Below are 62,155 nucleotides of genomic sequence, written 5' to 3' on the forward strand. Positions count from 1 at the left end.
ACATAGCCTTCCATTACAACATATCAGTCATGTGAGCTGTCCCACCACATCTCTGTAATAGCAATGAGATCATGGCTCTGTGAAATCACATAGATCTCTATCGGGTATGGACTTGTTTCCATTCATCCCTTTCCCTTGATCTACTGTCTTCGGTCAGGTCAGGGGAGGATACAGGACTTCCTTGGTTTTGGTTTCTTAGTGGTGACCTTTCCTGTCTCAGGGAGGCCAGAGCTTGATCCCACCAGTCTATTTCCTTCTCCAATTCCCTGATGCTTTTCAACTTTTCTACCTCCTCTTTCAGCTCTACCATGAGGCTGAGCATGTCATCCATTTGGTCACACCTCATGCAGCTGTTCTCTCTCCTGCCATACCATACCAGTGAGAGGCTCTGGCACTCCCTGCACCCTGAGGTCTGGACAGCTGCATGTTTCCACGGCTGTTTCCTTGAGGTACACACTGGATCTCCCCATCCTGCCTCATTGTCCACCAAGTAAACCCAGGTCTTTGAGAAAAGACAATGTCACAAATGGGCTTATCTTTTCCTAAGGAGGAAGAACACACACTGCCTTCCCCAATAACTTCCGTATCTGCACTATGGGGACTTTATCTCTTTGCACAGCATGCAAGGGGTTTGTTTGGGCAGGACCAGGATTGGTAGCAGATCCTCTGGTGTCTTCTGCTAAATTTAAATCCCAGTACTTCCCTGCCCCAGTGCCCAAAGTTCTCAGCATGGCTTTTAACAGCCTGTTATACCACACAATATTTCCAGAGGCTTGTGAGTGATAGGGGTTGTGATACACCCAATCAATGCTGTGTTTCTTGACCAATGAGTCTACGAGATTATTTCAGAGCTGAGCCCCACTGTCCGACTCAATTATTTTTGGAGTACCATATTGCCATAGAACTTGCCTTTCAAGGCCCAAGATGGTGTTTCAGGCAGTGGCATCATTTACAGGTATGTTTCTAGCCACCTAGTTGTTTCCACCATGGTGAGTTTGTTACACTTGCCTTGGCAGGTTCATGGCAGCGGCCCAACATGGTCCATTTGCCAGGCCTTGCCATATCAAAACCCCAGCCACTGCTCTCTGTTCCGTGAAGACTTTACTCACATGGCTCACCTGATGGTGGCAAATTTTTCACATTCATGGCTAATCTGCATGATGACCATAATGGCCAGGTCCACCCCTTGATCACAAGCCCATCTGTATGTTGCAACTTTCCCTAGACATCCCAATGTTTGATGTGCCCATCAAGCTACAAATACTAATAGCTCACCATCATGTTCCCTGTCCACTTTCCTTGTTCAGCAGTCTCTAGGGCCAGTTGGATGGCTTTCACTTCTGCAAACTGATTTAATTCACCTTCTCCTTCAACAACTTGTTTTGTGGGACTCCACACAGCAGCTTTCCACTTCCAACAGTTCCTTACAAGATTATAGGATCCATCAGTAAACAGAGCATAATTCCTTTCATCTTCTGGTAACTTATTATATGGTGGTGCTTGTTGGGCACGAGTCACCTCCTCAGGCACTGCTCAAAAATCTCTGCTTTCTGGACAGTCCATGATGTCTTCCAGGATGCCTGAGTGGTTGAGGTTCTGCATTTGAGCCCATTGCATGATCAATACTAGCCACTTACTCCATGTTACATCGATTGTGTGATGTGTAGATGGGAAGTTTCTTTTAAACATCCAGTGTAGTACAGGCAATTGTGGTGCCAAGAGGAGCTGTGCTTCTGTACCAACTTCTGAAGCAGCTCAAACCCCCTCATATGCTGCTGGTATCTCTTTTTTAGTCAGAGTGTAGTGGGCTTCCAATCCTTGACAATCCCAGCTCCAAAACCCTAGAGGTCAACCTCAAGTTTCACCTGTTTTTTTTCTGCCAGAGGCTCCAGGCAATGCCATGTTTTCCAGCTGCAGTGGAGAGCACATTTTGCACAGCAGGTTCTGTACAGACTGGCCCAAAGGCTACTGCACAAGCTCTCTCCTGTTTGATCTGCTCAAAGGCTTCCTGTTGCTAAGAACTCTACTCCAAATAGCTCTTCTTCCAGGTCACTAAATACAGAGGGCTCACAAGCTGACTATAATGTGCAATATGCATTCTCCAGAATCCCACAAGGCTTGAGTTTCTTTCTTCTTACCTGCTGGGGACATAGCTGTTATCTTATAAATCACATCCACAGGGATGTGGCAGAATTCATCTTGCCATTTTAATTCCAAGAAATGTATCTCTTGTGCAGGTCCTTTGACCTTGCCTCTTTTGATGGCAAAACCAGCTTTCAGAGGATCTGAATTACTCTTTTCCCTTCTCAAACAGTTATTCTGCTTTATTGTCTCACACAGTGATATTGTCAGTGTATTACAGATGTTTGGGGCATCACTCTGTTCCAATGCAGTTTGAAGCAGTCCATGACAAATGGTTGGACTGTACTTCCACTCTTGGTGCAGTTGATTCCAGCTGTATTGTACACCCCTCCATGTGAAAGCAAACTGTGGCCTGTTCTTTGCTGCCAAAGGAACTGTGAAAAACACACTGACAATATCAGTTGTAGCACTCCTCTTGGTTGCCTTTAACTCTGGTTCATATTGGAGTTCCAACATGTCTGGTATGGCAGCCCTCAGATAGATATGTGGGACAACACTAATCCTAAATCATAGTTCTGCACCAAATAGTGAGTGTATGTATCATAACAAGAGTCTGTGGCTTCTGTCTCAAACCGCTGTTTTGTAATAGACAATAGTGAGACTACTCAGTCCTCGCAAAGAAGAGGTACCTGCCAGAAGTCCTGAAGCACACACTTTCCTTGCCTTTTCTAAAGATTATTTTCTAGGGGTGAATTAGACAGAATATTTGACTCTTCCCATGAAAAAAAAAAAAAGATAAAGCTTTGCAGAAATTAAAGTACACTGGGGCATAATTTTTTTCTTCTTCTTCTTCTGATTTTTTGTGGTTTGTTTTTGTTTGTTTGGCTGGTTTGTTTTGTGTTTGTTTTGTTTTGTGGTTTTTTTTGTTTGGTTTTGTTTTGTTTTGTTTTTTTCCTGAAGGCTTCATTGTCTCTTTCCAGAGAAGAGAAGATGTTTGATACTCTTGGACTCATTTGCATCATTTGGTGGTGTATGATGCTATTTCAACCCTTGCGTGCTGATATCCAGTGTATGGGGTGTAAGTATGTTTTTGCAGATATAATCTGAGAAACAGGGTTTAATTCTTCATTTACTGGAGATATATGCAATTAACCTTGCAATTTTAATCTTAAGCCTGGCACATATTACTCTCTGCATTCAACAGAAACAACAGCATTTCTTTACTGAACTGATTCTGTAACACTTTCAGCAGAAGCACAAGAGTCACCTATTACAAACGTGAAAATGAACTGGAGAAAAATGGAACTGTCCTGGGAGAGCAGCAAGAATTTCTCTAACTACAAATGCACCATCGTGGACGTGACAGATGTAGAGTCAGAGGTAAACTTGCTCTTTGTTGAGACAAAAAATTTCATCTTGCTCTTTATCTTTTATTGATTTAACTTACTCTGAAAACATGAATCAGTTGCAGGTAAAATCTGATCAGTGATTGTTTGTAGTCTAGAGCTTCTTCTGCCAGGGACTGTGAAAAGCCGTCACCAACGCCAGGGTACATTTGCTGCAGGAGGAGCATCCCGTGCATACCACAGAACTGAAGTTCTTGCGCTGAAGTGGAAAGGAGACAACAGCCTGAACTGTACCTGTGTTGAATCATTAATAGGGATGCAGCTACTGAAAAAAGGGAGCAACTGTGAGACTAAAAGTGAGACCCTGAAAGAATTTAGAAGGAAAAGGTCCTTCAAATAAAAAGTTAATTCCCCAAACATTGCCATGGATTTTCATTTCCTCAAATTCTCCACTTGTTTCCCAGTAAATTAAATCATGCCGGTAGCACAAGTTATGTCATAAACCTATATTATCCAAAGATAAAAGTAGGAAGCTTGACTTTAGCCTAGCAAAACAGATGTTTTAAATCAGAAATACATATTACAAAAACACAACACATATCTTTCTGAGCCCTGAGGAGGTCAGATGAGGACTTCAATTATATTTTACTTTATCCTTTCACTAAATTCCATTGTGGTTCCCCCATTTATTAACTATCTCCTGTTATGCCACTGGGGTACTATTTGTCTTCTCTAATAGTTGCACACTAGTGTAGCATCCAATTTCTGAACTGCAAAGAATTTTGTGTAGTTATGTTTTTGATTACTCAGTTCCATTCTATATCACCCTCAAGTGGTAAGGGAGAGAGTTAGCTCTTGAACCTAAAGCACATAAACACACACAGAGGATTTTGGTCCTATAACTTGAGTTTCTGGGTTGCACATAGCCAGCATCATCAAACACTAGCAGAGGAAAAAAAAACAGAGAAATAAAACATCAATATGTTATTTTTCAGGGGAACAGTCCACTATGCAGTTTTCCAGTGGAACTATACATGCCTCGGCACAAAGGGGTATTCTTTATCATTGAAGTGGCAAACACAAACATCTCAAAAGACTGCAGGTTTATCCCTGGAGGTAATGTCTACGGTCTGGGTAAGGTTTTCTCCATTTGCAATCTTTTAAAGGTGTTGCCTTAGAAAGCAATTGCCTACACCGTAACTAACTGCTCTATTTACTATTAAAAATGATTTTTTGCAAATCTGCTATAATTATCTTATCTGAAATGAATGTTTCCACAGTTTTGCAAGAAATGCAGTATTACAAATGTATCAGTAATTGCATTATTCTCTTTCATACTAGGGCTCCAAAATACTGCTAAATTACAGTGGTTTAAGGGTGGATTCAAATAACTGTTCCAGCTATTGCAAATTAAGATTTTAGCACTCATTTCTTTATTAAACGCTTTTCTGCTGAGCTGTTGATGAGTTTGTCAAGAACAGACCACAGAGCTAGCTAGAGGCACAGTCTGAGGATCAGTGAAAGTCATAAAATGGAAGGAGGAGAGGAAAGGAAATACCACAGAATCACAGAATGGTTGGGGTTGGAAGGGACCTGTAGAGATCATCTAGCTCAATCCACCTGCTAAAGCAGGTTCACCTAGAGGAGATCACACAGGAATGCATCTAGGTGGGTTCTGAATGTCTCCAGAGAAGGAGATTCCAAAATCTCTCTGGACGGCCTGTTCCAGTGCTCTGTCACTCTCAGAGTAAAAAAGTTTCTCCTCATATTCAGATGGAACCTCCTATGTTTCTGTCGCTGCCCGTTGCCCTTCATCCTATCGTTGGGCACCACTGAAAAGAGTCTGGTCCCATCCTCTTGACACCCACACTTGAAATATTGATAAACATTAATGAGATGCCCTCTCAGCCTTCTCTTCTATAGGCTGAACAGACCCGGCTCTTTCAGTCTCCCCTCAAAAGAAAGTTGCTTTAGGCTCCTCATCATCTTCGTAGCCCGCCACTGGACTCCTCCAGTAATTCCTTGTCCTTCTTAAGCTTGGGGCCCAGAACTGGACACAATACTCCAGATGTGGCCTCACCAGGGCAGAGTAGAGAGAGAGGATAACCTCCGGTGATAAGCAGGTAGGAGCAAACTGAATGTAGCAATCTCCTAATTTTGCCCTGGTGTGCATGTACACACACACACACACACACAGAGGGGTGTGTGGGTTCCCAAAGCTGCTGTGCATGCATTGAGCTGAAGTAACTGTTTACAAAGACATTTTGAGCCAGCCCCATGTGGGAGTTAGTCAAAGTGGGTTTCAGGGAAACCCGAAGTTTGTAATTCCATACCTGAAGTTTTTACACCACTTTTCCCCCTTCCTTCTGAACTTAGACCTCTCCACTAAAATTGTCCGTTCACCAGTGCTCCTGCAGCTGTACGTAACTGGGGTATTTCAGGCTTGACAGAGGTGATTTGATTAGGACCTTGCTCATATCTGAGCAGAGAAAGCACTCCCTGCTCTTCCTGGTGACTTGAGAGAGCAAACACTCTCATGGTGACCCTCAAAATACAAGCCAGGACACACCTAAACCCTCTTACTTTTGATGTTCCTCCCAGCTAGCCGTAATATTGCAGGCTGGAGGTACCAGGAGAGGGAGCTTCCACCCTTTCAATTAAGTTACCACACAAAGAAGCAGAAAATTGGCTGAAGAATGTAGAATGAGGCTGAACATGTCTTCACAGCCCAGCAATGAGGGAGCTTCCAAAGAAACAAGGTTCCCACTTCAGTGTGCTCCACCAAAGGAAGAGATCAAGTCACTGTTGCCCACGTAAGGGTGGAAAGTTCTAGCCAGGAGGCTCTTTGATCAAAGTAGAAAAAAGCCCCACCTTACTTTTAAAAGTCCCAGCTTTTTAAATGCTGTCCATAAATACTTCAGGAGTGGATTCCTGGGTATTTTTTGCAAAAGGAGAAATACTTCCCTCTGTAGTACCGAGGATGATATTAAAAGGTAATGTACTTCCCTTTACATGTGTGAATGCTCTACTCATTCCTGGGTTTCACAGTTCAGAGTCAGTCAAAACAGGGTGAGAGTCCAGCTTTCTCTCAGATGTCATTTCTAACCCCTGAAATAATCAGCTGGAGTTGCAGGTGTGTAACATACCTAAGCATGTGCCAGGATCCTCCAGTGTGGAGCATTCACATGATTTTTCCTCATCACAGATATTCCTGTGTTTGCAGGCATGAACAGATCAGCCATTGAAAACTTCTCCTGTGTGATTTATAATGTTTCCCTCATGAACTGCACTTGGCAAGCAGGCAGGGATGCTCCAGGAGATACACAGTATTTTCTGTACTGGCAGAACTCAAGGTAAGTAAGTCTACTTGAGTCTAGGGAAGTCTGAATTCTCATTTAACACATCACGCTGCTCAAATTTAACTAAAATAACTATACACAGAGATGACGACGAGATGGAATGTGAGCTTTACATTAAAGATGAAAATGGCAGAAACATGGGATGTAGATTCAAAAATGTGAGCATAGTGACTGAAAAATCTTACTTCCTGGTGAATGGGTCTAGTAAAGACTCTCGGATCCAGATCTATGATGAGTATATTCAACTGTATAAAATTGGTAAGTAAGGAAACATTTTTATTATATTATTGTTTTATAAAATAAGGAAGTGGGGAATTTTTCTCTGAAAAGAAGCATGAAACAAGGTATGCAGCCATCACAGGATGCTGCACTGCAGAACAGACTTCTGTCCTGACAGCTGACAGGATAGAGTTCTAAAAATTACCTAAAACACGAAAGGCAGAAGCAGCCTGAGATAGCAGCTCGGAGAAGTAGTGTGAACATATCCATGTAATTCAAGTGATGCGATGCAATGGTTAGGCTTTCAAGGCCACCTTTCTGATGGACTCATTTTGCCAACCCTTAGTTCCATACTTCTCCAAGAGCCACAGGAGCTACATGTCATAAAACCAGAGGGAGTGTTCAATTTGCAAATTAAGACTGCATTAGTTAAATACATGGGTACTTATGTGTGAGCTAAGAGTCTAAGATTCGTTAGAGATCTGGGACAGGATTCAGTTGCCTAAAAACAGGCCACTAGTGCTGTTTGAGACACCCTCAGACATTTGAGGCATCCACAAGGCTTGCAGATGTGGCCTGGCACCTGTGAGAGCCCAGGGTCCTCCTGGGTGTCCTGTGTGGTCTGAAATGCACCTGCCCCCTGCCTGCAGCCAATGCCGGCTGCAAAACCCAGAGCTATTCAGCCGAGCACGTCTGAATACGTACATGGTACATCAAACAGTTTTGCAGTTTGGCACTACTGATGAGATCCCCACTGACCATAGCAGTGAGACACCTAGGTCACACCTAGTGAGCTATATTGTAGGCACTCAAATTCTGATCACTTGATCTTGCAACTGAATACTACCACACATACAAAAACCTCCCTCTATTTTCCTACAGAGACTCGCATTGTCAATGTGAAATTTAGATGTAGAGTGAAATGGCACTGTGCTGATTGTACTGCTGAATTACATGAAATTCTTCATACTTTTTTTACATGAACTTCAGTTACTACAGATGTCCATCAACTGAAGTGTCATATTCCTGAGTTTTGCTCCTGTATTTTACTCCTGTTTAACAGAGAACATTTGCGAATGTCAGTAGCACACAGCTGTACATCAGTTGCCTCAAGTTCACATGTATTTTGCTATGAACATATGAGTTGTAGCTGATTACTGATCGTGTCTACATTAATGATTTCACTTCTTTCCAGAAATACTCACTCCACCATCAAAAGTCGCTGTCAATTGCACTAAAGATCCAGCGGGTTGCATAATTACATGGCAACCACCCTTTACAAGTCATGTGGAAAACAAAAACTGTTTTCAGTACGAAATTAGCATACAAAATAAGGTAAAACCAATTTTTTGTTTGCATTTGGCATCACACCTATTAATATGCACATCTATAATGTACATACTTCTATTTCATTCACTGATTAACTTCTGTGGCATCCTCCTGCTCCAGCCTTTGTGGTCTCACATCCCCACTGCTCATGACCTTATTTCAAACTGACAAGAGATGCAAAGCAGAAAAGCAGTGGAAAGCAGGGAAATGCTATGAAGGATGTGTGTCCAAAGACCAGGAGAACACCTGAGAAGCTCTTCTGCACAGGCGTGTCCCACAGGAGATGACTGTGGGATGGCAGCCTGTGATCTGCAGCAAGGGTTCTGCCTGGATGACAGCCTCCAGCCCAGGCCAGAGCTTCTCAGGCTCAGGGCACCTCACCTTCAGCTGCCCTAATGGCATTTTTCAAATGCTGGGAAGTTCACAGCTGCCCCTCAGTTTCAACATGCGGGACTGTTTTGCCTTCACTCAGCATCCACACTTCTCCCACCATTTGTTGCCCTTTGGTAGCTTTCCCCCAGACACCATCCTTCTCCTGGAGCCTAGTTGAGCCAACCTGACCCCCACCTGTCTACACGGTGTCTGCCAAAACCTCGCGTTTTGAAACCACAGCTAAAATAGAAAACACTTTTCTGAAAAATTAGATACCAGCAACTCAGGGGAAAGTTCACACAGGCCAGGGTTGGGATCTGCAATGGATGCGTTCGCTTTTCAGTGAGTTACCCTCTTACTTTCTCTGCAGTCAGATGTGGTGTTAAGTCATCTCCTTCCAAGGTAGATGACAGACAAATCATGCCCTTATTCCATTGGCTGTAAGAGAGGAACTCAAGATGGCTGTCTCAGGTGGAAACACATATGTACCAAAAGTGAGCTGGGATTTCTCCTACACTATAGGCAGAGCACTACCAATCTACCATAGCGACCACAGGAGACAACACAGGGCATGTCACTTTATCGCAGCTGAGGTATGTCTGGTTTCCACCAAGTATGACAGAGAGGCTGACGTGTTAAATCCTCTTCCATAAATCTCATTGTCTAAAGGACCTGATTTTAACACACCTAAGGACAAAGGGCAGGAAAATTTGTTGAGCCTGTGAATTTGATAAGGAGGCGAGAAATAACCCGTGAGCCCATGAATTTTATAAGGAGGGGTCATCAGAGGCAAGGCAGGATACTCCATAGCAGCTGGAATGGGACTGTACATTCAAGTTTAGGCAACTCATTTGCACCCTCCCTGTTCACAGCAAAGGCTGATGACATCCATCATGCCCTAAATTGAAAGAGCTCAGCTGACAATGAGTAACGGAGAAATACTACTCTCCTTTATAATGTAACATACATGGCAGGTGTACTATCTGAATTCCTTCTAATTACATCTTTCTGACTTTTCCATTGTGCCAGCTATCCTTCTGACATTACATGTGATAGATGTTTCCAGGACATCAGTTTTTCATTGTTTTCCGGGATCATTCCTAAAGCTACTGCTGTTGATTTTGTTCACTCATTTTTTAACCTAACTATTTTTCAAAATTTTCAGGTTCTTTTACCTAGGTCAGTGTTTGATTCCAGTTAATAAAATTTTAGTTGTATGGAATGTATAAGTAGCCCTTCACAGTACTTCAGGGAAAGCCTCTGAGTATGGATCACTCAGATGTCTAACAGAGACTTTGGTAGGAGGGTAAATTTGCTGTTCATATCAACTTTCTGCCCCATGTTATAAACTATTGCAAAAATCACAGCTTTTAAATCTGGTATGTTTGGATGATGATTTGATTGCTTGCATAATTTGAATACACTTCTGCTGGATGAGAGTGCACAGTGTAAATATGCCCTTAGAGGCAAATATAGCTTCTCACAACCACTGATAAATAATTCATGTTTCCCTCCTTTTCAAAGATGAAATGGAGGAAGCCAAAACTCTGAGTAAAGTAGTACATTCTGGGACATTACTGGAGCAGAATATCCCATTGATTTTTAAATTTAAAATTATTTATGATCATTATAAGCAAGAAAATAAAAACAAAAGAGGGAGAAATATTTGATTATTTGACAGGAAAATAATAAAAATGAAGATTTGGTTTTGGTTTGCAGGATAAGCCCACAGAAGGGAAAAGGGATGCTCCTGTAACAGTAAGTATTCTTGTCTTATACAAATTTGTGCTTTTTCCCCCTTAAGTAGATAAGTACCTTTATAGAGAATATAGTTGCTTCTATAGTATAGAACTATAGGTTTTGTATCAATATAGCAGTAAGAATCCAGGAAGATACGTTGCTGTGCTATCTTTATGTAGAAATTCCTTAATATATCCATTTTAGATGAGGTAGCTTACACTAGGCAAAATTTTCCATGAATTTTACAAAACTTCATACTTTCTATTTATCACACAAATAGATTTTGATTAAGACAGATGTGACACTTTGCTTAACACAAAATGGAAATATTGTCTTTCCTGTAACTCTCGGTGAAAAATGCCTCTGTGGTTCAGGACAACCAGGCAGTGGCAATGCTGAGATCTTCAGAACCTGTGGAAGTTAATTTGGATTCCTATACATACTGTCAGTCATCATCTGATACAGAACTGGTCCTTTCAGTCCTGGAAGCTTCTTGGGCTTGGCAGATTCCAGACTTCATATAAAGTATCATGGAGCCAGATGATACATATCTGTTATTGGACTGTCTCAAAAATCTTGAGTCTGTTTAACAAAACCAGACACCGTTCAGGGCATATTTGCATGATTAATCCCCGTAAATGTTGAGAGGTGAATTTACAGGGTGCTTCCAAATTCTCAGCTTTTTGTTCTGGTTTTTTTTTTTTAGGATCAATAAACAGGGATAGGGAAAAAAAGTGCACTTAGAGCATAACAAATTAAAGACCAAACAAACTTCAAAATCCAGCTATAAACTTCAAAAACCAGTAAGATTCGGTGGCAGGATTAATTAATTTAGCACAGTTTTAAATTTGTGGAGAAGAACATGTAACTACTACATACTTACAAAATCATATAAAATAGTTTTTTATAGAAACTGTATGAGGAAATTAAACCCAAAATTTTATTAATATTTGCCTATGAGGTGAAATGCACAGTCTGATTGCCTTGATTTTAGGTTAACAACAACACATACGAATTCCAAAATTACAATGAGAAAAAAGAATACATTCTGAAAATCAGAGCACGTGGCAAAAACTGTCTTGTAAACTCAAGTTGGGGAGAATGGAGTGAGCCCATCGAGTTTGGTAAGACTGTGAAATATTATTTTTATATTGTTTTTTGTTGTGGGGGGTTTTTTTTGTTCATTTGTTTTTGGTTTTTTGTTGGTTTTTTTTTTTCAGTATTTTTTATTCAGTATGTTTGCCTTCTTTTCTCCCTCACATTCAAAGATACAAATAAAAAGTCAATTCTTACCAATTACACGGAAGGAACTGGGTGCAAATTTCTAAAGCAGGGGAGATGCTTAAGTACTATGGCAACAAAGGCTGATACCAGCTTTTGGCTGGTCAGTATTGCGAAGGCAGCAGTTTCTCAGATACCAGGGCTACAGGAACAGTGGGAAACAGACCCAAGTCTTGTCTTCAGTTCAGAGTGTTGAGGCTGCCTTTCAGTTCTTCAAGTATTTTCCAGGAATATCATCCTCTTCCTTCCACATCTTCCTTTTCATCATTTCCTCAACACTCTTTGTACAGTTCCACCAATTTTGCTGTATTTTTCATTCTGTGACACTTTTTCTTCATCTCCTTTTCTGGATTTTCTTCTTTAACTCTCTAAAATTGAAATGTTCAAAATGGTTTAAAATGTGTCAAGCGTACCTGAAATTTTTCGACAAGGTTCTGTAAGAAGTCAAGTTGAAGTCCTTCTGATTATGTAAAAAAATGAGTTAAATTTGCATTCATTATTGACGGCCATAAACCCAGCTTTTTGGCATGCTAAGATATTTCCCTTTCTTGGATGTTCCAGGTCAAGGGAAAGATTATTTCATTTTTGTGACTTTATTTCTGATAGCATTTGGAACGATCTTGGTGACACTGCTCTCATATTGTCTTTTCAAAAGGTAAGTCAACCATATTGATGTAGAAACTATTGATATAGTATAATTTCTATGAAACACATTCCTCCTGTCTCCTCCCTTCAAACTTAAACAATCTGATTATCAATGTAATGAAGTATTATTACCAGTATTGCTGTTTATGGCACCTTGGCATGCAAAATCATGACAAATGAAAAAGGGGGAAAGGATGTTAAAGCTAGTGACTGATTCCACCAGATCCTGCAAAAGATTTTTGTTCTTAAGCATTTAACATCCACATTGCTTTGAAGCCATTGGCTTCATACAGTACCAGACAAGAGTGAACCAGGATAAATTAGCCTGTCATTATTTTGATAAAACTTCTCAGCAGTGGAAGAAAGTTATGTCATGTGATTTACTGAAAGTCATTGTTTAATAAAGTATTTACTGTGACTCTCACCACAAAGTAAATTTTAGTTACCCCAGTGATTAGCATAATAACAGTTACCTACCAGTCAACACTCAAAATATTTTCCTTCTCACTTAGTGACAGAGCAATAGCTATTCAATCTTGAAAGTAAAAAATGTCCTTAAGGTACAACACAAAATGTTCGTGTAAGTTACATTACCAGTATTCTTAATTTCTTCACAATCCTGTTTTCTACCCAAAGGTATTGCAGTTTCAAAAGTTTATTTTCTCCCATTCCACAACCAAGAGATAAATTTAACGCATCAAATGATGAAGACACCCAGGTATGCTTTCTTTTCAATTCAGTTAAATTTGTTAATGTAAACCACAATCGGCTTGACTAGAATAACAGACATATAAGGATGAGCATTAAATTTGGTCCATTAAAAACTAATTCGTTCCCACGCAAAGTATGCTGTTTTGAAAATAAAAATCCTCTATGCCAGATGCTAGTGATTTTCCAGAGTTGTAATTTTTAATGAGACCAGTAACTTCTGCATGGACCAGTTTCTCTAGGTTGCTGTTCATGCGCTGAAAATAACCTAAGTGAGAAAACATTTGCTGTTAGCATTTTCAAATATCCATGGTCATAATACAATGTGATAATACCTTCTATAAATCTGGCTATACACATTAAAAAAACAAAACAAAACAAAACAACTGTTGCACTGAATCATGAAAAGCATGACTGGAAAAATCTTCAGAGTTTAACTACCTTTCCTCTGTGCTTCAGCATAGCATTAGTTATGACAACTTTGATGTTTTGTGCAAATTGTGTTCAACCAATATTCTGTAGTATTCCTATGCAGTCTGTTTAATTATCCTTACTTTTAGAAAGCTTTTTAAATAGCCTGTTTTACTGCACTTAAAATCCACTACATCTTATTCTTTTCCTGTTTACAGCATCTTACAAACTTGCACACTGCCAACAGCAACTAACCCTTCCATTCTTTCTTCACGTGTCGTGACAATCAGGGTCCAAACCATTCAGGTTTCTCTTCCAATTTGTCTGTTAGAAGAGTGGTTTGCACAATATCTGCATAGTGAGAGAATGCTTTGTATCAGCTGGATAGAACAAGGATGTTCTTAAAGTCAATGAAGCATGCTAGTTGTTCATTGCCAACCATGTTTCAGGGAGCAACACCAACCACCCTTTTCAAAGAGGCTTTCTTCCAAAAGTGACACAGAAATTTTCTTTCCATCCTTTACAAAAAATCCACAAAGCCACTGCTACTCAAACTCTTCAGTTTTGGTAACTATATACTAGCACATTGTCCTAACTTACTTGGCTTTGGTCCTGCCATCTTTGGCTTTAATAGAAGAGAGGTAGTGATGTAACTTGGATGAGTTTCCTCATATACATTAAGTCATAAATACCCAACATCTCACTTCAAATCAGGCTGCCAGAGCTAAGGCTACAGCACAGCAGTCCACAGTCTATCAAGTTATTAAATAGTAACTGGTAGCAAAATAGCAAGCAGTACTTCAAAAATAGCAGACCCTCTGGATTGCTTGGTTTTGCTAAACTGTATATCCTGTATTTACACTATCAGAAATACTCAAAATCACTCCACACAACCCAGAAGCTTTTGTGGATGTGGTTTTATAAACGGTGACATGGGCACTTCCACACAGGCAGCACCTTATCAGTAGTTGTCAGAGTTCAAGCGCAGCCCTCAGCTCATGTTACCTCACGTGCACTGTGAAGGTAAATTTTAAGTCATGTCTAAACAGTTTCTAGACTCTTCTTTCCCTATTTTAATCTAGTCTTAAAGCTTAGTTTTATTTTATCTTTTCTCTCCACACTCAGGTATCTTTAACACTGATTGAATGCTGCAATTCTTCAAAGCAGATAATAAAGCATAAATAGGTTATGTATGGAGAGTTCTCCTCCTCCATTGCACACCAAAACTATCTCTTCCTTGCGTTTAGTGCTAATATATTTAGGAGCCATTTTGAGACCTGTAATGTCCCTTGCTAATCACACCTTCTTAAAACTTGTATTTCCTCATTTTGTCCCTACTTACCCAACGATCTTTCACATTTTGTCATTATTTGTCCTGTTTCACAATGCTTTTCGTCACTGAAAAAAACTCATTATTTACAACCCTAATCTTTCCGCACTGAGTTTGTACTCTTATCCTTAACACTCATGTTAAAGAACTGCCAGTTTTCCTATTTGCCATGGGGAAGATCCAACCAACCAGTTCACCCAGTGCAGACACCTTGCATTCCTCTAACCCACTTTATTAATCTTCCTTCACTTTTTGGCTATTCTCACCCAAATACTTTCCTCACCTTCACTCAGAACAATACTTTGTTTTCCTCTTTTCCGGTATTGCAAGGACTCGCAAGACACACTTTGTGCAGACGCATTGCTTTCCTCAGTGAAAGGCCAAGTAGCATAAAGCACCATGATTCTGAAGCCCTGCAGCACTTGCCAGTTCCAGGTTTCCTAAACAAAATTCCTCACCAAGTCATCCTGGTTTGATGCTTTGTAACATACCCTTAACATGACGGCCAGCTTGCTTTTTCCCTTCTTTCTCCCAGCAACACTGCTTGCCCTCCCCCCCACTATCCCTCCTCAATATTTTAAGCCCCAAGCCCTGTTTCAGTGCTATGATCTTACCCAGCAACTTCCACTCTTGTAGCGCTCCTGAAAATGTAAAATAGCAACCAAAACGTTTTCTCTCTTAGTGCCTATACATGGAAAACTACTCACCGAGTAAATTTCTTCTCTTGTCTCAGTTAAGGTTGTCCAGCATTTAAATCAACTCTTATTTTTTTCCTTCAGCTGACAATAGGTAGCACTGATCATACACACTAAAAGTCTAACAGTCCTTAATTGTCCTCAAAACTGTTTTCTCCTGCTTTGCAAGCATTTCCTATGTATTAAAATACCAAGAGGAGGTGCATCTAGAACTAGTGTACCTAATGTTTAGAAATGTCCTCTGATCAACAGTGACTCTGTGGCTTACTGCATGTTCTTTCTCTTTAGACAGAATATGTACATCAACCCAAAAAAAGTTGTACTGAGGAAATAACTATGGTTGAAGAGATGACGTAACTTTCAAAACATAAAGATCACTTGGATTCCCCAGCATGAAAGAAAATCACGGATCCTCCTAACAAGGAACTATTTCACAGCACAGACTAGAAATGAGTATTGTTACCTACAAAACTATTTGTCCCACCTAAAATGGGATGGGGGAAAAAAAGGAGAAAAATTCCTAACATTTACTCTTTTCCCTTTGTTCAAAAACACAATGCCTGACAGCTGAGGTTTTCTGCAAACACCTACTGTGAAGACTTCCTTAAACCTTGCTGAGATTTTCCTCACAGTGCGAGATAAGGCCTCTCACCCACAACGCAGAAGAAACTTCTGATTTCCAGTCTTCATTGCTATGATGCTTCTTTCCTCCAAATATGATTTCCTGTAGAATGCTGGGACTGCTTAAGAATGCCACAGTAGTTATCTTTACCAGCTTATATTTATATATCCAGAGTACTTTTGAAAGCAGAAACTTAGCTATTGAAAATGTTTAAAAATGCCCTTCAACATCACAATCAGCAATACCAAACTGTCACAGTATACCAAATAAACTTTATGCAAAACAGAAAAGTAGGAAAAAAACCGTGCACTTGTCAAAAATAACTACTAATACTGGGCTGCCAGTCAGCCATTTCATGGGCTCAGTACTCCCAATGCAAACATGAGTCTCTGCAATATTAATATAGATTCAACTCACACGGATAATATTTGAGTCTTCAAAAATCCAGTGTAACATTTGTGAGAACTGAAATAAAACCTGTAACATGACCTAACTGGATTTTAAATGTAAATACTTCCCGACACCAATGCATTTTATTATTCCCTTCAAAGGGTGCAAGCCTTATTTCCAATGCCTTTTAAAAATACAGGCTTTAGATGCCACTATTTTCTTTTACAAATTCCAGATGTTTTCCTAACTTTTTTTTTTTTTTTTTGAAAATAAATACGTCAATGTTTCAATAAGGCAGAAAACAAATGCTTTCTTTAAAAGTCTCATTTATTGTTTGCCTCTTATGTTCCCACACTGCGTAATCACACATTGAAGATCGCTGCTGCATGACCAAGGGAAGCCATATACCAGAAAAAATGAACACCAAGTAGTACATGCTGAACGCACAGCATAGCTAAATTGCAGTCCCACTTAAAAAAAACCCCAAATAATCACAATTGCATTGATTTCTTTTCTTATTTCTTCTGGTTAAAATCTAGTTCTGGAGGTGAAGAGGGAAGGTGGGGTGAAAGATCTCCTCGCCCTTTCAAGGGCTGCTCAAGTAATTGTCATGTTTGGTTCTTCCTCACAAACCCAAGGCCACCATACGCTAGGGGAGTATCCTATCATTACCTCCACCTTCCAAGCCACTGATAAAGTTGCTCCTAAGTATTCTATTTATATAGACAAAAACTCTTCCCCTGCCCGCAATGATCAGTATAATTCCAACTGAAACAGCAGGTTGACTGGCAAGGTCAACATCAAGGTACCTGCCTGCACCAGAAGGAAGCCACCATGACCAAACAGGATAAAACACTTGCAGTAAGCAGGTACAATGCAGCTGTGTTATGTACTTACATTCACATACAGATGCTGAAAGCAGTGTTTGTGCAACAGTGAAAGGAAAAAGGTAAATTATATGCTGGAGAGGAAGGTAATAATCAGCCAAAGCCATGTAGTTAATTTAAATACTTCATCTTGAACAGCAACCTCAGAAGGCACACAAAAGAACTTAAGACAGCTCAGTCAGCCTTCATTGACTCATTATACAATGACACACTGTTTCATTCTCATGATTTAGGGAGAGTTCTTACAAACATGACTGGAAGATGAACACCTTGTTTTCATTTACTGGTCCCCCTACCATGTTTTTGCAGATTATGAAGTACAAAAGCAAGATTATATACATATGGAGAACGGCACATAGGTATTACATTATTTTTAAATAGCAGTAAGAGAAACTACTCAATCCGATTTTGGTCTTCTGACAATCCTCAGAACTAGACATTAATCCGTTAATATTGAAGGCTGACCTATCTTGATCTATATTTTACAGCTACACAGAAGCACACATCCCCTCTCACACAGCCCATCAACTTCACCTCTTAGAATGAACCTCATTTCAGATTCAGTTCACCTTCCCCAGAGGTAGTGATCACTGCTATACATCAGGCCAAACTGTATCTTGAACGGCACAATCAGCATTTCCAAATAGCAGCAATAGCACAATACATGGGTTACTCAGAAGACAAAGGCATTTACTAGGTTCCTGGATTTTTGCATGAATGCCATGTTGCTGTCCATGTTGTTTTAAATTTAATTTTAAGCTGTTTTACCAAGGGCAAGAGCATTACTTTTTGACTGTCCTTGGGACTTTGGGTTCTCCTAGCACTACAACAGAAAACCCTCCATTTAAAATATGAAAAGTTGCAAACCAGTTTCTAAGAATCATGCAAAAAGCCACTTGCAGCAGCTCATCATACACTATCAGGCACAAAGAATGGGAGTGGTTTTTATTAGTATAACCCATGCTTCTCCCCCCACCCCACCCCCTGAAGTTCTCACATTCAATTATTTCTTTTTCTAAATCAAGCTTATTCTGTTACAGAGTGCAGTGTAAGTGTATCATCGGAACCATCATCTGAAACAAGTTTTCAAACAAAAGAGGCTTTCCCAAAGCTTTTATGTAATAATTTCAACACAGATAGAGTAAGTATGTTTATTGTTCTACACCAGAATGCCCCAATTTAAGAACAAAATTGCTAGATGTTCAGCTGTGCAAAATGGTACATAGTGCTTCAGTACAAGTGGAAAAAAAACATGATTTGTTAGCAAGTATTTTCAAATACAATTTTATGGTCCTAGAAGATAGGACTTGAAACTGGAGACTGATCCACAGGCAAACAATTTTTTTTTCTGCCTAAATTGGACCCAGAACCAACGCCACTGATTCCTCGTTGCTGGAAAAAAAAAATATATATTATAAAGTCACCACACTGAACTGCCAGATTCAGTGTCTTCATGCATGTTACTGAGAAATGGATCAGTCCTCTGTGTCAGTTTCTAGCCCCATCTACAAATATCATCTGGCTCCGATAAATAAGACTCACAGGAATTTCTTGAAGGTCAATGGTCCATAATGGTAGTTATTCTACATGATCTGCTCAACTTGATTTCCAATTCTAGTTAGGCTGTTTAAATGACTTTCTTGAATTCATCATACAGCACAAGCACAAAAGCACCCCCCATGCCTCTGAGAACATTGGACCATGCACCCTTGAAGAAGGCCTTTCCTCCCTCATCCCTTGCAATCTTCCGCCAGCAGTCAATTGTTCCAGAGTACATGATATCAGCTGTAGGAAAAAAAAAAAAAAAGCAAAGAGTCATTTTTAACTCCTATAATTGTATCAAACCAGCTACTTTGTATCCCTAGCTACTTTGTGATGTCTCAAACTACAGTTTTAAGACAGTAACACAATACCTAGTTCAGGCAAAAGAAAAGCTGCCTGTCTGCTTGCCTAGTTATTAAAAGCCAAATCACAAAATAAAAATGTTAAGTGCTCTTTTCAGCAATTATACTATCCCCTAGTCACCTTCATTTAATTTGTCACTGCAAACAGGGATTTCATTTCCCCATTTCATATTCTATAAAGAAAAGTCCTCAGAGTAATTCCTGACAAACACCACGAGTTATGAGTGCTACTGTATTTACTCATGTTGTTTAAATATAACTTAAATCATTTATGGAACAGGGAACTGCAAGTGCTGAGAGATGACTGTTTGGAAAAAAGAACCCTGTCTTGTTGATGCTGTATAAAGAACTGCACGAATAAACAGCCCACCTCCTTTGCGTCCTGACTGCATCATCATCCTACGCCGCACTGTATCAAAAGGATAGGAGACCACACCAGCCACAGCAGTCACTGTCTGGGCAATCATCCAACTGATAACGATATGAGTATTTCTGGGATCAGGGAGCATGCCTGCAATCAGAAAAAAAGTAATTAGGTTTTTTATCTTGCACATGCTCCTCCAGTTCACTCACCACATGACAGTTACTTTACTAGAACTATTATGAAACATTGTAAGACCATCTCTGAAGCTGCACCAAAACAGCTGATAAACTTTAAACATGCTGATACAATATAAAAATATTAGGGAAATGCAGAGGATTTTCTTCTCAGTAGCCAAAACAGGTAACATTTGAGCACCAGGATTCTTTTCTAAATGGCATGAGAAGAGTTTTCACTATTCCCTGCTCTTTCTAGAAATAAATGCCACCAAATCAAGTCATTGTCCTTGTGAATTACATTAAACTATAAGCTAATATCAATGACCTTTATGCCCAAATGTCAAGACTAACAAACAAGTGCCTTGTAAAAGCACCACTCAATCCCACTCTGTTAAACACACCTTAATTGCTCTACCAGAACTACAATAGAGCACTGAACAAAAAAAAAGCTTGTAATTGTGTATGGTTACCAACATGCTTTGATGGCATTTGGAAGAACTCCTTTAAAGGACAAGAACAAAACCAGGAATATTTGAAAGTAGTCTGCAGCCACCTACACATGCCCAAGTGTGGCCTTCAACACTGCAGCACCACTGATGTTGGCACTAATACTTCCCCTCCCTTTCTACGTCCACGCTCACAGTTACTACTGACAGTTTAACACCCAGAAACAGACATAAAAAGACAATACAACTCTGACAATAGGTTTGTCAGATCTCCTCTGAACTTTTACCTTTTGCTGTATCATAGATCCCAAAGTAGGCAGCTCTATAGATGATGATGCCTTGGACAGAGACATTGAACCCTTGATACAAGCCACGCAGACCATCAGACTTGGTAATTTTGACTAGACAGTCCCCTAGACCAGAGAATTCTCTGTCTGCGCCAGCTTTTCCAACATCAGCAGCCAAACGGGTTCTTGCAAAATCCAAGGGGTAGACAAAGCAGAGGGAAGTGGCTCCAGCAGCACCACCAGAAGCCAGGTTACCAGCAAAATACCTCCAGAATTGAGTGTGCTTGTCTACACCTCCCAAGAACACCTGCTTATACTTATCCTTGAAGGCAAAGTTGAGAGCTTGAGTTGGGAAGTATCTGATGACATTTGCCAAATTTCCTCGCCAGAAAGACAGCACTCCTTGTTCCTTTGGAATGCGCACTACACAATCGATGATACCCTTGTACTGCTTATCGGCAGCAATTTGTTTACTTGCATGTTGTACCTGCAAATAAAAACATGCAGTTTGATCGTATGCCCCTGCAGGCCTGACGTACAGCTGGAGTTAAGCCTGCTTATACCATGAAACCAAGAGCTGTTAAGCCTGAATGCCTGACGGCAGCTGCGCATGGAGATTAAGCTTCCGTTAACCATGATAGCAAACTCCCAAGCAAAAGCTACCGGGTCAGTCTGAGTCTTGAAAGACTAAGGAGAACTGTAATTTACTCATATTTTGAAGACCAAAGAACTTGAGGATGAACTTGAGTTAATTCTCAAGAATTACAAGCCTGGGTTTTACACACACAGGTGAAACCAGAAGACGTTCATGAAGGAACAGTCAAAGATATGGGAGATCTCACACAACGCTAAGAAGCAGAAAAAGGCACTGCTTCCCAGCTTCTCCAGAACTGGATAAGGGCCAGCTGCGAGGAGCAAGGGCAGCCACACAAGTACCTGAAGGCCTGAGCGACCTGGAGGTGACAGCCCTGACAGGGGCAGCCTACGGTCAGGGGGCGGGCGCCTGAGAACGGCCTGACGGCGAGAGGGCTCCCGGCCAGAGAGGTGGGAGGAGGCGGCGGAGCAGCGGCCGCCGCGAAGGTCACGCGAGTCACCTTGGGGCGCCGGGCGGCCCCACCCCGCCCCGCAGGGGTCACACGGGGCCTCGCGCGCCGAACCGGCCCGGCCCCGCCCCGCCGCGGGGCCAACGCGGTGCCCGGCCACGCCGTCACGTGAAGGTCACCAAGATGGCGGCGCGCTGCCGCCCTCCCCCCTTCGCCCTCTGCGCGCCCGGCGCCAGCAGCGGGACGGCAGGAAGTGACACCGGCAACCGCCTCCTCGCCCCTCCCTCCGGCCCCCCCTCCCCCGGCCCGCCCCTGCCGCAGCGCCGCGCCCCGCACAGCGGAACCGGCTTCTCCGCCGCGAGCGCCCACCGCCCACGTGACCCCCCCCCTCGCCCCCTTCCCCCCCAGCAGCAGCAGCCGCCGCCGCCTCGCGCGCGGCTTCCATTCCGCGTGGGCAGCGCGCGCCCGCCCGCCCTCCCTCCTCCCTGCCCTCCCCACCTCCCGCCCGGCCTCGGCGGGCGCCCGCGGCCAAACGTGACGGGCTGACCCCGCTCCCGCCGGGCTCGGCCGCGCCGCTGACCTGCAGCAAGAGTTTGACCCGCTCGATGGGGGCCACCGCCGTCTTGCTGATGGCGGCGGCGACGCCGCCCGCCAGAAAGTCCTTGAGGAAGGAGATGGCCTGGTCCGCCATGTTCCCGCTCACCGAAGCCGCCGGGAAAGAGACGCCGCTGCCGCTCAGGCTGAAAGGGCGGGATCGCCTCCGCGCATGAGCTAAATGCCGGGCCCTGCTGGCCCCGCCCCCCAGCTCCCCATTGGCCGCACCGCCCCAGAGGCGGGGCCTCACCTCCCCGGGTGGGAGGAGCCGGGCCGGTTCAAAGCGGCGGTTACGGGGGTTGGTGGGGTCCACCGCTCCCTCCCCCCGCCCCTGCGGCGCCAGTGGCGCAGCGCCGCGTCGCCCAGGGCGCCTCGGGCCGGTCGGGCGGCCGTCGCCACCTGTGAAGGGCGAGAGGCCTCGCCGCCGCCCCAGCCCGGCGCCCGCCCGGCCCGGCGTCGCCCAGGCCGCAGGGCAGTGTGTAGGTCACCGCTCCTCACACAGATTTTTTCACAACGGCCGCTGTCTGGAGCGTTTCGGTGGAGCTCACAGGAACCCGCGCAGCCTTAGCGGGGCACATCTGGCCTCACACGACCGGCCGGGAAGCGCAGTGCGAGGCGGCAGAGCACCGGGTTTGGGGTGCGGGTCTGCGAGCCCCGCCGGTCGGTGAGCGGGACAACCGGGCGAACTGGGAAGATGCTTTGGTGACGGCTGCTGAAAGCCAGTGCAGGACGGGGACGCTGCTCCGACGCCGCATGAGCAGCCGCTGGGAGGAGGGGCGCGGATTTGGGGCACTGTCAGGGTCCCAGCGGGTTTTGCTCGGTGCTCACCATCCTCAAGATAATGCCGATCGAAAGGATTCCCGTGTTTCCAGGTTCTGTTCCCACCTGCTCCTGCTCACCATTGCGGTGCCAAGCATCACATCACCAGGCTTCTCTGCCCGTCACTTAACCGATCCAGAAGAAAGAAATTCCAGAGAATGTACCCATGGTTTCCTAAAGGGACGATCACAGAATCATAGAATGGTTTGGGTTGGAAGGGACCTTCAAAGGTCATCTAGGCCAAATCCTCTGCACCGAGCACGGACATCTTCAACTAGATGAGGTTGCTCAGAGCCCTGTCCAGCCTGGCCTGGAATGTCTCCAGGGATGGGGCATCCACCACCTCTATGGGAAATCTGGCCCAGTGTTTCACCACCCTCAGTGTAAACAGTGTCTTCCTCATGTCTTGCCTGAATCTCCCTTCATTTAAAACCATTGCCCCTTGTCCTGTCACAACAGGCCTTGCTAAAAAGTCTGTCCCCATCTCTTTTATAGGCCCCTTTTAAGTACTGAAAGGCCACAATAAGGTTTCTTCAGGGCCTTCTCCAAGCTGAAAAACCCCAACTCTCTCAGCCTGTCCTCACAGCAGGGCTGTTCCAGCCCTCTGATCATTTTCGTGTTGTTCCTCTGGTCCTTCTCCAACAGGTCCATGTCTTTCCTGTACTGAGGGCTCCAGAGCTGGACACAGCACTCCAGGCGGGGTCTCACCAGAGCACAGCAGAAGGACAGAATCACCTCGCTCAATCTGCTGGCCATGCTCCTTTTGATGCAGCCCAAGATATGATTTGCCTTCTGGGCTGCAAGTGCACATTGCCAGCTCATGTCCAGTCTTTCATCCCCAGTACCTCCAAGTCCTCCTCCGCAGGTCTGCTCTCAATCCCTTCATCCACCTGCCCGCATTGATACTGGGGGTTGCCCTGACCCAGGTGCAGGACCTGGTACCTGGCCTTGTTGAACCTCATGAAGTTCGCATGGGCCCTCTTCTAGAGCTTGTCCAGGTCTCTCTGGATGGCATCCCCTCCCTCAGGCGTGTCAACTGCACCACTCAGCTTGGTGTCAGCGATGGGCAAGCGTGCTCCTGGCTTGTTTGGGTGCTCAAAATTATATGCTGTGAAAAGCTTTTCTGCAGGTTGCCTGAGTAGACAATCATGGCAGGGCCCCCTACATACTCAGGCCTGGTCTCCATCAGTAATTTCTGCTAATTTTGTTGTATGCTGAGAGTGAAATTTTACAATTAATGGCCAAAATTCTGTTGGAAATTATACCTATTCTTTCTAAAACTAAGTCTTGAAATAGTTCTAGCTGGAGGGCATTAGTTCACACACACCTTTTATTATTGCTTTCACTTTTAATGGATGATTCCTGCAAAAGTAAATAAAGCCAAGCATTATTTTTTTTTTTTAAATAGATGACTGGTGAACCACGAAGTTGCAATAGCTGAGGTGTCTGAAACCACTGCTTACACATGTATGTACTTTGCAGAGTTTCAAAATGAGAGCGTGTCTCCCAGAGGGCGTGTTGTGAGAACAGGATGTGCCAGGTGCAGCCTTTGTTTTTACTGTAGTAGGATATACCATATATTTTGTCACTACACCTTTTTTTTTTTTTTGCACATCAAAAGATACAAAGTAAATTGTGTGCTATTTTGTATGGTAAATCATAATACAGATACAGTGAAGTGACTCCTATGCCCACACAAGTTTAGGCACACAGTGTTACAGGCCTGCATTTTGGATGTAATTAATGAAAGGCTGTGGGTGCATATTCTCAGGCAGGCACACACAGCTTAGTGTGGTGTTTTTCTTTTCAATAAAAAGCTCATAATTGCATGCTAATATTCTCATAGCACAACAAAATATGCGTGAGGCTGGGATTTTTTTCCCCATAACTTTTTCTACCGAGTAAAAAAGAACATACTCTGGGACTCTGAAATGTCAACTTGAAAAATTAAGGCAAAACATACATAATTTTTGTTATAGACTATTCAGTCAATACTTGTCCTGTCCCATTCACCCTGGGAGCTCAGATTTGACTGGGGAAATGGTTCTCCCTTCAGCACTGTGCTTTTCCTTCTGTTTCTGCACTTTTTTTTCTTTTCTGTTCTTTATCTAATCTCATATTCTGCTATCCACTTTCCTAAGAGCTCACAAATTAAGTGGGCTAAAAAGAAGGATGATGTTCTTGAACCAAATGTAGTGCCCCCACATTTCATCTCCAGTTATAATCACAAATGAAACTTCTGCTTTTATACAACTGCCTTTTTCCAGAAACCCCACATAGAGCACAGCAGTCTGTCTTGACTCTCCCGAGAACCTGCTGCTCCAGTTCTCCTGTTTCCAATCTTGACTACGCCATTGCAGTAGCAGCTTCCAGGCTTCATTAGAGAATATTTCCTTATTTACAGTAGAGAGTGTAACGTAAAATGATATTAAAATAGATGGTGACGGAGTATTGAAATGATATTTGCAGTAACTTCCTGAAACAGGGGCAAAGCAACGTGTGCTGATCTAAACCCCAGACTATTCAAATTGCACCAAGTATGAAGAAACTGATTTCTCAGCAATGTGAATACTGGTGGAGGGCTGTGTACACCATTTGCAGCTGGAAACTTGTTTCGGAGGACACTACAGATGTTGGGCAGCCACAGTATCACTGCTGTCAAATGATGCTGGAATGTTCTGGCATCATTTTATTCAAGTTCAAAATAAACACAATCAATCTCTTCCCCTTTTTAAAAGTAACTTCAGAAAGCTGACAGAGCATTTCTTCTTTATGATACTGATAGGAAACTGAGAATGTATTTGCATAATTACAAAACACGACCATAGATATCCAGATTTCATTAAAAAAATCCATTTTTTTCTAGGTCTTAATGCAGAGAATGACATCTAACAAATTTCCTGTCAATCTGATTTTGACATTTGTGAATCCATGTTGTTCCAGTAAGCCTCGATATTCAGAGCCACTTCTCTCCTTTCCCTCTGTCTGCACAAGCATGTTCAAAGACTGTAGCAGAGCTGTGCTCCTGTTCTTCTTCTCATCATCCAATACCATTTCAGCCAGCAAAACCCCACAGCCTAATTTAAAAACAAACACATGCAACAACACTAATCTATTATCAGGGCAAGAGAATTTCTGTTACCCTATATAAATGTGCAAAGTAAAAGACACAGGTGATTTCATTTATCATGTATGGATTTGCTCTCCTATTAAATGACTAATCCACTATTAAATGTATAACCCACTCCTCTTACAAACCCAGGAAATTCCCTTCCACACTAGAGAGGGATCAAACACTCACAAGTCAAGTCACGTCTCTGTGTTCAGGGGAAGAAGGGCTGACTTCGGTAGAATTGGCTTGAGGGTTATAGAAAACAGTTAAGACAGGAATAAAAGTTGCATCTCTTTGGGATACATTGCTGCTTCACATTCATGTTGAAATGGTGCCAAGCAGACAAAAGAGTGGATAGTGAACATTACAGAAAGAATGCAAAAGTCAACATTGTACATTATTTCTGTAGGAATTGAGGTCTTTGTGGTGAGACTGACCTAGGGATACAAGCAGAACTTAAATGATCCTGTTTACACACAGGCTCTTCCTTCATCTTCAGACCCATGAGGGGAACGGGAAGCCAAGAGAGGGCTACTGACAAAACAAGCACTGTTTTACTCATTGTCTTTTGGCCTTGCATCTTATGTGGTGGTTTGTCTCGACCCAGGGCAGGTAGGAGGCCACCAGCCTCCAAGGACAGAGATTCCACAATCACTCTGGGCAACCTGCTCCAATGTTTAATTATCCTGTGAGTGCAAAGCTGCAGTGCATTACCACAGACACCATGCCCACAGGACTAATGCTTAGTGTGTATACAGTGTTGTGCTTTAATCACAGAGTACGCTGAGGTTGTGTGGTAGCTGAGCACATTCTATTCAAATTTTACAGTCTCACACATAGTACTTAGAGGCATAGTTTTAAAGTCCGTGACAGTTACAGGTGTGCCAACTGTTATCTCCCTAAATGTCTATACAAATGAGATCTATCAAATTTCCATTCATAAAAACCTTCTGCTAAGAATTAAAGTCCCCAGTGTGGTTAAAGTCTGACATTTCCCTGATTTTGTGCAGCTGCAATGCTCTGTAGTAAGCATGTTTCTCATGATGAATTGTATCACGGTGGCACTTCTGCCTCACTCCCTGCTCAAAGAGCAAAGTAACTTCTGATTAAGTAAAATAAGACACAATCTACCAGGCAGATGCAACTCTTGACCTTGGCAATCAACTCCCTTTAATTTCCTGAGGTGGGTGATTCAGCATAGGCACAGCTTCTTTTACATTGTTTTATTGGGATTATTGCTGCAGAAGCATGACAGGCAAGAAACTCACAACTGGTAGAGAAGAAAGTGAGTTTGAAAGTGTAAGTTTAATCTCCAGGAAGGCTTGCACTATAAAGTACACTTTAAAGAGAAAAAATAAATATCAATGAAGTATCAGGAAAAAATAAACATTAGAAAATGTGACAGTGACAAATTACTTGAAGATATGGGATATATATATGTATACACACACACACATATATATATACACATACACACATGTATGACAGAAAGCATCTATGGCCATTTAACCATATTCAGAAAAACCTGAAACTGATAGGAACAGCTCTCAACTGCAGCCTGTGTGGGAACATTCTGTGGCTGGAAGGCAGAGGCTGCTGAAGTTTCTCTGTGCCATTATAGCTGCTGTAGGAAGATGGTGGAGGTTTGTCCTATTTTCACTTTTGCCTGTGAAAAATGTACTTTAAAAAGGGTATCCTTGAGATGTTTTTCATTAAAGCCCCATAAAAACATGAAAAAAGAGGGCTAGCATCCTCAAATTCATACAGATGGTAGGTTGTTGGTTTTTTTTCCTTCTTAATTTCTGGTAAAAATGAGCAGTAACCACTGAATACACTGCAGAGGGAGAATTCTCTTTAATTTTAAAGTTAAAGAAAACAAAGGTATTAATGTGGCTCATAAAAGCCCGTAGTTTTAACTTGCCATCCTATACACCTATGTCAAGTCTGAGCTTAATATGGTCTGTAAACTAGCCAAAATAACTAGACGTGTGGGTATTTAATACATAGGAGTTTCAGCCTGCCCCACTTTTTAAATGCATAGAACTCACTCCTGCTGAAGCTGCAGTCCAACTATTATTAAAGGCCTTCTGATAAAGGGTCAAAATGATCCTAAAGTGACAATATGTGGTGGCTGATGATAGGTAAATTGCACAAGTGTTGTAAAAATTCAGCATCCCAGTTTGGTTCTGGGCACACTATGATGACAGATTCTTCTTGAAGCACAAAAGAGCATCTAGTAAGTTTCCTGTGATCTTAATTTCTACATTTGTGAATCCATATTTCTCCAGTAGCTGCTTATATTCTGAGCCACTTCTTTGCTTGCCTTCAGTCATACTGAGGGACTGTAGTACAGCTCTAGGAGGGTGTGTCTTCTCTTCATTGAGCACAATTTCTGCCAATAGCAAGGCACTTCCTGCATTTCCAAAACAACCAAAAGTGGTTCAATAAAGTATTTCTAGCTTCAAGTTTCTAACGTTTTGTTCAGTTATAGTGGTCCCTCAGATTAGTGTTTTAATGGGCATTCCTATAAGCATCTGCCATAGCTCACAGTTTTCTTTCATAATTTATAAACAGGATAATGCTTTATGGCCTAGATCTAATTTTGAGTGGTCTCCTATGGAAAAAAAAAAAAAACAAACTTACTTCATAACTACAGTTAATCCTGTTGGATTAAGAAAACAGTTGATCTTAGCAGTCAGGCTTTTCTGCTTTTAGTCTGCTCCTTTGATGTTTAATACTGTCCAAATATGAGTCAGCAGCATGCCCCGGCAGCCAAATGGGACAGCCATGTCCTGGGGCACATCAAGCACAGCATTGCTACCTGGTTGAGGGAGGCAACTGTCTCACACTACTCTGCACTGACACAGCCCCATCTGGAGCACTGTGTGCAGTTTTGGGTTCCTTGACATAAGGAAGACATCAAATTATTACAGTGTGTCAAGAGGAGGGCAACCAAGAAGGTGAAAGGTCTTGAGGGCAAGACTAACGAGGAACAGCTGCAGCCACTTGGTTTGTTTAGCCTGGAGAAGGCTGAGGGGTGACCTCATTGCCATCTACAACTTCCTTGAGGGGGTCAGCAGAGTGGGAGGCGCTGGTCTCCTCTCTCTGGTGACCAGTGACAGGACACAAGGAAATGGCATGAAGCTGCATCAGGGCAAGTTCAGATTGGATATTACAAAAAGGTTCTTCACTGAGAGGGCAGTCAGTCACTGCAATAAGGTCCCCAGGGAAGTGGTCACAGCACCAAGCCTGTCAGAGTTCAAGGAGTGTCTGAGCAACACTCTTAGTCCTACATTTTAGTTTTAGGTAGTCCTGTGAGGAGCAGGGAGTTGGATTTGATGATCCTTATGACTCTGTCAACTTAAGAGATTCTATGATTCAAATGTAGGAGAAAACAGAAGAGGCAACCTATATCTCACAAAATCTCTGCATAAAGTAGTGCTGAACTCCAGTATACCATATTCTGGGCACTATTGAGATAGCAAAACAATAGCAAAATAAACTGCTGCTTCTCGATTAACTTAAAGGAACTTTAATTTGACTACTTGAATATACAGAAATAAGCACATAGAGTTATTTTATGAGATAAGGTTTAGTAAGAAAGACTGGGCATGGCACAGATAGGAAAGAGAACATGATTGTATGTAAAGTCTGCAACTATAGTAAGAGCTTGTTTTATATAGTTTTATTAGCAGCTTTGTTTCCTTTTTTCTTAGTAGGTATTACCATAATGCAAGCATAGACATTCAAAAGCTACTATGACTGGAGAGAAAAATATGGGGGTTTTTTTGTGGTTTTGTTTTTGTTTGGTTGGTTGGTTCTGTTTGTGTGTAGGGGGTGTTTGTTTGGTTTGGGGTGTTTTTTTGTTTTGTTTGTTTTTATGAACTTATGATTGCTCATTATGTTTATGCGTTAACATGTACCTTTAAGCCCACAAGATGAAAAAAAACTTACCTGGTTTGCAAACAGCTGATATCTTGCTTAACAGCACATGTATCTTTTCATCAGACCAGTCATGAAGAATACGTGAAAGAATGTAAAGATCTGCTTCTGGAAGATTATCCTTGAAGAAGTCACCTGTTCAAAAGCAGAGTTAATACATTCCTACAGAAACCACAGAGTACTTTCCTACAAAATGAAATTAATACATTGCAGAAGAACCAGGAGCTTCGGCAGGGTAAAAAAAGAAAGAACGGGCATAGGATGCACTGATTTGCAGACAAAGAAAGTGTAGTTAAAGAGAAGAGCAGATCACAGGTGAGAATTCTGTAACACAAAGTGGAGAGAAAGCCTAAAGCAAGGAAGGAGACAAAGTCTTTTGAAGCTACCATGTTGATTTTACCTAAAAAAGCCTGAGAGGACACAGCCTCTACACTCAGTGGTACTCAGAAATTACTAATTCATACTTATTTATCCACATCCTCCTACTGCAGCCAGTTTCTTTTTATCCCCACAGGCTTGAAAAATACTATGTCCCCATTGAGCATGGATGAGCCTACACTGCCTGGTTAATAAGGACATGTTTGGGGCTGGAGCAGCATGGCACACTATTTTCTGCAGCACAAGAGCCTGTTCTGTGCTCCAAAATAACAAAAGACAAAAATTCATGTGTTATGTTTACCTGATACAAATGTCACTGGAGCTGTGCATTGTCCTGAAGGCTGAAAGTAAGAGATGTTTGCAATGACTTCTGGAAGATCAAACACTGTGACCTTGAGATTTGGGTATATTTGTACTAATTCATGAGCCAGAGCTCCAGTGCAACCTGTTGAAAGTTTAAAAAAGTCAAATCAAGTCTTTTCTCCTAGCATTTGCAGACATTTTTAAAGACGAGGCTGTATGTAGCATGAAAAAGAGACACCAAATCAGAATTAGAAACAGAAAGTCAGCTCCACAATTAACGTTAGCAATAGCACTTCTTGGTGGACAGAGCAGTCCTTTAGAGCTTGGGGAATGCAGACATGACTCCTTACTGTCATAGAATTGCTAATATGACCTTTGACACCAGCACCTCAGGGTTTTTTTTGTGGAGGTAGAAGAACATTAATGAAAGAGTGGATGAAGAGAACTAGAACTATTTACCAAGCGCTGATATCTGAAGTTTGACAAATACTGTCCGGGACAGTGAAGGACAGGGATGGTAAAATCTTGGAGTCTCTGCACAAGTGGCAAAGGTCGCACCGGTATTGTGTTAATTCCTCTGACGTGCTGTCAGCCTCCCCAGACACTAAATAAAGTGTTCTTCCTTCAGTGGATCTTTCCCTATGTAATAACACTCCCTCTGTGCAACTCCAAGCACAGGGTGAAAAGGGACACTAACAAGAGGAGTTCTGCAGGTGTATAATTGGTCTTCGACATTCTGGTGGTCATCTTAGATATTAATTATTAAAACAACACACAAAACAAACCAATTCTAAAAGAATCAAAACTTTTGTTCTAGCAGTGCAGTGTTTCAAGTTTGACACCCCAAAACAGAAGGGTTCAGAAATCAATCCTTCATTACTTTTGAAAATCTTGGACATACCAAAGCACAGTTGAAAATGGAGCTGACAGTGATAAACAGTTGCTTATTTTAAACTACTCAAATACCATCTAAGTAAATCTGCATTCAGTTAACTGCCCTCAGCCCTCTTATTCTGACATTACAATACCATAAAAGTAACAGTAGATAATATTACTCAGTTCTAGTTAAAAAAAAAAAAAAAGAAAAAAAAAAAGAAAATGTATGTTTTAAGTAACAAAATATGGAACTGAAATCAAGCTTTTCCCTCTAATTTGTATACAAGTTCAATTACAGTCAATACCTCCTAAATCACAAGCAGATTTAAACTGTGAAAGATCAAATGCTGTAGCCACATCTCTTGCTGTCAGGTGGGCAATGCTGTGCATGGAAGCCATAAAACGTTGTTTCACCTCCTGGCTGTGATAATAGTCCTAAAAAGGGGGGGCGGAAAAAAAACCTCATTACCTGAAAACTATTTTTGTTACTTAACCAAAATTATGTACAACCAAGGCAGTAGGTGCACACCATTAAGATTAGTTCAGTAAAAAGTGCCATTGACTAATTGCTCATCGAAGTCCTTTGCTGTTTCACTGTAATGATAAGCAGATTTTGCATCCTCTCCAAAATTTTCATCACATAGACGTCTTTTGCACTGCATCTCAAATGACATACACTTAGCTGGTTTGAACTTGTCTTGGTTCAAACTAAAATTAAATTTGACGCTTCTGCCCATTGAAGCTGGGCAGCATTACAGAAAGAAGGGGTAATCTGAAAAGTTCTTTTTAAAGAAATATTGTGCCTTTGATATAGATTTACTAACACATTCACTCCACAGTAAGATGTCTTCAGACTTTACACTGTGTGAAAGGACAGAATGAGTTGTTTTTTTTCTTTCAGTCTCCTAAAGTGTTCCTCCTTCTTCTTGATCTACTCACAAATTGCTTTCATTTAATTCTGACATTTATTCTCCCATGATGGGAAAGTAACTAGATTATTGGACCACAACTTAAACTAGAAACATTAAAGTTCGTACTTTTTTTTTTTTTTTTTATTAGATGAGAAGAAAGCATTCGATACCAGAACTCGATGCCTTTACCTTTAAAATGATACATAAGCATGAACCCCTTTACATCTCACTTTCATACAGATTTTATCAGTTATGTCTGGCTTTACAGCTACCACTAATTGAAAGTATCTCCAGGCTGTGGTATGCATACTGCCACAGGCAGACCATATATTCTACTTGGACATACTATGCTGTACATGTATGGAGCACAAGCCTGAACTGGTAGTGACTCCTGCCACAAGCACCGCCCAGGCAAACTCAGGTTGCTAATCCAGATGTTTAATAAAGGACAAGATCAAGCTCACCTATGTTAAAACACATAATTTGCACATAAATTTAACCATTCACTGCAGCAGCTATCCAAAAGCAAAGTATCTAAACTTCCTTTAACATAGCCTTTGAAGGATTCCTAAAGAAGGTTCTGTCCACCAGTAATCCAGGTAATAACATTAGCCTAACAGGACCTTCTTAAGTCTCCAAACCCCCTTATTTCCTTCCATCAACTGTATATGAGGGATGCAGACATCTCCTTTAGGAAACAGGCTTCATCAGCATCTAGAAGTACAAATTAAGAACCTCAGTATGTAGTCTGTACACTTTAACCCAGCACTACCATTAGAGATGGAGTCCTGACATATTCTCCTGCTCACTCTACTAGCCCTCTCCTTAAACAGGCACAAATATTGATGCCCCTCAACCTGTTTCATCAGGTGGATAACTGATAAATTAGGCTAATTATAACCCCAAGTGATTCTCCATTCTGAACACATCCACCTGGGCCAGCATTAGAAAACGAGTGCTACAGAGATATAAGCTGATTATCATCAATATTTACCAGGTTGAGGCACATACAAAACTACAAACCTTCATTAAAAGAGAATGCATCCCTTCTCCACTGCGTCAACACAAAGCAACTTTGAAAACAGATTTGATTACACAGTCAGCACAGACTGAACTGGATGCATATCAGTAACAAGTGATTGGCATCCAATACAGAAGGAGTGCATGTGTGATAAAGTACTACCTTGTGTTATAAAAAGGCCACAAAAATGTAAATTAAACAGGCCCAATGGTTGTTCTGAGAGTGTGTTAGCTGGAGGGACAACACTTCGGCCAGAGAATTTTCATTAGCACTTGAATTTCCCAGTATAGTCTGTGATTACTTCAGCACTTTAGAACCTAAAGATGAAGGGAACAGAAATCTGAGGCTAGCAAGTTGCATTTTGTTTCTATGTTTTTTTAAACTGACCCACTTTCTCAGACAGCTCAGTCTCCATTTGACCCTAGATCAGTTCTCGACTCCTCACGGTGAGTTTTGATATTAATAAAGAGTTTACCTTAAATAAATCCTCCGCTTTCTTTCCAAAGGCCCGATGGTTCTGCCTGCTGCCTTCTTTGACAGCAGACTCCAAGTGTGTAAAGAGAGGCCAAACGTGGTCATTAGAATGGATAATGTAGCCATGAAGCGAGTATTCACCATCTGAGGTTAGGTAGGTATTCGCTGAATTCGTATTTCTGTAACCTTATAGGAAGAAAACAATTGCAACCAGCTTTGTTTGTACTTTACAACTGTCACGTAAAATCTGAAAGCATGTTTTCCTGTCTAGCTGTTAAAGAGCTAGCAAGTGCTGAACTTAGGATCACATTTTTTTTGTGTGTGAAGAGATTTATATGAAATAATTGTAAAGGTCTGCTCATTCTTAAAGTAGCAGGTACTTCTTTTGTAAAAATAATTTAGATGCCACAGGATATAGTTGGGCACTTTTTTTTTTTTTGAACCACAATACCTCAGTTATACATCTGATATTCAAGGAAGAATACTGGAAGGTCTTCATTCTTGACTGCATTTTTCTTTAGATCCTGGCTTTTCATTCCCTTAAATTCAAACTTTCTCCAGTTTGCTTTGCCTTCAGAATTTTCTCCTTGGTCTTGTCCTCTAACAGAGTTGAAAGCCTCCTTTATTTCCTTCTCTTGGCACTTGACCATTTCAAGTCTTATGATGTAAATTATGTGTGTGGAAATTTATAACTACATAGTGCAGACTGAAAAATTTAATCATAATACTGACTCCCTCACTTACATACACCTTCAAGTACTGTTACAATTAAGGGCACTAGAATTTAAGCTGTTGTCTGTGAAAAGGGACATGTTGCAGAGCAATCCTCATTAAAACCTCAGTTCTCTGCTGCCGGCTGTGACTTTGCATTGCTGCAGCAGGGAATGGAATTTGGTTCTTATTTTAGATAGAATCACAGCATCATTCAGGTTGGAAAAGACCCTTAAGATCATCAAGTCCAATCAGTAATCTAGTACTGCCAAGTCCAACACTAAACCATGTCCCTAAGCACCACATCTATACATCTTTTAAAACCTCCAGGGATGATGACTCAACGACTTCCCTGGGCAGCCTGTTCCAATGCCTGACAACCCTTTCCATTAAGAATTTTTCCCTAATATCCAATCTAAACCTCTCCTGGAAAAATCTGAGGCTGTTTCATCTTGTCCTACCACTTGCTAATTGGGAGAAGACAGACCAACACCCAACTTGCTACAACCTCCTTTCAGGTAGTAGTGGAGAGCAATAAGGTCTCCCCTCAGCCTCCTTTTCTCCAGGCTAAGCAGCCCCAGTTCCCTCAGCGGCTCCTCAGACTTTGGCTCCAGACCTTTTGCCAGCTTCACTGCCATTCTCTGCACTCTCTACAGCACCTCAATGTCTTTCTTGTGGTGAGGGGCCCAAAACTGTACACATGATTCAAGTTGCAGCCCTACCAATGCTGAATACAGAGGGATGATCACTGCCCTGGTCCTGCTGGCTACACTGTTTCGCATACAAGCAGGGATGCTGTTGGCCTTCTTGGCCACCTGGACACACTGCTGGCTCATGTTCAGCCAGCTGTCAATCAACACCTCCAGGTCCTTTTCCACCAGACAGCTTTCAAGCCACTCTTCCCCGAGTCTGTAGTGCTGCATGGGCTTGTTGTGACATAAGTGCTGATGACACATCGGGGCTATTACGCTGCTACCTGGGACTGTCCACGTAACTTTTTCTAATAAACTTGGTCAGTATTATGTCCAGAGAGCAAAAGCAACCTAAGGATTCTGCAAAGGAGGTCTGAATGTGTTCATTAGATGAAATCTTCCCGCAAATTACATAATTCTGGCTACTAATACTGAAAGCAAAGAAACAACAATCCATTCCCGTTTCCTCCAAATCCAAGTTACCCACAATATCAAGTCAGACCCTGTGACCTTCAAAGCATCTCTTCCAGTCCTGCATGTCTTTCAGTACTATACGCAGTTGGGTAGGAGGAGAGATAGTCACCTTCTGATGTTTTCTCCAATAACCCAAGAGCAGCACATGCATCAAGGAGTCTTTCTGTTCCACACACAGAGGTTCCAATCTCATTTGCAATATCCACAGCTTTCAGTGGACCTTTATCTTTCAGATGATCAAATATCTTCAGCTTACAGGCTACAAACAGTGCCTAAATGTAGGAAAAAATGGTTAGCATGCTGTGTTTAAAAGAGTGAAATCAAGAAACGAAAGATCTATACCTTTTGCCTAGAATTATTCTACACAACCACTGTTCTTTAAGAAATGCAACACAATTTAACAAAACTACTATCAATTGCTATATTTCCTTCTTTCTCAGAGGGTTTCATTATCCTAGCCAAGTAACAGATTTTTGAACAGAGGTATTTGGGAGAGAAGTGAAACTTCACTTATGCAATGTAACAACTTCAGTTGTTATGTTGGTCTGTTTAATAAAAGGAAAAAAAAAAAAAAAAGAATACAACTTCAGAGCACAACTGTGCTACATGCACACTTTAACATGTACACGTGGAATGAGGGAGAGAGATCAGCTACCGCCTGACAGTGAAGAAAAACCCATGGGCAATGCAGGTGAATAAGCTGAAAAACTTAACTGAACTTGTAGAGGTGAGACAATCAAATCAGAGAGGAAAGTCAACAATATGTGATGATATATACACCTTTCCGTTGGAAGTTAATTTACAATTCTGCTGTTTCCGTATTGTGAAACAGTTAAAATACCTAAACCCAAGGAACTTATGTAGAGGACAGGAACCGAAGCACACATAGCAACACAGATTCTATTTCTTTGCAAGCAACTCAGGCAGTTGGACTAGATGATCACTGTATGGAATGGTGGGAAAGGAAAGTTTCTGCTTCAATTTACAGCCTCCACTGTCTCTCACTACACAAACCCCAATTTGGCATCACATCACTGTAAACAGTGTACATAACATGCAACAAAATGCTGATGATTCTGCATATTTTTTCTACTTAAACTGAAGAAATGCCAAGCATCACGTCACTCACTCAAGTACATCAAAACTCGTTCCTGTGAGTACACAAGCAAGTTCACAAACACAGCAGTCTGAAGGCTGCTTTATTCCAAACCTCTCAGTACAGTTTTGCATGCCTGCAAACAGCACACTCACAGATCTACAGTGATCAAACTATGTTTTTCCTTCAGATCTGAGTACAACTTCCTGCTGTTTCAGCAAAACCATTATTCACCATCTTGCATGTTTCCCTCCACGCCCCCTCAAATTTTTATATCTTTAGTTCCAGGTTTGTAATTTCACTGCCACTTTAACAGCTTTTTAATTTCTTCCTAAAACATCAATAACTTGATGAAGACCAGTGATCTATTAGAATGATTAATGTTCATTTCTCCATCACCTTTTTCACTACTGTCTTCACCACACTGGAGCTGCAAGTAGAAATTTGGCAGAAGATAAAATGTCCAGCTACTCATTTCTCATCACACTTGGCTGCTACACAGAGCACGTTACCTTCTGTTTGTAAGCCGTTATGTGTGCATCTCCATCAGATACTGCAGGGAAATTATCAGCTAAAGACACTTGGAACATGAAACAGGATATAAAAATAATCTCCTTAATAGGGAATTAAAAAAAAAATCTTCCACAGAACTTAACACTAAGCATTAGAAGTTAGAAAGGGAATAAAATAGATAGAATTCTTGTCGCAGTTTTAAGTCAGATAAGCTAACCATATTAAATGCTTTCTTTAAACAGTATATACAGGTAACTTCCTGCTTGATCATGCTCTTGTGATTGGGGAAAAAAAAATAAATCAAACACAATATTAGTGAGAAATTTCTTAAACATTTTGAAGTTTCCCTACAACACTCCACTTAACTTGCAGAGTTAAGTGTTCTACTTCTTAAGTCATTCTGTTATTCTGAATCCTCCCAATTACACCAAAATCACTGATGTAGCTAACGAAAGATACATTATAATCTTGCACAAACTGCATTTAATTAGATGAGAAAAGGCATATATGGGAGGCAAGGGCATACTCTTTCCAAACACCCTGGAAGCACAATTACACTGTTCACACCTGAGGTCCACCATGCAAGTACAAAAATGTTCTGAAGACTTTTTTCCCCTCTCAAGAGACTTTTTTTCCTTGAATGGGTAACTGAAATGTCATAGAACAGATAAAACCAAATACCAAAAAAAAAGCAGTGTTTGCACTGTCCCAGAAGTTTCAGCTCTCTTCAGTGGTGTTTTTACACTAATTGCTAATACATTCTTCGCCCATCTCAAGTATTTCACATTACCTGCTATATATTGAAGTTCAATGAAACAATCACACAGTCAGCAATGCCATAAGTAGTTTTATTTCTTCCCTTACCTTTGAAGCTCTAAAACCATCCATCAGCTCTAGAATTTTAGATGGAAGTTTTGCTGCACTTTCCGACACTCCATTCTGATTTTCCGAAGGTACCATAAAACCAGTTTTGACACTAGAACTGTTTTCATAATTGTAAATAGCTCCTGAGGAACACATCCCACTGTTGTCCAATTTACTAGCAGCTTTATGCTCTGTGAAATTTGAAGATTCACTTTCTCCATCACTTAGGTTCTCAAAAGTGTCCACGGAAGGGATAGAGTCATACTTTTTATGTTGTATATTATGTTTAGGGGGCGGATAGTACAATTCTGCTAGCTTTTTGCAAAAGTGATTCAGAGGAAATCCCACCACGTTCAAGAAGTCTCCATGGACATACTCAACTAACATTCCACCGAGTGCCTGGATTCCATATCCACCAGCCTTGTCCCTGGGAGAGAGGAAGCAAAACCAACATACTTCTAATTAAGGCTAAGAGTAAAGGTATATATATATATATATTTAAAAATACACTAGTACTGCAGAGTATAGAATAAAGACTAGTGTACTCAAGTTAGAGGCAGATTACATCTACTAGTTAAGCTCAACACTTAACTTATAAATCACAAGATAAATACAAGATCACTATTGCTACCAAGGGCAAGTACCCTATGCTTCAGACAATCCAAGTGCCACAGTCACATAAGAAGGTGGTACATCAGCTGACTGCAGTCAGATTGTGTTGCCATAGGTTACCGAACATTCTCCAAGTCCTGGCTACCAGAAAGGTAACAGCAAATTTCACTGAGAACAACATTGCCATGGGGTCACCCAGCTGCATACTGACCCTAGCTCTACTCCATGAGAAGTTGAAGGGCCTTCAGGAACACACAAAAGTAGCTCACAATGAACAGGATATCTTAGAACTCAAAGGACTGGAGTATACATCTTGTGGATCCCAGTCACAGGAATATCTAAAATGAGGGAGGACTTCCTCGGGGAGGAGCAACTTATTAAAATACTGAATCCACTACTATCCCATTCAACCCCATCAAATTCTTCTGTAACCCTCTGAGACAGAGTCATGGTAATACTAGTAATTTGGCACACAAATACATTTTCACAGAAAGTAACCTTGGAAATCTGATTTGTCTTTAGGTGTAATTATGCAAATTCCACAGCATGGAATGGAAATACATACAGGCAGATAAGCTGCATTAGAAACACCAGTTTTACTGTTCATATTTAAAGAACAAAGCTGTTAGAAGTATACTTACTATCTGATAACACCAGAATCTGAAAACCTAAGTCAGCAAGCTTTGACACCAAAGGTCACTCAGTCTCAGATGTATTAACTCAGATAGTATGGAATTACGTAAACTGCTATACTTGTGAAAGAAGGTTACTACACAAAGAATATTGTAGATTTTTATCTTAGATTTGAGCAGAAACAGCTCTTTACACTTCTAGAACTTATTTTTGGATTCCTTTTCCAATAGCCTCCTAAGAAAAACAGAGGAATCAGCATCCCAGCAAATGGGATTTGTCAGTTGCTATTGATCGGGGAATGGGGCTTTTCCTTTAATCTTGCATTTTAAGCACCACTGTATAGCTCTATATTATTCCTTCTTTTATAACATGCTTAAGACTTACACCACCTAAATTAGGAATATTCTAATGACTAAAAAGTCTTTACATTTTTAAATAAAGCAGCAGTCCAGTAAGATGAAGTCATTCTGGTATATGCTGACAGGGAAGCAAAACACATTGTGACCATCAAAAGTACTGTTATCATATTGCCAGCAAGGACATTAAAACAATTTGCCACAACATTTTTATGCAGAACTTTACATTCCTGCATTGGATCCTGAGTAGGATTCTCTATTACAGCTATAGCTTCTAGTCCAAAAACATGAGGCTATATAGTTAGTAACAGTTCCACTGATTTTTCAATAAGTGTTTTCCATGCTAAAACCCAGAATATATCGGTATTTACACAGCTGTCATAACCAGCACTGGCTAACCTGACTGGCTTTTGTAACTGGGTACTTTTATTAGCACGGCACTAACTTTAAGGCTTCATTTATAACACTATGCACGACAGAACTTACTTTAAAGACCTTTTGACAAACAATAAGACCACTGCTGCAACCAAAACTTTTTTCAGTAACTGAGTGTTGTGGGGGATACATAATTTCAGTAGGGATATGTGAAACATCCACTGATTTAAAATCAATCAAACAAAAACCAACAAACACCAAAACCGACAAACAAAGAAACAACGAACCCACACACAATACAGCAGGAATCTGTACAACATCCACTCTTTTTTTTTTAACACAATCAAACCCACACACAATACAATAGGGGAACAACATTAAGAAAGAGGTAGAATAGAGGTAACTCTTGAAAATGCAACATTAAATCACATTTCCTTTATTAACTATAGAACTTTAACTTCTGTCATGCCCCAAAAGAGTATATCTGTGTATATGGTATCTGAATTGTCCAACATAGAGCCAATGATGAAAGAAATCACTGCTGAAATCACTACTCCTACAGATGAAAGGAGATGCTTGGTTGGGTTTTAGGTGGGTTTCTTAAGAACACATGTATGGCAGTTACAAGTGTCTTGACCCATAGTCACATTAGCAGAAATACAGACAATTTTTTGGCACGTTATACAGAGACCATCTGAGATACTGACTGGGCTTCACTAATAGTCAGAAAGATATAGGTGCATCACTGACAAAATTAACCATTACTGAAGTAAGCATTCAAAATTTGTTAGAAGCTGTAAACTAATTTCCTTCATCTCTATCAACTGTTAGTTGACTAGATACCAAGCTTAGTTATCTTCACATATCTACAAATTAGACAATTCCCACCTTCACTTCCTTTAAATATGAAATCAATGGTTTTGTAGGGCAGAGACAAAAACTACTGGCATGACAGAGATCAGAAGTAGAATGTGGCCTCCTATCTCTTGGGTGAAGCAACAGCTAGATGTTCAGACAGAGATGCGTTTCCATTTGCAAAAGAACTTGCAAAAAGAGCAGAAGTAGCAGGTACAAGAAAAAATATTTGCTAGTAAGTTCTGGTGAATGTAGAATAACTCTTTGTTTTACAGAGGAGTCAACTGTAGCAACATGATTAAAAATGAGATTCAAAGTTAACTGCAGCATAAGAACAGCACAACTCCCATTACTTCTGTAATTCTGCACCTGGAAGATTTTTGATCATATGCTATAAGGGCTGATAACCTCAAGCAATCCATGAGCTAATTTGGGCTGTGAGACTGCACTTATTTGCAAAATCCAAAAGATATCATACATTCACTATCGCTTTGAAGGAAATAACTCTGAAGAGAAATCATACAAGGGAAGAAATTTTGACATTTACATTCTGCATTTTATTAGTCCATAGCCAAGTCTGAAACTGTAGAGCTCCAGCCTCTGTAACCACCTCTTTCCCAGAGTGCAGTCAGGTCCTTGGGTTTCAGTGCCATCATTCAGAGCAAAGCTACCAAAACCCACACAGGACCTTCAGACTGGAAGTTGTGAGAAGAGGCAGAGGAAGTTGTTCACAATGGAAAGATTACAAAACAAAAAGCTGGGTCAAAGAGGTGGGCAGAAACTCAGTCTACTCATTGCATAAACTCAAAACAGTTTGGATTACTATGGTCCAGTCTTCTTTCTACAGAGATCCAGAAAAGAAGAGAGAGACCCGGCCAGCAGGCAGAAAATCATTGGTTGGAAAGTGGAACAGGAATAAAACAGGAAGAAAAAGGCCATTTTTCTGAAGCCAGAATTTTTGAGGGGTTTTATAGGCTCATCACAGTCTACCCTTGAGACAGTGCTTTCCTCTCCTCCTTTATTCATACTCAGCTACATATTTTCAGAATTAGTCCCCATGTTACCAGTGACCGCCTTCTAAAATATCATATGCCAATTTTGTCCTTGCTGAAAAGAGAACTCAATCTAATCCTCAACAGCACGAACAAGTCAATTTTCTTTTAAGTTTTCATCTGATCATTAAGTCTTGTATGATTTCACAAAATTAATTTGCTATTAAAAAAAAACCAATGGTCACCTGAACTGCAACAGTGTTTAGAAAAACCTGTACACATATAAATGTGTAACCAGTATGGATGGCCATGGAGAAGGGGACAGAAAAAATGACCAAACAAAAAAAAATAAAAAACCAAAAACCAGGAGATACTTCTTACAGTTTTGCAAAATTTATAGGACACTATACTTAGTGTCCTCACTTTTTGCAAGGTCAGACCAAATGCTTCCTATCCTCTTAATTACATGAATTAAGACTAGTTGGCTTCTGCTCCAGAGAGTAATGAAATATATCCTTCCTCTGAACTTTGCACCCTGAGAAACCCTTGTTGTTACACACCCTGTTTAGTAGATTGCTGCAGCACAGCACTGCTAAAGCGTATTTTCTTCCAGAGGAAAAAAAAAAAAAAGAGTGTACAAAAATATTTTTCAACCTGAAATCCTTCCTAAAAGTCCACAGCCATTTCTCCTTCAACCTGCAGCTTTCTGATCAGCTGCATACTAGAGATCACCTTCCATAAAACCTAAATAGGAATTTCTGTTACAAATTGCATTCTTGCCAAATGATTCTTCTCTGTAGAACCCAATTTAGCTTCAGTCTCTTTAATAAACTGAGAACCTCATATGTGGAGAAAGCATGCCTCATTTACACATAAGCACTTAAATAAATCCAAAGTCTACACTGGTTCCACCTTCTCCAGTAAAACACCACTGTATTGTTTTATAGCACAAATGAGTGTAAAAAGCATCACAACTGATATTCTCACACAGTCAGAATTGAAGTCACAGAGCCTGAGATCACCAGATATGCAGTCCATAGTTCTAACTATGGCCTGATTTGCCTTCACTAAGCTTCAGCTAACACAAAGGAAAGGCAAATTCTGTAAAGCCACAAACATTACCTTGTTGTCTCCAACTAATTACTTAAAAAAAAAGTAAAAAAAAAAAACAACAAACAAAACAAACCAAAAACAAACCAAAAAAACCAATCTAGTTAACTTTATCTCAGGAGTAGGCAGGCATTCTGTTCTCATTCTATTTCTTCTGTGGAATCAATGTTGTCAGTAAGTAATTAGTATATCACAAAGGTAGAGGAAACACATAAGCTGAGAGACAATTACTGTATAAGAACACATATAATCTGGCCACAAGAATAAGTGAAAATTAAGTTGGCATTTCTTGCATCAGAGCAGTGTAATTTTGATAAACTAAATAAACCATGTTCTAGTTTCTTTCAGTGAGGTTCTCCAATATCCTGCTTACCAATACTCACTCTATTCACCTGTTTTATAATAAAAACTATTTATTGTCTCAGGTATCCAAGCTCCCTGAATGCCTCTGTTAACAGAGAGGTAATTATATACTGCATGAGTGCTTGCTCTAATCCAGACTATTTCAACAGTCTTTACTTTTCAGATTTGTTAGGTTACTAAAATGTAGTTCACTTTTCCTGAAGCAATGATCATTCGAGACAAGAAGAGAACACTCACCTTGCATCACCCATGCTATCATTTATCATATATACACAGTAAAATTTCAGAGAACACAGGACAAAATGTTTTATGCTGGTGGCTAATAATGTACTGTAAAGCCTATTCTCAAGTACCGTGTGATAGCTTCAGGGTCATACTTACATTGGCTCCCCACTATGAATGTACTCCCATAAAAGCTCCTCAGACAGGTCAGAAAATTTTACTTTAGTCTCTTCATAGAAGTTAGTGACTTCTGTCTCTAGCTGGTTATCTGCAGAAAGAAAGAGGTCTTACAGAAATTGTAAGTTTAGAAAGCAAAACATCTCAGTTTTATTTCAAGGGACAGTGGACTCATAACTTCCCTGTAAAATCAAAAACTTGCATTTTCAACCTCTGCAGTCCTGTCTTGGGGCTAACAGGTTGCTCTCCCTGTGTGGGATGCGCTCTTTAATGATGCTTACACAGAGTTACTTGTGGACTGATATCACATGCATCCAGCACAGAGTACAATGGCTACAAACACTCTTCTAACTTTGATTGTTATCAAAGAACAGAGTTAAACATATGGCTGTTATAAATGCTCAAATGTGAATGTGCAGCTGCATCCATACTGCAGACTCAACCATCCCGCAGTCCCATCGGTAACCATCGGTGTCATTTTCATATAATCTCTCAAGAAACAGTAAGACCATTTCAGACTTCTGTATCTAGAAGTGGTTGAAAGAACGCATGTGCATGTGGTGCACTGTGAACCTGGTATCACTGCAGATGAAGGCTTTTCCAAAACATGTTCAACAGGAAACAGCCTTGCACAAATGAATGGGCGTGTTACAGACTATTGGACCTCTCTACTCTTTCCTATAAAAAAATCAAGGTCAGCATCTCCTGTTACTACCGTTTCTGATAGCAGTGGAAATTCTCAAGGAGGAGTAAAAAAGACCCACAGTACAGACCAAGAGAAGAATACTAGTCACGTGCTAATGGTGTGTTGAAAAAAAAAACACATTAGTGACCCAGATGAAACAAAAAAGTTGCTGCATAAGAAGACAGATTACCACATCTTCCAGTATTCATAAAAAAGCCCAACTTGCTCAAGATGAAAATTCCATCTGTGACATATATATGGTAGCTAACAACACCATTGTAATTATAAACCAAAGCTAAAGATGTATTCTTGGAAATTCTTCCACTGATTGCATCACTTGGGGAATATGCAGATTTGTGATATTTTTATTCATCTAAATACGACGTGACTTAAATCTGTAAGCTTGAAACAAGACATGCTGTCATACCATAAGTACTGCAGCTGTGTGCACTTTTACTGTCTTCCTAAACAATGAAAGGCGTTAATATTGTTGCTGGATTGCTCACAGGAACCCCTCGATAAGATATTTTATTTCTTTTGCAGCAGCTCTCTTTCTACTGTACTAACATATTAGTAAGGGTACTGAATCACTAATGGTTCTGTTATGGGAGCTAAGAGCAATCATTCCAGTAAAGATTAAAAGTTATGAATAAGTTGTCTACCAAAAGGCTATGTCCAGTGAAATTTCAGAGAAATGATCCTTGCAAAAGTTCCACTAAAAGAATATTGGCATAGTTATCAGAGGAAGTTCCACAAACCAAACACTCCTCAAATTATATTAATGGTATAGTTGTCATAAAAAACACTGGCTTACTATATAAACTATGTGATAAAGAACATTGATGTATTGCTCCCTACAGTTCATTAACAGTCTGAGGCATTAAGCCATTACTTTACTCATCCCCTAAAAATGAGCTCTAAAGTGTTCCTTATTTACTGAAAAAATGAAGTAACTACAGATACAGCTTGTATTCATCAGCTAGTGTAAACAGAACAAAAGAATAAAGTTAATTTGCATCAGATTCTACTCAGTCCCACAGTTTGTAGTGCCTCACTTGAATTTCATTTAGAATATTCCCACAATTTACACTGGTCTTTTAATTAGCCCCATAGCTTTCAGAGACAGTACTTCTAAAAGTCTATTGCATTTTGCCATCCTCCTTTCTGTGTAAAAACTGAATACAGTAAGAAGGCCACCTTTGGTGGGGAGTTTTTAATTAGTTTATTGATAAGGTAATTCTCATCTTGAGTAAGAAGCCAATTCAGACTGTATATGAAAATTTTCCATCCTGTTTCCTCACTTGTACAAGTCCTTATAAGAATAATTCTTAATGAAAACACCAAGCTTTAAAAAAAGACACATGTACCTTTACTGCTGCAATGTATAATAGCCACTCCTGTGAAAACACTGTGTTCCTTCCCACTCAATCTGTCAAGAGAAAAAATGTGCATTACACAACAGTTTTATGAACTCTATCATGTGCAAAAATGTTCTACATGATTATGTTACTGCAGCTTGTGAAACCAACAATTATATTCATATATCACTTAATGGCTCTGATATGTATCCTAAATATTTTTTAAAATTTCAATATAGGTGAAAACACATTGGCAAAACAAAACAAGTTATCAAAAGATTCAGTCATTTCAAGTATCCAAAACCTTTCACTTGTACTGTTGTCCACAACTGGAAAAGCAGTCTGTGGTATCAGTCTATTTACTGTACATAACGAGAAGTGACTATGTCAAGCATGTCAGAAAAAGCCCATCGACACAAACACTACCATTACAGGCACCTTCACTGAAAGCTGGCAATGAATAGCTAGGTGATGCAACTTAGACTAAACAAGTGAGAGACAACCAGAGCTTAGGTAGTCATTGCATCCAGACTGGCCCCCAGGGACCCCATGGCAAGGTAGAGTAACAGAAGCAGAGCGTAGAGAGCTTGTATGCACCTAACCCAGAGCCATGTGCTCCCTCTTGTAGCAGCTCCAGGGCACCACAACGTGGCTGATTAATTTTGAGGGCTTTAAGTTTAGCTATCTAACATGTAAGCAATGGAAGTATAATAAATAGCATGAGAACTTCAATATTATCTTTGGAGAGACTAGTTGAGGAATAGTCTCCTAGAGGTTAGCTAGGCTATTATTTTATGTGATCAGAAGCATCTCACATACTTACTGTCCCCCACAAGATCCCACATAAGCCACACCTTGAATACTATGTTCAGTTTTGGGCCCCTCATCATAAGAAGGACATTGAAGTACTGGAGACAGTTCAGAGAAGGTCAACGAAGCTGGTGAGTGGCCTGGAGCACAAGTCTGATGAGGAGTGGCTGAGGGAACTGGGGCTGTTTCACATTGAGAAAAGGGAGCTGAGAGACCTTATCACTGCCTACAACTACCTGAAAGGAGGATGCAGCATGGGGCATGTTGTTCTCTTCTCCCAAGTAGCAAGTGATAAGACAAGAGGAAATGATCTCAAGTTGTGCCAGGGAAGGTTTAGATTGGATATTAGAAAAAAAATTATTCACAGAAAAGGTTGTCAGGCATTGCAACAGGCTGCCCAGGGAAGTGGTGGAGTCACCATTCCTGGAGGTGTTTAAAAGGTTCTTAGATGAGGTTCTTGGGGACACCGTTTAGTGCTAGAATTAGGTTAGGTTACGGTTGGACTCTATGATACTGAGGGTCTTTTCCAACTGAAATGATTTTATGATTCTATGAAACAGTAAATGAAAATTTTAATCTGACACCTTCAATATATGCCAATATATATCTAGTCAGCATTTTTTCCTGTTCATATAGAATAAAATTAAGTGCACTTCACATCTATGATTAAGAGGCTGACCTACCAAACTTAAACAAAAACAAAACAAAAAAAACCACACAAAAACCCCCAAACAAACAAACAAAAAAATGGACAAGTGTCAGAAGTAGACTAAGCTCTGTAATAAAACAAACAAACAAACAAACAGTACAATTTTTGAACAAACCAAACTTGGCATGATTTCAAGCAAAAATAGTTGTGAGAAATCTCTTGCCAGACAGGCTCCTTTGGGAATCTCATATTAATAACATATGCTGCTATTTCTCTCTTTTTTTTTTTTCTTTTGAAGACTACTACTTTTAAATTAGTAAGATTCCACAAAGCCACAAAGGATCAAAAATTCAGCCTAAGTCATCAATGAAAAAAAATAAATAAATCTAAAACAGACTTAGAGAGCAAAACCGCAAAAACTACCAAGTCACCTGTGTTCTCTCTTTAGGAGATGCCTGAGTTAGAATGTAAACTTGTAGGGGCACATTTTATGTATTCCCCCCTATAAAACAGAAGCATGGCTAGTAGATTCATCACACCATCCTTCAGAAAGGAGGTGACTAAAGTTACTTAGTTGGTGTGTCTTAAAAAAAGGGAGTTCTGGATGATAACATTAAGCTTGTAAGGAAAAGTATCCTTTAGGAAAAAAGCAGAAGGCTCAAAAAACATCAGCCCACCATCCATGGAGAACACTGATGGAAACAGACTTTCCTTCCTCAATTAAACTGCAGAATTTAGAGCAATTGTCCACAAACATATACCACCATGTACTTTCTTGTACATGCAATAACCTTCCACTAAATGTCAAGCCTCAAACCACTTCTATGATGGTTCTGTCCTCTTTCCCATCTTGATTCTTCTCCATATCTCCCCATTCTGTACCAGCAGAAGTATACACACAGTCTTGTGGTAAGTGGCTCTGAAAATCAATCCAAGTGAAAACAAAATGGTTCATTATGTCACTGATCAGCTTCCTAAGGTGAAAGGGCAAGAGCAAGCAGCTGTGAGTAACATAAAAGCAGCTCTAACTTTTTCAGTGGCAGAATTGGCTTACCCTATTTAAAAATGATTGAAAAATTTGTGTCCACCGGATTCTTCATATGTATCAAGGGATCTGTACATATCTTTTGAAAACATCTTAATATACATATTTGGAACCTTACTTAAAACTACAGACCTTGATAGCATCCTATACGCATCTTGCTTATCAACTGGTTTCTCCAGGATCTGGTCATCCACAGTCTAAAACAGAAAGACAGAGTCAGCTGCTTTATCTTTACACACTACTTAACACTACTAGTCTATCTGCAAAATCATCTCCAAGGCTTCTACCACTCGAGATACCAAAAATTTCCTTGTTGTGAAAAAAAAACTTAAAACCCACACTCACAAAATCCAAAACACGCATCATACTGCAGGTATAACTTATCAGTGAAAACAGTTTTCAAATTTTAACTTTAAACCTAAAGATACAAGTATTTTCTACACTTGTAATAACTTAAAACAATGGTAAATGACATAAGACTTCTTACCACAATAGTGTCTGCTCCTATAACAACATCAGGTGTTCTCAAGTGTTTCTGCAAAGGCATAAATAAAGAAGGTGTTTCTCAAGAGAGGCAGAAAGAACGAAAACTTTTAAAACTTAATGTAATCAAATGTTTAGTTCACTGATTTACAGCTAAGGCCCTACACTGATCTGAAAACAAGTCACCATTTCTCCTTTTCCACTGTTTACAGAATAGTAATCACTTCTATCACCATAAAAGTGAGGAAAACAGGAGGCTTGAGCACACCAGTCTCAAGTCATGATTTTGCCCAAGTATGTTACTGATGAACAAATGCATTCAGTAAAGAACTAACTGCATTCTCAAAGGTCAACCTGATCTTCAAGGTGGCAGACAGAATCCTTTTGAAGGAAATGCCTTGTGTATGGAAGCCAGGTAGTACAATATTGAAGACTTCTAAGATCATTTTTCCAAGCCAAGTTTTGCTGAAAAAAACAACCCAAACTCAACACCTTTCTTTAGCTATACTTTACTTATCTCTCAAAATGGAACTTATAGTCCATTTTTGGGAACTGAAAGGTAGGGTGATATAAAGATTCCTCATAGTCTTTTCTTGGCTTTAAACTGTAATCTGTCCTTAGAGCTGAGTTTTGATCTACTTGCATGTTATGAGATACATAGTTATTAACACAGCAAGACAGGAAACTTGTCTGTAACTATGATTGTTATATTAAAATCCTTGTAGGGAGGTGATTCTTCTATAGAAAGGCTGTTGATGTGTTTTAAATAATAGAATTAATTACAGCTATAATTTAAAAAAACTCCTGTATGAAGAAGCATTTTGAAATCCACTGAAGTAGCATTTTCACCACTATGGTGTTTTGCAACAAAAGCCCAATGTAAGTCAGTTAGCAAGGCTGGGTTTAAAATCCACTCTCCTCATGTCATATGATTCTCTGAAAAGAAGTTGACTGAAGCCTGGATAACGATTTACATTGGAGTTCATGCAATATTTGCTTTGAAGAATGGTGACATCTGGCAACATTGCTGGTTTGAAGTGTTCAGCATTCCTTTTCTGCCATCAGTATAGGTTCGACAAACATACCCCTCTATTTCAGAGCTATAGTATTAAGAAATTATTATGGTACATGTAGTCAAACATAATGAACACAGCCAAGGGCCACTGGTAGTCTAAGACAGACCACTGGTTTTGATAATATTTAGGATACAAAATAGATGCCTTGACTACAGAACCTGAAATCACACCAGCTTCTCCCTTCTTAAAACATAATTGCCAGTTTCTTTGTCCACAATGCTTTAGAACAGAACGTGTCTCCTTGTTCTTCTTCCCTCCAGCACCTCTATACTCACAAATTCTGAGCTATTGTCTTGTTCACTGAAATCTTGTTCAATGAAAGCTACAGCAATGCACTAGATTCACATCCCCGTGTTCTTCCACAGGGTCTGCCTCCACAGTCAACAAATACCTAGAATAAGCAGGTATGATCCTATGTGAGGATAAGACCCAGCCAAACACCTGACCATTGGAAGGAACTACCAAGTGTATACCCCGACCGAGAGTAGGTGTGCTGCTGACGAGAGATGCAGACCACTTCTGTCTGTGGAAAGCCCAAACTGCAGGCACAAGACCTCCTTTTAATGAGATGAGTTAATTTCAGGAAGCTGTCTTTCACACATGACAGAAAACTTGTATTTCCCTTTAGGGGGATAAGGCACTCAGAGACCAGCTAAGAAGTACATGTAAATTAAGTCACAATAGCACACATCACATCACTTAAACAAAAATTTCATTGCCAAAATAGCTAGTAACTTACTACATGCATTCTGTTTGCTACTTCAAGAGCTTTCTGTTTTGCTGTTTCCATAGCATACTCATAAGGGGCTGCGAACGATGACTTTTCAAGTGTCTCCTTAAACCAGGATGGAACTACCTCAAACCGCAGGCCCTGTAAGAAAGGAAAACAATAAAGTCAACCTAATTTTGTTATCAAAGGTTGTTTCCAAAACATATTAAACAGGTGACAAATTTGATTTTTGCTCTTTCCACTTTAACACACCCTCTATCAGAAACACACAGGGGAAAAAACAGTGCTTCTATTACAGTGTTTGGCATATACAGATAATTTGCAAGCAATCCAAAAGAAAAAGACTCAGTCAGAAAGAACTTTTAAACTAATGTGCTATTATTAGAAATCAATCACATTAGTAATTTCACCATTCTACACGAATCTAACTGTGTAAAATTTATGCACTTTATAAGCAGACTATTCTAATACTTTTTTTTTTTTTTAATATATATTGAATCCAACCATAGCCCTTGTGCACCAGTAGCGCACATTCTTGCAAGAGCCTTACCACTCACACTTTAGGTGTTATACATGTGGCAAACAGAAAACCAGAAGAGCCAGTTTCTGTATGGTTTTGTCAAAAAAACCCCACCCTATTCATCCTACTTCTTGCTTCCAAATTGTACCTGTAAATTTACTACACCCAGCAGGCACATTACTTTTCTAATAATTTAGCACATGCTTGAACTTTGGTGGTTCTCCACATCTCTTTATTTTGAAAAGAACAGACTTTTTTCCCATTTAAGTTCAGCTTCTCCATGAAGAGTAAAACCACTAAACAATCTCAATCTGATGCATTATGTTACTCGAGCATCATTCAGCAGCCTTTTAAAGCCTGCCCAGTGAGGCTGGCATGTTCTTCCAAAGGAGCCAAATGGTCTGGATGAATAGTTACAGTTTTCCTCTGTGCTCCACAAGTGCTTTACAAAAAGATACACAGATACCTCATTCCCCTGCTTCCTCTTCCCCACGCGGAATACTAATCCCATTAATTTTTCACTCATTTCAGAAGCCCAAGTCAAATTTTCAGAACTTTAAGGATTAAGTATCTGAAGTAAAAGCAACTGAAGTACATTTCTAATTACTTCAGTGCACTGTAAGACCCTCCAAACTTTCCTGTTATATGCTAGAAGTAATTACACTGGCATTTTTCAGTCAGAAAAAGTCTTTTATTTGATTAAAGAATCACAGAATCGCAGAGTGTTAGGGATTGGAAGGGACCTCGAAAGATCAGCTAGTCCAGTCCCCCTGCCAGAGCAGGAACACCTAGATGAGGTTGCACAAGAAGGTGTCCAGGTGGGTTTTGAATGTCTCCAGTGGTGATTACACCACTTCCCTGTCAGCAGGATACCTCAATGCGCTCTCATATTAATCTGATCAGACACAAAACTGACACAGATGTACTTGCTTACAGAGAAAACCTGACCGAGAATCGGGATTTAAAAAACAAACAAACAAACAAAAAAAAGTCCATAAGCCGCCGTGCAGCTCAGGGGGCAGAACCGCGACGGCAGCCGGAGCCGGCCTGGCGGTGTGGAAGCTCCGAAGGCCCCGGCTCCGCACGCCGCTGCCCAGGCTGGCAGGCGGGCTCCGGGAAGCCCAGAGGCTGCGCCGCCGCCATCGCCCCCAGACACCATAAAACCGGCTGCTGCAGGACGCACGGCTCGGGCTCCTGCCCGCCCTGTGCCACCAGCCCCCGGGAGCTGACGAGCGGGACGGTTGCGAGGCGGCGAACTCTACAGGCCCAGCACCAGGCGGCGGCTGGGCAGCCGTTAAACGGCCGCTTCCCGCGCCCGGCGCCTGCGCAACCCCGCTCCCCGCCGCGGCCCCGGTGGCGGCAGCGGGCCCTGCCCGGGCGAGGGGAGGCGAGCGGGTCGCCCGCACTCACCACGTTGGTGAGGATCTCCTGCCGGCGCGGCGAGGCGCTGGCCAGCACCACCCGCTTGCTGACCAGCTTCCCCAGCACCGGGTTCAGCAGCATGGCAGCAGGTTGCCCTTCGCCCTTCCGCTCCGCACAGCTCGGGCAAGGTGCTGGCAGGAGAGGGTTTATATGGCGCCGGGGCCTCGGGGCGGAGCCGGGTGGGACCGCCACAGCGACTCGCGGAGGCTCTGGCGGGGCGAAGGCGGGCGGGGAGTCCCCAGGGCCGGGCAGGGAAGGAGGTTCGGCCGCGGGGTCGCGGCAGTCGGCGTTCGGCGCCAGTGGACTCGATGTGTGGGAAGCGCGCCCCGGCAGCCGCCCCTCGGTGAGGGGTGAGGGTGGTTCCGTGGGGAGTTGTAGCTTTACCAGTAATTAGCTGTACAGCAACTAACGCAGGCTTAAGTGAAGAGGGCTGGGTGGCACAGGCAAGCTTCCTGCCGTAGGAGCCCCGTTTAACAGCTCCTCCGCTCCTCCCCTCCCCCCCCCCCCGGCTTTAATGAAGTGAGCATCTGGCAAAAAAGTGATTTTTTTTTTTCTTTATTATTATTTTTTTTTTTTCGGTGAGAAGTAGCCATTATCACCACCTGTTTTGATGCAAATTTTAGTGGATGGGATGTCCACTACTTGGCCTTTTAAGCAAGTAGGAAAAGTTTAACACAGAAGCTTGGATTTATTCCAAATAACCTACAAATAGCGTGATCACAGAATCACAGAACCTTAGGGATTGGAAATGACCTCGAAAGATCATCTAGTCCAATCCCCCTGCTGGAGCAGGAACACCTAGATGAGGCTACACAGGAAGGTGTCCAGGTGGGTTTTGAATGTCTCCAGAGAAGGACACTCCACAACCCCCCTGGGCAGCCTGTTCCAGTGCTCTGTCACCCTTACTGAGAAGAAGTTTCTTCTTATATTTAAGTGGAACCTCTTGTGTTCCAGTTTGTACCGATTACCCCTTGTCCTACCATTGGTTGTCACCAAGAAAAGCCTGGCTCCACCCTCATGACACTCACCCTTTATATATTTGTAAACATTAATAAGTCCACCCCTCAGTCTCCTCCAGGCTAAAGAGACCCAGCTCCCTCAGCCTTTCCTCATATGGGAGATGCTCTATTCCCTTAATCATCTTTGTTGCCCTGCACTGAACTCTCTCCAGCAGTTCCCTGTCTTTCTTGAACTGAGGGGCCCAGAAGTGGTCACAATATTCCAGGTGTGGTCTCACCAGGGCAGAGTAGAGGGGGAGCAGAACCTCTCTTGACCTACTAACCACGCCCTTTCTAATGCTGTATATTTTCTCAGCTGGTTAGTAAGGAAGTGAAATATTTACTCTAGCATTAAAAAGATACATCCAGTCATTACAATAGCAGTTTGCATTGAATAATCCACTCTCTTGACATCTGTTTAATGGACCATATCTGTCATAGGTTGTGTTAGGGGTGGCCAAATCCAGTAGACTAATGGAGGTGAGACTGTGAGCTCTGTGCCCACAGTGTCCTGTCGCTGAGTGTGGATTGCCTGCCAGCACACAGGCACGTACTATGCAACACGTATACATGGATGCATGGCAAACCACACAGAGCAACAGCACTGACATGGACACAGCACCAAAGGTCCTTTCCTGTCCCCCTTGCTGACTGCTCAGAATGAAGGTCTGTTAGCAGGAAATACATCTATAAACACATACACATAAATATGTGCCTATGCGCAATATGAACCCCTTCAGTAGCAGACCTTAGACAGGGCTCCTGTTCCTCCCACCCTTGGTGTCCTGCTCCTGTCATGGTGCATAGGGATCAGCCTTTTGTCACCATAACCTGACAGGTTGTACTTTACCCTAATATCAGAATTTAAATTTCTAAATTAGATTTTTTTTCAATGGGTGGCAGTGACCCGAGAGAATTGAAAATTTATCTTTTAAGACATTTTTTCTCAACTAATTAAAAAATACTAAGAACCTAGGGAAATTATACGGAATTGAAAATCAGTCTAAAATGCTTAGATTAAATGCAACTGTGAATGTAGATGGCTGTCCTCAGAAAATCCATAACACTGAAAATAGTTCTGGGATAGCTGGCAAGATAACTAAAAGGAAAGGGCTTGTGTGAAACAGAGAGGAATAGTCCGTGCTTGTCATAGAGCTTGTCAGAACAAATTCCCTGCTCTTTTTCAGGGCTGTGAACTATGACACTGCTTTTTGCAAACAAGGAGGTTTGAAAGATACTACAGAAATGGAAACCAGAGTGTATTTCGTATGATACTGATATAATTTTTGACTGAATAAAAGGACGAGGATCTCATCAAGTAACAGAAACGTGTTTCCTGGCACACATAGGACAAAGATGTGGAGTTAATTCCACTTGGAAAAATATTACATCCCTACCTCTAATGTCTGCAAGCTTAACATAACTGTAAATCCTAATATGTGTACATCTTCAACATGACTGCAATACTGATCAAAGAAAAGGAAACTACAATTGTATGGATACTCCTAGAACTTGGGACACAGTTCTTATCCAGAGTCATCTTTCTATACTGTGCCCTGCTTTTGTGCTATATAAGCAAGCTTGATAAATTTAGACACTCCAAAGGAGTAAGACAATAATGCGAAGTTTCCATCTCAAACCAAAGAGCCTGATTTTCTTGTTTTTCTCTTTTTATTCAGTCTTCCAGTATAGTTTCACTGGCACAGAAACAAGAAAATGAAGTTGTGACTCCAGCCCAAGATATAAAGGCAACTTGATAGGAAAGAGCACATTCTGTTCCTGACAGCTTGTTTTGATAGACAATAATGGAAGACAGATCTGTCTGTAGTCATCTGTAGAGATGCATGCAGCATAGCTCATCTTTCTTACATGTGGCATTGTATTAACAGTATGACAAGCATGACATCTGCCCTGGCTGAATTCAGCTTGTATGCTGCTCCTCTGATTTGCACAACAGACTTTTTGAAGGTAAAATAAATAAATAAATAAGTGGAACTTTTATAGGTTATTTCCAGTCAAAGTTCAGACAATGTTCAAAAATGGAGATCAAAAAAACGTTTTGTGTGAAGAAAATGAAGTGCGTTTTTTTATTATTATTTTTAAGGAGTCGTAATTAGTAAATTTGTTATTCAGATAAAATTACATGACAAAGAGTGATGTAGTTTATTTAAAAGACAAAACCGTGAAGCTGTAGAAATGCGTGTTTTCATTTACCTTTATTTTATTTATGCTGATCTAAATGTAAGTCCAAAGAACCCTATGAGAAAAGCTAAACCACATAACATAAGCTACTGTGGTTGGGAGAGGTTTGACAAGTAATTGTCATTAACTACTCTACTGCAGCCTTGGAAGCATCAGGCAGAACAAATGTGAGGTTGCAGTGAGCTGACTGAGGTGAAAATCAATGACACCAGTAGTTATCACAAAAGTTTCTGTCTTGGCTGACTATGCTAGTCAAAGATTAGCCTGTCCAAGGTTGGTTATGAAACTGTTGACTTTTTCAAATACCCGGGGTATTTTGAACAAAAAGAAAATAGGAGTTGGAGCTCTGAACTGCAGAGACCTTTCCTTGATATTTTTGCTCTGGACTTCTCTGCTTTTCTGCCTACTTATTTATGCTACAGCCATCATAGTAATACCTTTAAGAATGTAAAGAACACTATGATAATCGAATCGTTGTGCCTACTTTTACGTGTATCACAGTGAGTGTATCTGTTTCCACCTGAATGTATGATTTGGTTGAGTCACTTGTGCAAGCACAAGGTCAGCTTGTTTGGGGAACAATGCACTTCCATTGTGAAGAAGTTAGAGAATCCTAGGGACATCGCTATGAAGGGAATGAACATTTCACTTTCCACAAGGCAGCTTGGCTTTTCTAGAATAACCTCATTAATTCAGCGAGCTCAGACTTACGTGTTTCAAGGAGCCTCTTTCTGCCATTGAAATCCTTGCCATAGTCCAATGTGTCTGCACAGTTAATGATGTAATTAACATATCTTGCTTCTGTTACTATAGAGGAAAGAACATTAGTGGTTTAAAGATAGCTTCTATTTCACCATCAGGGACTTTCCTCTTTAAAAACGTCTTTGTATCATTAAATATTACCTGTGTTATGTTTTGATTTGGTTTGGTTTTTACCTTTTTGTGTACAACTGATACTTAGCTAGCATGGTTAACTCCTGTTAACACAGAATCTCTAGAGAAAAATAGGTAGTATACCAGGTTATAAGGACCACTGTTTCTGAATTGTCTATGTTTGAAAAACACATTAACAAGCTCATAAAATATTTTCAGAAAATGAGTGTGTGTACATAAGGTATATATTATATACACAACATGCACATGCTAAATGTGTGTGTATTTATATAAAACACATGAATACATATATAAAATACAAAATATATTTGCCTAAGTATGAAGAACAAATCTTCATTCTAGTTGTACAGTATAATAATTACTTCAAAGACAGCAGTATAAAGTTAGGGAAAATGAAGGTAAGGTGCAGAGGAGAGAAGGTTTGTTGGCTTCAGCTGGAACCACAGCTCTTCCAGAAAACGACTTCTGAGGCTCCAAGGTGAAGAACATTTGTGGAGCTCTTATCAAGTTCGTTATTTAAATTTCCACAAGAGGGCAGTGCATCCCATAATTTTCCTGTGTATTTGCTGACAGACTTTGAAAGAGCTGTAGAAAGCTGTAACTTGTAAGTATTTAAGACCATGCACCACAAACATTTGATCTCCTGGTTTTAAGTATTATGATCTCTTAATATAACTGGGTATGCATGCATGTATATACATATAGGAACAATCAGAGCTAATGGGACATCATAAACATATTAATAGATGCTAAGATATGTTTGTAACAGAGCTTAAGGCCTCTCCAGCAAATTTGCATGGTTGTAAGAATAGGAATAATTCCACCCTGTGACCCAAATAACTTTATTAAATATTAAACTGAAAACATAGACTAAATATTGTCAGAGTAAAGGCTTTATATTTGTCTTTTATCTTCTCAATCTGATAATATTTATCAATTGAAGAAAAGTTATTTGCTGTATTTTATTTTTGTGCTCCTTTGAAGTTTTAGTTTTAGCAGCAATATGTAGGAACACTTGCCTTGTTAAAAAAGCTCAAATGTATTGATATTTAGGTAAAAATGTACAGAGTGATTTGCATTATTCATCGGAATGGGGTGAGATACTGATGTGTTCTGCCTATACTGTGGAAAACAAGGTGAAACAGAGAAAGAGAAAATATCAGACTGTGGACAATAATGAGGAACTGAGGAAACAGAACCATTAGTTTTATAGTGCTGAAACTTTTTGAAGGAGAAAAAGCCATTGATTTCTAATTGAGAAAGTGGTACCTTCTCTTTGTAGAGGTAAATCATGGGGAGAGGCTTCCAGTAATTTAACTTCTGTATTTGTCTTTATTTTCTGAAGCCATATGGGTTTGGGGAGGTGAGAAAGACCTGCAGCCTATGTAAGTGTTTGCTGAGGTTCCCAGGAATATTATTTCCCAGGTCATGAGCCAACATTGCTTTCCATCAGATGAACAGGCTGCTGTTACAAGCATGAAGTTGACAAAATCCAAACAAAACTGTCAAGAAGAAGGTGGTAAGAGTCTTGGGATACCAACATTAATTTGTGGTGTGAGTCTAGTGTAATGTGGAAGTCTACTAACATCTGGATCTCTGAGTGCAACTAACAGCCAAAGCAGCTGTTGTGTAGGTTTTAGAAACAGAGAAGGCAGTCAACATGAATGCTACGAAGCAATAAGATGCTTATCACAATACATGATATATCAACTTTTGATCAGATAAGTTGCATCCTTTGTGCCTGCAAGCCCACATTTCCGAGATCTGAGCTCCTGTGTGAGATGTTTGCTCGGTATCTAGGTAGTGGTTTATTTGTCTGTTAATCACATTCCTTTCCTTACAGCAGAGATGTGGAGATTTGGTGCCGCTTCCAACTTTCACCCTGAAAGGGCTCCATGTTTCTAAAACGAAACTGTGTGTTTATGAAGAAAACTATTTACAGACATTCTCTAACTGCAGTTACCCTCTTGCAGAGACTATCTTTCTGGATCTTTTTCCAAACTCTCAGTCTATTTCTCCTTTCCACTGCCACAGAAGTTACTTCTTCAACCTGTCTCCCATCTCTGTTTTGAATCTGTTTATACCTCCCTTAAGTCTGTTGTCCTTTCTTCTTTGACAAGGCTACTCAGGTATACAGCAGAAGAGCCAAACTTTCGAGTTTCCTCAGATTTAAGGCACTCAACAAAACACTTCCCTATTATTTTGGTACCTCACTGTATCCAACAACAGGAATTAAGAGTGTGGAAGATATTGGGGAAAGCTTCAAAGGACAGCTAGCCCTGGCAGCTCCCAGTAGGGCAAGATGCACACTTGACTTTCTGCATTGGAGTGATCATGGCATGCCAGAGCCAGGTCACGTGGGCAGTGGTGAAGAAACTGAGGAAAGAGGACCATCAGTGGCCCAGTGCTAAAAATTTCTGCAGAAGAAAACGAAAAATACTGACTGCAGGACATCATCATGAGCCAAGACAGCCAAGCAATGTGTTGAGTTGTTTATTTATGCTAAAAGCTAGAAAGGTATTCTGGCTGGCAGCTGGAGGCCCGAGAGTCTCCTTGTCTGATAACAAATGCCAGCTGTTTAGACTTTAAGGAAAAATACCAGAAGTCATAATACTTGCAACCAAGTCTTGAAAGAGAAGATGTTCAGGAGGAGTCCATACAGGCAGAGGTGTTTCTGGTTTGGTTTGGTTTTGTTGTTGCTGTTTGGTTTGGCTTGTTTTTTTTTTTTGTCAAAAATAAAGAAAGCTTAAAAAATATCTCAGATAAAAAATATGCCCTACTCTATTATGCTCTCCATACTTGCACTTCATAGGTTTGACTAAAGAACACTTACTTGCAAATAATAAATCCAGAACAAATGTAGTCCAAATATATCAAGTTGAATAATATGTTTGAAATTTTGCTCTCAATAACTCCTTTTAAGACTATGAACTGCACCATAAATGAAGAAATACAGTACAAGATTTATTCCAATAAAGACTTTTTTTTCTTATTTTTTTCTTATTTTTTTCTTTTTTTCTTTTTTTTCTTTTTTTTTTTTTTTTTCAGGGTGAAATTAATTACTAAGTACAAAAACCAAGGCTTGTGTCCTAATCATTCTTGTGAGAGTCATTTTCATTTTGGGCACTTACCTGCAGCTTTAGCTAAATCTAAATAAAATGAATTCCCCTAATGGACTTTACTAGGACAAGATGCTGTCAGAGTATCTTAAATCACCTTCTCTGGAGGAACTTGTCAGGTCATTGAAAAAGAAACCAGTGTTACATGCTTTTTCAGCAAAGGAACACTAGAGGTCTTGCCAACATTTTTGTGACAGTTGAGGCCAGGGAATCATACTCTTGACTAATGCAGCAGTGACAACTTTTAAGAGTAGACGAGGCTGCTTCCTGAGAAGCTGAAAGCAAGATAGCAACTGGGGATGAACCTGCCTCAAGAGGGCAATTAGGTCTCCTCCTAATCATCTGCAACAGCAGCAGCCTTCAAGAGAGTCGTGTGATGGAAAAATGAGAGCAGAGGTGAGAAAATACGTTCGAAATGGAATTCATAATGATATGCTTTGAAGAAAAATGGGTTAACTGTTAGCAGCAGCCAGAGGGGTTTGTTGAAAGGTGATACACAAGTTTATCTTTACCTGAATGTGAGGGAATACTTGATCAAGGGGGCTGGATGAGGTGACCTCCAGAGGTCGCTTCCAAGCTCAACTGTAGAATCATAGAATCATTTCAGTTGGAAGAGACCCTCAAGATCATTGAGCCCAACCGTAACCTAACTCTAGCACTAAACTATGACCCTAAGAACCTTGTAGATGCACCTTTTAAACACCTCCAGGGATGGTGACTCAACCACTTCCCTGGGCAGCCTGTCACCCCTCAGTCTCCTCCAAACTAAAGAGCCCCAGCTCCCTCAGCCTTTCTTCATAAGGGAGGTGCTCCACTCCCTTAATCATCTTTGTTGCCCTACGCTGGACTCTCTCCAGCAGTTCCCTGTCCTTCTTGAACTAAGGGGCCCAGAACTGGACACAATATTCCAGATGTGGTCTCACCAGGGCGGAGTAGAGGGGAAGGAGGACCTCTCTGGATCTACTAACCACCCCCCTTGTAATAGACCCCAGGATGCCATTGGCCTTCCTGGCCACAAGGGCACAGTGCTGGCTCATGGTCATCCTGTTGTCCACCAGGACCCCCAGGTCCCTTTCCCCTACACTGCTCTCTAATATGTAATTTCCAAACCTATACTAGAACCTGGGGTTATTCCTGCCCAGATGCAGGACTCTACACTTTCCCTTGTTAAATTTCATTAGGTTATTCCCCACCCAACTCTCCAGCCTGTCCAGGTCCTGCTGGATGGCAGGACAGCCTTCTGGCATGTCAGCCACTCCTCCCAGCTTAGTGTCATCAGCAAACTTGCTGATAGTACACTCTACTCCCTCATCTAAATCGTTAATGAATATATTGAATAATACTGGCCCCAGTACTGACCCCTGAGGCACTCCACTAGATACTGGCCTCCAACTAGACTCCGCACCATTGACTACCACTACCAATGCTCAGGGGCTGGAGCTGCTCCAGTGCCCCCCAGTACCCTGCTCCTGGCTGGGGCTGGGACAGGTCCTGGCTGCCAAGGCCATTCAGAAACGCAATGAAATTTAAAAATATATGTATTTGCTGCACCTGTTGGGCAAGGGGGAGGATTCCAAGTTAGCCAACATCTCATTGAAATATTACTGCTTTAAAAATTTGTGTGAAGGAAGTATGCCACTGACAGCTTCTAAGATATATATAAATGAAGGAAAAAATTAATAGGTATTCAAAGTAAAAAAAAAAAAATCAACCTCTAAAATTCTTAGGGAAAATGAGAGACTTAAAATTATACAGAAATCTAAAAAAAGCACAATAGCAATGGGAAATGGATTAATTTTATTTCATAACCTGGTTTCCCTGCCCTCTTCTAAGCTTGGAAGTCTCCCACACATGGCAGGTGCAAAGAAAGGAAAGAATGTTAAATCATGTTCTGTTTACTTTTTACATTTTTGTTTGGTTTTTAATTATTATTATATATACAAAAATACCAAGTACATTCATAGATTAAATTGCTAAACAATAATTAAAAAAAGAAAAGCACAGAAAATCAAAACTCAAAACCAAACAGAAGCCTATACATTCATGTCTTCTC

General features: G+C 40.8%; 3 protein-coding genes across 3 annotated transcripts; 1 reads left to right on the forward strand and 2 right to left on the reverse strand.

Moving 5' to 3' along the window:
* Nucleotides 1-2,688: 2,688 nt before the first annotated feature.
* Nucleotides 2,689-15,924, forward strand: LOC308044948 (granulocyte-macrophage colony-stimulating factor receptor subunit alpha-like). The gene is made up of 11 exons (XM_080351935.1): nucleotides 2,689-3,160; nucleotides 3,332-3,462; nucleotides 4,424-4,544; nucleotides 6,652-6,781; nucleotides 6,870-7,045; nucleotides 8,202-8,341; nucleotides 10,427-10,465; nucleotides 11,442-11,571; nucleotides 12,290-12,383; nucleotides 13,010-13,091; nucleotides 15,806-15,924. Exons 1-11 carry the CDS (start codon nucleotides 3,073-3,075, stop codon nucleotides 15,872-15,874), a joined length of 1,200 nt encoding a protein of 399 aa, XP_080208061.1. The 5' UTR covers nucleotides 2,689-3,072; the 3' UTR covers nucleotides 15,875-15,924.
* A 2,629-nt stretch (nucleotides 15,925-18,553) lies between these two features.
* SLC25A6 (solute carrier family 25 member 6) lies at nucleotides 18,554-22,391 on the reverse strand. The gene is made up of 4 exons (XM_080358638.1): nucleotides 22,217-22,391; nucleotides 20,594-21,080; nucleotides 19,691-19,831; nucleotides 18,554-19,201 (listed from the first exon to the last, which is right to left on the reverse strand). The coding sequence occupies exons 1-4, from the start codon at nucleotides 22,325-22,327 to the stop codon at nucleotides 19,044-19,046; spliced, it is 897 nt and encodes a 298-aa protein (XP_080214764.1). The 5' UTR covers nucleotides 22,328-22,391; the 3' UTR covers nucleotides 18,554-19,043.
* Nucleotides 22,392-25,911: 3,520 nt separating this feature from the next.
* Nucleotides 25,912-52,993, reverse strand: ASMTL (acetylserotonin O-methyltransferase like; the record flags this gene model as incomplete). The annotated part of the gene is made up of 13 exons (XM_080352932.1): nucleotides 52,878-52,993; nucleotides 50,957-51,088; nucleotides 49,146-49,193; nucleotides 48,791-48,855; nucleotides 46,164-46,225; nucleotides 44,094-44,202; nucleotides 38,417-38,843; nucleotides 36,053-36,215; nucleotides 34,068-34,252; nucleotides 31,966-32,095; nucleotides 30,783-30,926; nucleotides 30,116-30,238; nucleotides 25,912-26,126 (listed from the first exon to the last, which is right to left on the reverse strand). Exons 1-13 carry the CDS (start codon nucleotides 52,968-52,970, stop codon nucleotides 25,912-25,914), a joined length of 1,896 nt encoding a protein of 631 aa, XP_080209058.1. The 5' UTR covers nucleotides 52,971-52,993.
* Between the last annotated feature and the right edge of the window lie 9,162 nt (nucleotides 52,994-62,155).

This window comes from Nesoenas mayeri (assembly GCF_963082525.1).
Source record: "Nesoenas mayeri genome assembly, chromosome: 1".
NCBI classification, from domain to species: Eukaryota; Metazoa; Chordata; class Aves; order Columbiformes; family Columbidae; genus Nesoenas; species Nesoenas mayeri.

Excerpts from the sequence above, each read along its gene's own strand:
- LOC308044948 (XM_080351935.1), top strand. The coding sequence starts at position 3,073 with ATGTTTGATACTCTTGGACTCATTTGCATCATTTGGTGGTGTATGATG. Across the intron at positions 3,463-4,423 it reads TGACAGATGTAGAGTCAGAG|GGGAACAGTCCACTATGCAG; the intron begins GTAAACTTGCTC and ends GTTATTTTTCAG. Across the intron at positions 13,092-15,805 it reads CAAATGATGAAGACACCCAG|ACAGAATATGTACATCAACC; the intron begins GTATGCTTTCTT and ends CTTTCTCTTTAG.
- SLC25A6 (XM_080358638.1), bottom strand. The coding sequence starts at position 22,327 with ATGGCGGACCAGGCCATCTCCTTCCTCAAGGACTTTCTGGCGGGCGGC. Across the intron at positions 21,081-22,216 it reads GGGTCAAACTCTTGCTGCAG|GTACAACATGCAAGTAAACA; the intron begins GTCAGCGGCGCG and ends TTTTATTTGCAG. Across the intron at positions 19,202-19,690 it reads GCAGTCAGGACGCAAAGGAG|CTGATATCATGTACTCTGGA; the intron begins GTGGGCTGTTTA and ends TTTTTCCTACAG.